The following is a 72089-nucleotide window of genomic DNA, read 5'->3' as shown; positions in this document are numbered from 1 at the left end:
TGAGCTCCCTGGTTCAATCAGCCTATTTAAATCCCCCCTCCCTCCCAACCCCCCCCAACAGCCTTCTATTCATCTCTTTCTGCTACCAGGTCTCTAGTCTTTTTCTCCCTTCCACCCAGGAGACACCCCCCCACCCCCAACCCAGGGCTTCTTGTTCCTTTTCTCAAAAGCCCTAAAAATAAAGCTCTGAGAACACAGTTATTCTGGTCTTGCTGCTAAACTGAGCTCAGGGAAAGGAAAGAGTTCTCAAGTTTCCTGGCTGGGCCCAGCAGAGAAAGCAAGGACAGAAAGCCAAGTAGGAAGGGGGAGGAGGCACTGGGTCCTCACTTAGCCCAAGAAACAACCTGGATTTCTGATGCTGAGGAGATGGGAGAGGGGGAAGAGATTGGTTATATCATGGTCTCAGATGAGGAACAGCCAAGAGTGGGGACTGGAGATGCATCAGCTCATCCTCATCAGCTATTCCCAAATTCTCTTGCCCTAGTCATCAAGCCCTAACTGCAGAGGGTCTGGTCCCCAGAGCCCTGAAGTAGCATTAATCAGGAATGTTATAGAGGGTAATTCTGCTCAGATATGGGTTGTACTCTGTCACCTCTGGAGCACATTTCAGCACTGGGATGCTTATTCTAGAAGAATTATTTATCACATATATATTATATAAATATATATAATATCTGTAAGAATTATAGATACATAAAAGATCCATGGGGATTCCAGCGAGGCAGCTCCTGGAGGGTGTCCCAGACTTTGTGGGGGGACCTTAAGGTAATAACTCACCTCATGATGACTTGGTGGCCTGCTACTCTGGAGAAGCTTCCCTCTGTCTACAGAAGCCTCTCACCTGGCAGGGTCTGGTTTACAATGCAATTCCGCGGGAGTCTCCAGAGGAGACAAGGTGGAGCAGGAGAGAAGCAAAGAAGAGGGACTGAGGAGGAAAGGGACCAGAAGGGAGGCAAGAGAACTAACAGAGAAAGGGGTCCCGGGAAGAAAATGCCTCGGAAGGCAAGGAACAGCTTCTAAAACTGAACCCTGTATGCCCTTCCCCAAAATATTTTCTTCCGTCCAGTTGCTACAAGCCTAAATCTAATCCTTAAGAAAATTGGATTGTTTCCTTTAACTCTCTGAGCTTAGGGCTAACAAATGGTATTCATGGAGAAGTGCTGTGGGAGGATTTTCTCCAGGATATCCAAGACATACATTCTGTAAGGAACAAGTTCTCCATGATCTACTTTACCCAACCCACAGTGGACTTCACCAAGATGTTTTCTATAAGCAAGAGTGTCCATCAGCTGTGTGAAATTTGGAGGTGAATTTGGTAGGTTGTGGGGAATGCTTTGTATGACAAGTCATTTAAGTAGGAGCCCATTTGCCCTAGGGATGAAGGTAGTATAGATAAGAGTGCATCCCTGCTTATTGGGGTGTAATGTTTGTACTTTTATTCTTGCCCCATATTCTCAGCAAACATCCCTTTGTAAAAGCTAATAGATGTTCATTGGTTTAATAATACTAAGATGTTAACCATGGGGCCAATCAATTGTATTAAGAAGATACTGTAACTGTCAATTGATGTTGGGGAGAACACATCTAAAGAAGAATGTAAGTCAAAAACATTAGAAAAGTATCCCATATTCGAAGAGATATCCTTGGAATCCTGAGAGGAAGATGGGAACTTGACTTGTCAGTGATGGGAGAAGAGGTGGTGTAGATAAGGACTCCACGGTCCATGACTAATCTGGCTGTGGGCTTGTCAGAGACAGTGGGGGTTGAGATAAGGAATCCCAAGGTCTTCAAAAGCTAAACCTTTAAATCCTTTATAACTTTGACCCGAGTTATCTTTTCAGACTCATTGTACATTACTGACCTTCCCATTCCTCACAGCACTATGACTATAGGAGGAAGACATCACCTTTCCCTTAGAGAATCCCACTTGCCCTTCAAGACATCTCAAGTGCCATATTCCATATGAAAGCTTTGCTGATCTCTCATGCTGGTGCCCTCTTAACAAATTTGCATTTAACTATGTTATATTTCCTTTCATTTATTCTTTATATTTATTTTATATATAGATATACAGAATTTATATATGTATACATGATGAGTACACACATACACACACTCTCATGATCTAACTGGCTGGAAGAAAACCTCAAGCAGATCATTTTTTTTTCAAGTCTGGTCTTTTTTTTTCTTTCTTTTTTTTAATTATAACTTTTTATTGACAGAACATATACATGGGTAATTTTTTTTTTACAACATTTATCCCTTGCATTCACTTCTGTTCCGACGTTTCCCTTCCCTCCCTCTACTTCCTCCCCTAGATAGCAGGCAGTCTTATACATGTTAAATATGTTATAGTATATCCTAGATACAGTAGATGTGTGCAGAACTGTGCAGTTCTCTTGTTGCACAAGAAAAAAAAATGCAAACGGTCCACATTCATTTCCCAGTGTTCCTTCTCTGGGTGTAGCTGATTCTGTCCATCATTTATCAATTGGAACTGAATTAGATCTTCTCTTTGTTGAAGATATCCACTTCCATCAGAATACATCCTCATACAGTATTGTTGTTGAAATGTACAACGATCTCCTGGTTCTGCTCATTTCACTCAGCATCAATTCATGTAAATCTCTCCAAGCCTCTCTATATTCATCCTCAGCAGATCATTTAACCTCTTTAGCTGTACAAGAGAGAAAATAATGCATTGTAAGGACTAAATAAAATAGTATATAATTAAGTGCTTTGTAAAAATGTTTACTATTAAGCTATATTTATTACACATATTATTATTAATGATATTATGATCTATTATTAATCATTATGTCACTAATTATCATTACCAATGTTATTATTATTAAATTCTTTGAAACCTCTCTGGTGCTCCATCACTTTAAAGGACAGGTCATTCTCAAGGTTTCAGTGGGAAGGACTTTCCCCATAATTGTCCTCTTAGATAGCTGGAGTGTTCTTCCTCATTGAAAGGAGCACTAAACCATCAACCATCAACTAAATCATCCAAGAAGTGGATCCAAGTCTCATCTCTGATACTTAGACATATAATGGTAAACAGATCACTTAATTTCTCTCTTTCCTCCAATTAGCAATAATTAACAGTGATACTAATTATCAATAATATTGAGATCACTTAAAATTCCTGTCATTTTAAAGTTTCTAAGACTCAATTAAAATTACAGAATTATAAAATTTGAAAGCTGAAGGGACCTCATCAACCATTTAGTCTAACTCATATAGGAAAGTAACATAGCAATCAAAATGTGGCCATACAACTTCTGCTCAAAAATAAATGAGGAGGGAAAGTGACTTCTGAGACAGCTGATTGTTCTACTCGGACAGCTCTATTCCTTTGGAAGTTTTTCCTGACTTTTAAGTCTGAATTTGTCTCTTTGAAACTCTTCACTACTCACAGTCCAGGCCAGTCCTTCCTTCCACATAATAACCCTTCAAATAATTGATCATTCCACCACTCACTCAATCCTTCAGTCCAATCTTCTCTTCTCTAGACTAAATATCCCCATTTCCTCCAACTGACCTTCATATGCCGTGGACTAAATGCCTTCACAGTTTTCATTTCTCTCCTCTATACTTTCTCTACCTTATCAATGTCTTTAAACTGTGATGCTCATAACTGAACACAATACTCCTAGACAAGGTCTAAGGAAAGCAGAGCATGATGGACTACATCCCTTATCCCTGGAATCTATATCTTCTTTAATGTAGTCCAAGCTAATCGCGCTGCCACATCACACTGCTGACTCATGTTGAGTTTATAGTCCAGTGCAACCCCAAGATCCTTTTTCAGGTCAACTGTACTGTAATTATTCCTTACCATCTTGTACTCATGAACTTGGGTGCTTTGTTTTTGTTTTTGTTTTTTTGTGCCCACATACTTTCCACTTATTCCTTTTAAATAAATATAATCTTATTAGACCCAGACCAGTGTCCTTGCCCTACCAAGATTTATATTCTGTCAGACACATAATATATGAGCTATACCTCCTAAATTTGTATCATCTGCAAATGTGATGGGCATCCCACTTTATCTAAATCACTACTAAAAATATTAAAAAGCACAGAGCCAAGGATAAATTCTCTAAAGTATTCCCTTAGAGACCTCTGTCTTATTGATATCAAACCATTAACTATTTTCTAAATCCAGACATTCCACCAGGACAGAAACCATCTTGATGTGTTATCCAATCATCTCTCCATCTCCCCCACAAGAATAATACAATGTACTTTATCAAAACTTTACTGAAATCCGGGTACATTATATCTAAAGAATTCCTCTCATCTACCATTTTAGTAGCTCTGTCGAGAAAGGGAAATAACATTAGTCTTGAATCATTTATTCTTGATGGACCCATGCAGGCTCTTTGTATTATAGTTAACAAGCCCATCTTCCACTGTTAATGCCTTCAGACAGAAACCCATGAAGCAGATAAAGTAGCTCTGTTTGGAAATAAATTAAGGTTTAGAAAAGTTACAGGCATAATAAGGGAATTTTTTCAGTCCTTAGAGTATTCTCTATCTGCTTCCAATTCAAATACATAGAAACATTAATGTACTCATTACTCTGACCATGAGTGGCTGAGAAGTTGGTATTGGGTGATAATGGAAAAGTCTTTTAAATGGCTTTAGAGAAGGAAGAACTGATGACTCAAACCAGTACAGAGTGAGAATATAAAGGGATTGCCCACTCTTCTCTTTCTTCATGGTTTTAAGTGAGAAAGGGCTACTTGATGGCAGATATTTAGATAATTATCTATTTTTGTGATCTTCCACCTGTAGGATTCTACAAGTCTGATTGATGGATTGTTTGTGTATAAAATATCTGACATTTTCTTTCTTTTGCATTTATTCTTTCCTGATTTAAGGTAAATGAGTAGTCAGAGAAGGAAGTACTTAGATTAACATTTGGTAAATCCTAATTGGAACCAACAAATAAAACTGGTGGAAGTATCTGCCTCAGCTATAGAAATTAACAAAAGAGGAAGTACCTAAAGACAGATGTGGAAGACCTGGGGATGGTGGCAACTTCAAGGATTGTGATTTCTTGTGATTGAGAAAATCCCAATTATGGGAAAAGGTGAGGATCCTCAGAGTCCAACAGAAAACTTTACCAAGGGGAAACTTCATGAAGACTCTATGAAGGGGAAAAAATACTTCTAGGCCCAATGGTTGGGAGGTATTCATTAGCTTCCTGTGATCCTAATACATATATTTCACTTAACATTTACTTTAACTTTGAGCATGTTCTACTAAGGTACCCTGTTTGTTTAAGGGGAGAGTATGCCCCTAGTTTAATGGGAATGTTTTGTACCAACTCTTGTTGTTATGCCTTCTCAAGAGATCTGATGTTCTAAAAGAGGATGGATTTTATCCATCATGGGGAAAAGATTAGTGGGAGCTCAGAATCTACAGTATTAGAGGTCCAAGACTCTCAGAATCCTGAAGAGGGAAAGAATAACCTGCCTATGGACACCCTAACTTGTGACCTTGAATTACCCAGATAGGAGAATGGTCTCAGAGAGAATGAAAAGAAATTTGCCTGAGATTACTTGGGCTTTCTGAATCTCCTTACAATACTAAGCACAAGGTTGAAGTTCAATAAATAATTTTGACTGATGAATTAATTCATTGACCATTGTCTCCAAAAGGGCTCCAATTGCTATTTAAAATTATGTCACTAGAGGGAGCGCCAGGATAAGAGCTGAATAAACTGAGTTATTGATCTGCTGTCTTGAATTAATCTTCATTCTGATCTGGGTGGGATCTTTTTTGTTTTCCTTTGTTTTGTTTTTTGGGGGCTTTTTCCCCCCTGGTGCACAGTTTCTTAATTTGAAATGCATTCCTCAGTTTTATCTTTGATTTAATATTTTGATAACTATGTTTAAATATGATTGGCTCCCCTTGTAATCTTAGGCATTTTATTTTATGTATTTAATTCTAAGAAGAGATACTTAGGTTTCCCCAGACTTCCAAAGGGGTCCATGACATGAAAAAATATTAAGAACTCTTGCTGGATCTGATCCTTATTCTGATTGGTTTGGGGGACAATTTTTTTTTTTAGAATTTTAGGGTAGTCTAACTCCATTTAATCAAGACTGCTCTTGGGATTCATCTATCCCTACCCTCTTCTGCTGGAGTCTCTAGCAAAGGAGGAGGAAGGAAGATCAGAAGTGGGTTAATGGTGGACACCTGTGAGAGGTAAACTAAAGCTCATTTGATATCTCTCTTTATCCTACCCATCTCTCCAATGGCTAGGAGCTTCCAGGAGAAGGAGAAAGATGCACGGATGAGGAGCTTCTCTATGAGGTGTCCCTTTTTCTGAAGGTCTTATGGAAGATAATTCAGTTGGTATTTTCAAGATAAAGTGTCACCCTCATGGGAGAAGAGAAAGAATGGAAACCAGAGTTTCATGATTCCTTGCGCTTGCTTGGTAATTTGTCCACTGCCATTTGTGTCTGTGTCTGTTGTTGTTGTTGTTGTTGTTGTTGTTGTTGTTGTTGTTGTTGTTGTTGTTGTTGTTGTTGTTGTTGTTGCTGTTGTTGGAATTAAGGAGAAAAATCCCCTGGGAAAGTGCTTCTAAGAGCCATGGAATTAAGGGTGAGGAGGAGAAAGCTGGCAGCTACCCAAAACTGTGTGGCTGAAAGCAGGTATCCTGACCAGGACAGGCGTGGAAAGGCAGCTTGACATAAAGTGTAGTATGTTATTTTTCTAAAATGAGAGTTTTATTGTTGTTCATTTGTTTAAATCCTGTCTAATTCTTTGTGGCCCCATTTCAGTTTTATTTTTTGTCAGACACTAGAATAGTTTGCCATTTCCTTCCTCAGCTCATTTTACATTTGAAGAAACTGAAGCAGACAGTTAAGTGACTTAGCCAGGATCATATAGGATATTAAGTATCTGAACAAGATTTGAACTCAGGAAAATGAGGCTTCCTGACTCTAAGCCACTTAGTAATCTCTTTTGCCCCTTCTTTCCAACTTGATCCCGACTCTTATAGGGTTTCTGTGATAGTATTTGCTAGGCTTCAACCTACCCTTCTTTCCTCTTTGGGTTACCCCCTTCAGAAGCAGTTAGGTGGTAGAGTAGATTCAAATTTAACAAATTTAATTTATAATTCAAATTTAATTTCTATAGTTCCTAGCTTTGTCATGCTCGGCAAATCATCTGCCATGACTGCCTCAGTTTCCTCAAATGTAAAATGGGGATAACAATAGCACCTACCACCCAGATTTGTTGTGACATCAAATGAAATGGTAATTGTAAAGTACCTGGTACACAATAGGCACACATAATCCTCCCCTCTCCCCCAAAGACCAGAACTATGGAGACTGGAGGCTTTGGGTTGTAATGAAAGGGGGAGTCCTAGCCTCACCTCTACCAATGACTTGTGCAGAAGTCTTAGGGAAATCACTTCAACTTAGCCAGATCCTCACTTTGCTGAGTTATTAAATGAGCACATTAGATTAGATGATTATCTTTGACCTTATGATCTTCCAGCTGTAGAATTCTACAAGTCTGATTGGTTGATGACTAGGTAAAAAAGGCCATTCTCAGTCTCATTTCTTCCCTAGCCTTAATCACTAAATGGGTCTGACCTCAGTCAGATTGAGATCTATTAAAGACCTGAGCATCAAAAGTCCAAGATCTCCCACTGCATTCAGGGCCATTTCCAGTGGTCCTGATATGTATCTGGCCATTGTATCTGGAGGGGAAAGTGAGGTGGTGACCTCACACAGCCCTCTCTCATTCAAATCAATATATTTGCATGTTATAGCATCACTTCCCTAATCTCATGGTCCTGTTTGAGAATAAAGGACAGATAATAACCTCTACAGGTTTAATTAACCCTCAGCAAATGAAATGTCTGATAAACCTGAGGTGTTTAGTGAAGCAACTTGCTTCACACACTTATCTAGAGCCTAGAAGGTACTTGCCTGAGTGAGGTTCAAGAGTGAGTGACTTGTTTGTGATTACACAGACTATAAATGTCAGAGAAATCATTTGAATTCAAAGCTTTCTGCTTTCACTTTATGCCTCAGAATAACAACACACATTTTTTATAAGATTGTTTTTGGGTTGGCAGATTTTGTTGTCCCACAGCCTATCCTTTCTGAAAGTCTAAAGGATTAGGTGAACGTTTTATGTTGCTGAAGTTTTACAGGCTTTGGGACATGTTTGAGAATGTCATACAAATCCCCTGTAATGTCTGAAGAATCTTTCTACAGCCTTTCTATAATTATAGTTTTATATAAAGAGAACTATATACATATATAGTACTATCTCTATATATACAAAGGTTTAGATATAGAAAGAATTATTTATAATTATATATTAGTGTATAATCATATATTACTAAAATATTACATATTATACCTAATATTGTTATTAAGAATTATTTATAATTCTTCCTATAGCCCTGACTCTGAACCTTTCAGTTGGTTTAATGGAACCCATTCAACATCTAGGCTACCAAGTATTGCCAGAGCTGCTAGGGCAACAACTATGCCTGCAGAATTTCTCCTTATCCCACTTGGGGAAATAGGGGATGGGGGGTGGAAGGATGAATTTAGCTTATGTCTTCTTCTATTTGTGGCTTCCCAATCTGATGCAATTCCTGCTTCAGTTTTTTTCCCTTCTGCAGCATGAACAAAATAAACTGTACAGCTCAGAAAAACAATCCATCATTTTGTCAAAACATTTCCATGACAAAAAAAAAAAAAAAATTCCTTCCAATCTTCTCTCTGACCATTTTGCTTCAGTCTCATTAGCATGAGAAAAAAACCTGTCAGAGAGATGAGTAACAAGGGAGGGAGGGAGGGAGGGAGGGAAGGAAGGAGAAGGCTGAAACTAGATCTGTTCTGCCTAATGTCTCTGCCTCTGTTTAACTTGGTAGTGCTAAGGAACCTGATAGAGATACATTCACAAAACTGGAGGAAGATTTAGAATTATAGTCTAGTTCAACCCTTTCATTTTAGAGATGAGGAAACTGAGTTCCAGAGAGGGGAATTTTCCCAAGGTCATCCAATTATTTTATAGAAAATCCAGGATCAGGACATGGAATCCAGTTGTATACCCAATTTTAGATCATTTGTGCCTCTGTTTAGTGCTTAAATCCAAAGGGGGAAAAACCCCACTGGATAATGGTCTCTCCTCGGCATGGTTTCTATCAGCCTGCCCCCTGTAGTGTTGCTTCTAACATAATTCACCATCACATACTGTTAGGATTCTTACAAAGTCCACTTTGTGAGCAGATTTCTTGGGGAGCTTCTGGGAGCAGCCTTAGTTTCAATTCAGTTCAATGGTTAAATCTAATTTAGCATTGATTTAATCCTACAACAAATAATCCCAACGTGGGGCGTCAAAAATGAATCTTGACTCTGAATCTCCCGAAGTCCTCCCAAAGTCCTCTCTTGAAATTTTCCCAAAGTCCCCTCTGGCCTTGAGAGCTTCTTGCTTATATATTGCACACCAATCATTTCATCCCTAGGAAACCATTATTTGTTGTAGGATTAAATTAGATTTAACTATTGTCTCCTCAATTCCATTCAATACCTTGTTTCAAGTTCTGGCCCATAACATCTCCTTGTAGGGTCAGATCAATCATACTGAATCATCCTAAATTAGATAATTATTGTCTCTATCCATTCCAGTGACTTAACACCTTGTAAGAATCCTAACAACATATAATTTGCTATTGTGCTTTTGGAAAACAAAAAGGCAAGAGTCCTTGGGGAAGGGGGAAGGAAGATGAACTAAAATTTGAAAAAATAAACCCATTGGAATGATGGCAAGAGCCAAAAAAGTCGAGAGTTTAGAGTGATCCCAAATGCCCCATGATCCCAAATCCCTCAAATGTTCCCTTAAAAAGAGTCATTGTTAGGAAGGGAGCCTTTGAGAAGAATATTTCCCCAAAGGCTTCCAGGACTTGAACAATTTCTTGTTGCCTTCACAGCCAATGGCAATGATTGGTTGAGTTTCAGTTTTCAGAATTTAGAAGGCTGACCAAGATCTGTCAAGTAGGGCCTCTTTAGCCACTAGATTTATGACTGTCAGGTGATGTCCTGTAGAAGTTAACTTCTGGGATATTTGAGAACTAGATAAACAGGGTTGAACAGGCCTCTGAGCCAGGGTCTAAAGCCCAGCTATTCATGTAGCTGCGACCATAAGAATAAGTGGGAGCTTCCACAATGTTCTAGTATTCTAGCATGTGGACAACTAGTTGTGAGTTAACTGTGTAACTGGCTGAGAAATTTCATCCTTTATTACTATGTTGATGTACTAATGGATTTCCAGAAAGACATTGACTTGCCTTTATTTTCTCTTTCCTTTCCCACATAGAAGGATTGTCCTGGAAAATAGAAGACTTTGGTTGGATTGAGGATATAATAACTGTCTTCATATATTTGAGAGTCTGTGGATGGAAAGAAAGGAGAGATTAGACTTATTCTGCTTGGTCCCAAAGGATAAAACTAGGAACAATAGGTAGAAAATGCAAAGAGGAAAATTTGAACTTGATGTCCAGAAAAAAAAATCCAAAAATCCAAAAATCCTTCTTTTTGGATATATCTAATCAGAGGCAGGTTGATCATTTGTTAGGTAGTTGTGTTTTAGTAGTACTCATTTGGGGAGATGGGGTGGACTAAGTGGAGGCTCAAAATTTGGGGTTCTGTGTGTAGCAGAAAACTTATAATCTTCTGTAATAGGGAGTTAGTAAAAGATGAAGTGGATTTCTGGAGACATGAGTGATGGGAGTTGCTTTTATTATTTGTATAGCCTTTGGGGTGAAACAAGGATGCCATTACCACCACTATTATTCAACATCCTACTAGAAATGTTGGCTTTAGCAATAAGAAAAGAAAAAGAAATGAAAGGAATTATAATAGGTAATGAGGAAATAAAAACTATCACTCTTTGCAGATGATTTGATGATATGCTTAGAGAATCCTAGAAAATCATCTAAAAACATACTGGAAACAATTCATAGTCTTAGCAAGTTGCAGGATATAAAATAAAACCATACAAATCATCAGCATTTCTATATATTACTGACAAAGCTCATCAGCAAGATATAGAAAAAGAAATTCCATTTAAAATTACTATAGACAAAATAAAATATTTGGGGGTTTATTTGCCAAGATAAACTCAAGAAAAATGAACACATAAAATATTTCTCAAATAAAATCAGATCTAAACAATTGGAAAAATATAAATTGTTCATGGCTAGGCTGAGTTAATATAATAAAAACAACAATTCTGTCTAAATTGATCTACTTGTTAAGTGCTATACCAATCAAACTGCCAAAACATTATTTTGTAGAACTAGAAAAAATAATAACAAAATTCATCTGAAAGAACAGAAGGTCAAGAATATCAAGGAAATTAATGAAAAAAAAATACAAAGGATGATGTCTTAGCAGTACCAAACCTAAAACTATATTATAAAGTAGCAGTCATCAAAACCATTTGGTATTGATTATGTGTATAGATTTAATTTTACCTTGTCTCTGCTAATTTGATGAAATTGCTGTTAAATCATGACATCTGGATCTGAAAGAAATGGGAATTATTGGTAAGTGATGGTTGAGTCAAGAAGGAACTATAACCATTGACATATTTCTAGATAAAGAATCTAAATGAAAACAGTATGGAGAAGAAGTGTGGAGCAATTGAGGGCCACCTGTCCCATGAGCGTGGCTACTACTAATAGGGTAAACCTGTTAAATATCATTTAACAGAAAAATAGAAATGCCCTTCTGACCCTCTTTATTGAAACACTAAGTCACCAAAACTTCTCTGTGCCTCAATTTTTTCAACTGTAAAACTAGGGAATTGGACTTGATGATTTCCGAGGTCCTTTCTAGCTTTAAATTTAGGAAGCAAGTTAGAGATCTCCTGATTTCTCTGAAATACCACTATTACTACTAAATTACTATTTTTACTAAATTACTAAATTGCTAAGTACCAAATACCACTGAAATACAATAACGGATGAGGTATGTCTTGCTATTGGGCTTCATTCCCTTTTCTTCTTATCTGATCAGAGATATGTACACTTTCACCTTTCCTTTGATGGGGGAAATGTGATGGTGAAATAATTTGTTACATTAATACATCATTAAATATTTACTTTATGGCAGACGCTGGAGATACAATGATAAAACTGAAATCCTCCCTGCTCTCAAGGAGATTATATTGTATCAGGAAAACATGGACACATATAATTCCATAATAAAAACTAACCTGTATACAGTATTGTAAAATGATTTTACATATATATTATTACATATATATATATATATAAACATAATATTTTTATTGGGTTTTTTTAAGTATATTTTATATGCATGATAATTATATTATATACATGATATATGAAGATAAATCAAATATATAGTATTTTATATACACATGTATGTATGAATATAATAAATACATATTTATTTGTTCAAATATGCATATCTAAACATGCATGAATATGTGTACATATATATGTATATATGTATATATACATATACATATATATATATACATATACATATATATATATATATATATATATATATATATACAGATTGATTGATGAGAGCTAGAAAGATTCATTTAATCTTCACAACAATCCTGAGAAACTAGGTGCTATTATTAACTTCATTTTATAAACAAGAAAATCAGGGTAAGCAAATATTAACTGACTTGACCAAGATCATTCAGCTCTCAAGTGTACGAAGCATTATTCAAACTGCTGATTCCTAATCTAGCATTGTATCCCACTGCATCACCTAACTGAAGATATATAATTAAAAAAACTTTTTAGAATAAATTTTAGGAAGTGCAACCTAGCAACTTGGCAAATCAGGAAAGACTTCTTATAGCAGGTGGTGCAATCGAAGCTTTTCAGAAAAGACCGATGAACAAGGAAGATATTCCAGGCATAAAGGCACTGAGATGGGAGAGAAAAAGTTTTGTTTAAAGAATAGTGAAAATAAAAGGCTATTACTTAAAATAAATAAATAAAATAAAGCAGGTTGGCTGCACCACAGAGGGCTTGAAAAGGACTAATGTATAATAAAGATAGAAAGATAGGTGTAAGCCAGGTCATAAAGGGCTTCAAATGTTGACCAGAGGAGTTTGTATCTGACCATAGAGATATTAGAGAGCCATTGACATTTATTGAATAAGGGAATGAAACAGTCAGACCTGTGTTTTAGGTAAATCACTTTGCTAACTCTGGAAGATGGATCGCAAGGTTTTATTAATCACCTACTATGTGAAAGACATTGTGCTAGATCTACACCAAGATCTTCCGTTGCTGAGCCATCTACCATCATCTTGACTTTTTTTTTTCTTGCCATGGGATTTTGAAGACTGGAAGAGAGATAAGACTGGTGATTTCATGCAATTAAATCCAAGTCATACACAAGTCAAGTCATCACCCAGTGAATTCTTTGGTCCTCTTCAAAAACAAAGGACATAGAATAATAGCTAGTTCTAGGAGCTTAATTCTATACTTGAATGATACTTTCTGATACTTTCTACCCCCAAAGACTTTCCCAGTTGAATACTGGCATTAATATAACCCCATATTCCCCCAGCAATCAAATGAGATAATATTTGCAAAGTTCTTAGCACAATGCCTGGTATATGGTAGGCACTTGATAAGTGTTTGTTCCTATTACCCCCTTCCCATGTGCAAGAAAAAAATTTGATCTATCTCAGAGGTGTCAAACTTGTATCCAGAGAAACAGCCAGCAAGAATACAGAATATAGAACAAACAAGATTAAATGTAACTGGGAAATACCTAACAAAATAAGTCAAAACATAATACAACAAAGGAATTTTTGGTTTTCTAAGCAAATTTGGAGCTCACAGGGATGCTTTTTTTTTTTTTTAAGTTTTACACGACTGCCAGTATATGATCCACTGTAGGTGTCTTTCTACCTTCTAATTCCTTCTATAGGCTCCCAAATACTGGAAGGGCCACATGGCTGGTAGTAATGACAACTATGTACTGAAAGGAGCTTGGGAATCAGTAAGCATAGGTTCTATAGTCCTGGTAAAGCCAATAATTAGTTGTACAAATGACTTTACCTTTCTTAGTCCTTGTTTTCTTTTTTGACAAAAAAAGAGCCAATTATGCAAGCTCTTTGTACCTCAACAGGGTTATTGGGAGAATCACATGAAATAATACCTTCCTTCCTTTTCCCCATCTTGTAGCTTGTTGATTAACTCCCATCCTTCAAAAGCCAATTTAAACTTTCATTTCCTTCATGAAACCATCTCCAGTTCATTTGCCCCCTCTCCCTTGGGCCTCATATAATATATTGTTTTTTTCATCTATCAAATGTACTTCTCATGTAAAATTTCATACTTGCAGTCAGAAAAAACAGAGTTCATATCCCACTTCTGACTTCTGCTAGCTATGTGACCCTGAAAAGTCATTTTGAACACTCTTTATCTCAGTTTTCTCATCTGTAAAGTGAGAGGGTTGGAAGCTTCCAGCTCTAAATATTTGATTGTAAATCTGCTTGTATCTTATTTTTCTTTTTTTTAAATTATAGCTTTTTATTTACAAGATATATGCATGGGAAATTTTTAGCACTGATAATTGCAAAACCTTTTGTTCCAACTTTTTGTTCCAATACATGTTAAATATACAATATATGTATACATATCCATACCTTATTTTTCAATAATATGAACATGTTAAGGACAGAAACTTGTTAAAGCTTGGTCCTTTCTGCAGACAGCAAGTGATTGATCCAAGTTTGTTGAAAGAATAGATGTTCTAAACCTTTGCAAAGTATCAAAGAATTAAACAACATGTAAGTGACTTTCATAGTTATAATTATTACTAATATTCCTTCAGTAGTACCTCCAAGACTTCCAAAACTGCCCTGCATCAAGCTCTCACCTAACTCAAAGGAAGATACCCTTCTTGTGGCCAGTACAATTGGGAATCCCATTAGAATGGTAGTCAGCCTAACCTCTAGGGAAAGGCAATGAAAAGCTTTCCTCTCAGCTCCTCTGCTAGCCCACACATGAAGAGGAAACCGTGTGCTCTCAGGTGGTTCCAAATTCCTGGATTGTTTTTTGGCAGCCTGAGCAGACATGTCTGATTCTCCTTTCATTAATTAACATCCCTTTGCCCAGTGGCAAATATCCCGCAGTCCTAGAAAGTATGATGTATAACTAAGAATGCAAAACCAGTCCCCCTGGAAAGAACTTTTAAACCTAGTTTAAAGTTTTCTTTAAACAGGTTTCTAAGACAGCTTTAATGGCTTTTCCCCTTCCCTGCCAGGATTGACTGGGCTAGAGTGAACAGATTATCAATCCCCTCACCCTCTCCTCTGAACCTCTAGGGAGTTCTATGAAAAGAGAATTTAATATAGAAACTAACATGATGTGATACTAACTCAGCTAGTTAGGTTGGTCAAGTCATTTAGTCAAAGACTAGTTCATAATTAAGTGAATAATTTTTCGTTTTACTGACTTTTTATTCATAACGTAGAATCTGAATGTTTGGAAACAATCCAAGAACTTATTCTAGAACCAGCATACATTATTGTTGTTAGGTCATAGCTCTTTGGGCCCATTGAGGATTTTCTTGGCAAAGATACTGGAATGGTTTGCCATTTCCTTCTACAATTAATTTTTACAGATGAGAAAACTGGGGCAGAAATAAATGACTTGACCAGGATCACCCAGGTAGTAAGTGTCTGAGGCCAGATTTGGGAAGATGAGCCTTCCTGACTCCAGGCCAACACTTTGTGCTCTACGGAACCACCTAGCTGCTCTTAAGATCTAATTGCCAAAGAGTTAGAAAATGAGTGGATGCCCATCATTGGGCTGAATAAATGGACATGACATTTATGGAATATTATTGTTCTATAAGAAATGATGAGTTAGTAGTGCACAAGCCTGGAGAGACTTACCTGAATTGAGTAAAGTGAGCAGAACTAAGAGAACATGGTAGACAGTAACAGCAACATTATTCGATGATCAACTGAAATGGACTTGGCTCTTCTCAGCAATACATTGATCCAAGACCAAGAGCCAATAGATTTGGGATGGAAAATGCCATCTGTAACCAGAGAGAGAATGTGGATCCACTGAATGTGGATTGAAGCATACTATTTTCACCTTTTTTGATGTTTACTTTTTCTTTCTTATGATTTTCTCCATTTGTCCTGATTTTTCTTTCACAGCATGACTAATATGGAAATACATTTAAAATAATTGTACATATATAACCTGTATCAGATTGTTTGCTGTCTTGAGGAAAGAGATAAGGAAGGGGGGGGAATTTTTGGAACTCAAAATCTTACAAAAATGAATTCTAAAAACCATCTTTACGTGTAATTAGAAAAATAAAATAGTTGCTAGCTTTAGACTGACATGCTGAATAGGTAAAGTTTTATTTTGGTGTTCTCCTTTCACTTATTCCCTTCAGTGACTCCCTTTTCCCTCATCCAAAATATCCACTCTCCCACTGAGAACCTTAATCTCCCTGGGTATCATCTAGGCATATACTAGTAAATATTTAACAATGAGATCTCTGGAGGTAAAATATAATTTAAAGTTTAACACATATTGTTAACATTCTCTCCATTACGTTGTAAAATTAAGACTTAACTATGTAAGGTTTCTGATTCTGAGATGACATTGAACATTTAAGAATTAGCTTTCACAAGTCTTTTCAAATTGGATCCAGCAGGTTCCTAAGTCGTCCTCCAATCCAAACCTTTCCTTCCACCTCCCCCACCTTCAAACTTACCTCTTTTCCAACTCTTTCCTCCAGGCCCCTTTTAAAAGATGGGGTGGCTAACGGAGTACACTAATTTATATTAAATAGTAACCGTATACTGCTTCACTCTTCCCAGGGAAATATTTGTCTTGTGGGTACAATTACTTAACCTCAAAGAGTAGGAATTTCAGGTACTGTGTCAAGCCAGAGAGAGAGAGATATGGGAGCACATGAGTGCCCTACATGGCACAGTGAATAGTCAGAGCTGAAAGGGAACCTTAAAGACCTTCCAAACCAGGGATTCTCAACTTTTGCTGTGCCATGGAGCCCTTTGACAGCCTGTGGACTAATTCTTTTAAATAACTGAAGATGAATTGAATTAAACCATTGAAATTTAAATAAATAATTCAATAATAATTCAGATAGAAGTTAGTGAAAAGAGAAATAGTTTTTCCCTAAGAAAGATCTTCTGGAATCTACAAACCATATTTTGAGAACTTCTGATCTAGTCCAGTCTGATCATTTTACAGATGATGAAATAATTTAATTTCTCCAGTCATTTATGTTATTAAGTTAAGCTGAGAACTCGCCTCTAGACAAGTTAAGGCTAATTTCTCGATCTTTCCACTAAATCAGAATAAAAGGTTCAATGATTTGTCATTGTTCATGGAGAATGGAGAAGCCAAGGGAAGTAGGAGGATTAGGGTTGGAGGAAGAGGAGATAAGGGTTTTTCTAGCCAAGAACCAATCCACAAGCATCTGAGGCAGTGGCTTGTGCTGATTGGCCAGCTTCTCTATGACCTAACAATAAAGAATTCCAAAGACACAACCAAGAAATGGGTTTGGTAGAGTGTAGAGGCAGAAGAACATTCAAGGGGTAAGGGAGGAGGAGAGACAATCAAGGGAAAGGGGTGCAGCCTTGGCAGAGGCCATGAAGACTCAAGAGGAGGAAGGGGGCCAAGGAAACATCCACCATAACCAATAGGCGACGTGACTTGAGGAGGAGCTCATGTATGACCAATGAACTAAGGAGAGTAGGGTCAGGTACCAGGGACAAAGGAAAAGTCAGACAGAAGAGAGTGACAAATCTGAAAATCCCGAAGGTCGAAAAGGAAGAGAAGAACCTAGACCATGCCCTTAGGTCATTCCAGCAGGTAGGGATGCCTTTAGCTATGAGTCCATCCCACCCACTCACTTGCTTCCAGCCTGCCAACCAAGGGCATGGCATCCCAGCAGCCCCGGATTGGACTTTAGAATTCAAGACTGCCTGTACCAAGCCTGGGAAGGGACAGGACGATAAGGAGGAACCCACCCTCCCCTTGGGGATTCATTTCTTATTGGGGGGGAGGAGGCCCTGAAATGGATTTCTAAGAAAAGGATTCCCTAGAGCAAGAGAGATGCTATAACTATCTTCCCTAGCAACAAGTCTCCCTCCATCCTCCATACATCTGAACTGGTTTAGATGTACATCGTTTTACAAATAGGACCAATGGGCCGCTTAAGTTCTCTCCACCCATGGGGCCCCTTTCCCATTTTGGATGATGTGTGACATAAGCTTCCCTGTGGGGGTAGAGATCATTAAGAGTAGATTGTGAGAATTAGACCCATAAGAGAAGCTTCCCACAGTTAAAGTTCTTTTGAACTGGGGAGGTGGGGGGGGGGGAGAGAACAGCAATGTTAAGTTTTCATCCTCACAGAAGTCAATATTTGTTTCTTTGTTTTTAATCTCTTCCATGACTTCAAGAGGACATGAGGGAGAATTGGGGTGAGCACGAACTTCTTGCCCTTTGTTTCTCCAAAGTCTGGAACAGTGAACAACCACCTTACATATACCTCTCAGCCTACCCCTGGCCCCCTCAATAGGTGGGAAGAGCATTGTACAGTGGAAAGAGCTTGGAGCTTGGAGCTTCGGGAGACCTGGGCTCCAGTACAAATTGGTCTTTAGATTCTTAAATTCTCGAAGATCCCTTCTAGCTCCAACAGTTTTACTATTCAAAGACATATCATTATTTTAAAAAGGGATAGAGATCTCTGGAGTGAAGAAACTCCCTCTACCAGAGCAGGTTGGCACCTTCTGTGCTAGTTAGAGTCTTAGGATCCTTAGAGGTCAAGTGATTTGTCCAAGATTACTCCATTGTTATATGTCAGAAGTGGGATGTGAATCCAGGTTTTCTTGGCTTTGAAGCTGGGGCTCTTTCCACTATGCTCCACTGCCTCACATCCATATGGCAATCAAAATAAAAAAGACCCTTCCTGGTGGGGGCACCCCTCTCTTTACCCCTCACACCCCAGTACCCTGCAACCTGCATGTATATGTGTGTGTGTACATATAGTTGTTTTTAATAGAATTAAATGTCATGTACATAGTACTTTAATTGTTCTCTTGGTTCTTTCCAAGGATTACCTCATGCCCATGTTGACCCTTCCTCACCCACAGATCCCGTCGTCATAGTCGTCTCAATACCACGCATCAGCCTGGTGTGCTCAGTGGCTGGGGTACCCAACAAGGCAGAGATTGGAGCCACAGGGCTGTATGTGGTTGCCCATACCACTGTGAGCCATCAGAAGAGAGGCCAAGCTCTCGGCCAGTCCACGGCATCGTCAGCAGGTGGTGGGGAGGGCCCCATTGACCAAAGGGGAAAGGGGAGGGCTAGTGGAAATGGAGCACTGAGGCAGATGTTCAGACTAAAGTTCTGTGTCAGAGCTTTATTCTCCCTACCTTCCCATATCCCCACTTCTAACCTACAAGGGAAGATGAGGAAAGAGCAGTGGACAATGGGCATCCTGAAGAAAGAGCTTTGTCTGTAGATCAAGGCCAAAACCTTTCAGTCGCTAATAAACTAAGAAACTCTGAGCAGCTGGTGGGAGGAGGGATTCTGGGAGTCTCCAGCAGTGTTTCTTCCTATAGATTGTAAGCTCCTAAAGGGCAGAAGCTATTTAAAATTGGTTTGGTCTTTTTGTCCTTAGTACAGTGTACTGAGCACTAATTAAAGATTACTGATTAACAACTTGATGGAATTAGGAATCCTTGGTCCAAAACTCTACTGTGAAAGGACCAAAGAGTCATAGATGTAGAGTTAGAAGAGATTTGAAGGGATCTTGAAGATCATGAAGTTCAACCTCCTCATTTTACAAATGAAGAAACTTCCTTAGTTATTGGTTAAGTGATTTTCCCATGGCTGTTCAGCTAGTAAGTATGTCAGAAGGCGTGATTCCAAATCAACTTTTTACACACCATCCCATGCTGAGACCGATGGGGCACTGGAAGCCGAGGGCATTTTCCTTAAGCTGCTTGAATCCTCCTGTGAGCTTCTTCCATGAACCCTGAGACCAAGAGCCAAGACCTTTGCAGACGGAGCTCCCCCGGGATCGAGGCCATCGACTAGCTGTGCAGTTCTGGACAAATCACTTCACTTCGGAGTCTCTGGTTTCTTCATCTGTAAAAATAAAGGATTTAGACTCAGTGAACCCCAAAGTCTCTTCCCACTCTAGATCTATGAACAGATGCACTTTTAAATCTTGATCAGCTCTGATATTCTGTGCTTTTTTGCACCCAGGCAGCCATCTCGGGAGTCATCTGGTCTACCCTGCCGGCTTCCCTGCAGGGGTTGGAATCCAGAGCTTCAACCAACGGTACCAAACCGTCATCACTTTCATTTTCCCAGTGCAACTGGGCGAAATCATGGATCCCACTCCAGAGCAGGTACCAGGAGAGACTGGCCCAGGGAAGGTAGGATGGAGAGGGTAGGAGGTCCCCCCATTGCCCCTGCTCAGTGTCCGTAGACACTGCCACTATGCCCAAAACCCTGTGAGAATACAGGTGCCAGGGCATATGGACATCATCACCTCCCTTTTATCCCTTTCCTGATGAAACATTTTGCCCAGGGTCACCCTCAGCAAAACTGGGAAGGTAGATCAAGCTTCTTGTTGAATCCCTTTCCTACAGGTCATTTGGGCACCCAGTTCCCTCCTGCTCGATGCCCCCTGAATGCCCAGGAATCCCAAAAGTGACATCCTAGCTAGGCAAGCCCTCTCCCATGAGTCATATTTTTCTTTCTTTTTCCTCCCCACCCCTCAAATCAAAGTATATCTATTTCATCTGAGCTCCATCCCTCAGGTTCTCCTCTAGGTGACTATGGAAAGTAACAGGGGCATTTGAGCACAGACCAGTTGGTGGTTACATAAAACTCAAGATTTTTTTTGGTCTTGTTCTATGATTATATGTGTGTAAAGAATTTCCCATTTGGAAATTTTTCCCACTGATTTAGATACACAGCTCATTGGAAAATACCAATCTTAGGTAATTGCCTAGGATACTGGAAAAAAAAACCAACTTAGTGCCAGAGCAATACTAGAATCCAGATCTTGGCTCCAAAATTAGCTTTCTGGTCAGTACACCCAGCCTGCCTGATGCAGTTAAAATGCACATGTCTCCAGTAAAGGTGGTAGGACTTTCACGACTCAGAAAGAAATTTGGGGAAGGAATTAAGCACTTAAGGACCTACTATGTGTCAAGTGCTGTGCTAAATGATTTAAACATATATCACCTGATTCTTACAACCCTGTGAGGAAGGGTTGTTCTTGACAGTAAAGAAAAAAAGAAAACTAAGTCAGAGATTAAATGACTTGCCTGGTTTTAGGAAATAACTAGTTTATAGTAACTAGTATTATTTTATAGTACTAGTAAATTATTTATTATTATAGTAACAAGTTTATGTATATTTTATTTATTTATGGTAACTAAGTAAAAATACTAGTAATTAGCAAATATCTGAGACCGCATTTGAACTCAGTTTTCCTAACTCCGGATCTAATGTGCTATCCACTGTGTCCATTCGCTGATCAGCAGATCTTCCAGTATGTACCAGATTATAGGCAGTTACACAAGGATGCCCTCAATTCTGTCAACTCTATACCTTCAGTTAAGCGTAATGATAGAATGCTGAACTTGAAGTCGGGAAAACCTGAATTCAAATTCAGCTTCAGTCACTTACCAGTAAATCACTTAACCTCTCTATTTTCTATTTCCTTATCTGTAAACCGGGGATGATTACAGTACCTATGTCCCAGGATGGTTGTCAGGATCAAATGTAGATACTATTTGTAAGACACTTTGCAAACCTTAAAGTTCTGTATTTAACTATTATTTAAGCATGGTACAAATTCTAAGATCTGGAGTAGTGTGGGGTGGGAATAAGGAGGAAGATACCCCATGCAATTATCTTGTAAACACATTTAGGAAACCGTGGGGTCTACAGAGTGCAAAGCCCAGGGCCTGAGTGCCCCCCGTTGCCATCCAGATTGGGGGGATATCCTCAGACATCTTGCCAAACTCCACAAGCAGATGGTGAGAGCCCTGTTTTGGGGGGGATTGGAGGGGTGAGGGAGGCAGTTGGATGTCTGACTTGTGAGCTCCTGCTGCTCACGAGCTGCAATCTTTATACTTGGCCCTATGAGTAAGGCTTAGCAGTGGTCTTTGCATGGCCTGGCAGCCTGGGCCAGCCGGCTCTGTCCAAACCAAATCACCAAATCTGAGTTGAAAGAGGCCCTGTATGGACCTGTACAGTCCATTGCTGAACAAGGATCTCTTCTATCATGCTGCAGGTGGACTATACCCTCCGCTTTATCAGCAGCCTGGGTCTTCTCGACTCTTTCGCGTTCCTCCTCGCTATACTAACTATCGGGGACCTCAAAACTATCCAGAGCAACAATACTTTTATCCATCTTCATCTGAACTTCTGCCATTTTCTCTCCCATCTTCTCTTCCTCGCCGGAATACACTGGACCCTTAGTAAGGTAGGTGCTTTTTCTCTCTACTCCCTCTCACCCTATCTACCTGCTCTTCTCCATGGCCTCTGATTGTTTTTTAATCTTTCCATCCAAACAAATCTGACTGGTTTTTCATCCAAGATGACCCTTCCCAAATGCCTAAAGCCCAAATTAAGACCATTTTCCCTGTACCCAAACAGATTACCTTAACTCTTAGAATACTAAGGCTTAGTTGCTGGGCATAGTGGTACATGCTTAAAATATCTTCTAATAATAAGGTTGAAGTTGGTGGATTGCTTGAATCAATATGGTAAACTACTGGAAGTGGAGAACTACCAAGGAAGAGAGGAGAGAAAAAGAGGGGAAAGGAAGGAAGGAAGGAAGGAAGGAAGGAAGGAAGGAAGGAAGGAAGGAAGGAAGGAAGGAAGGAAGGAAGGAAGGAAGGAAGGAAGGAAGGAAGGAAGGAAGGAAAGGAGAGAAGAGAGAGAGGGAGGAAGGGAAGAAGAATGGGGAGGGAAAGGAAGGGAAGGAGGGAAGGGAGGGAAGAAGGAAGAGAAGAGAGGAAGAGAGGGAAGGAAAGGAAAGGAGAAAGGGAAAGGAATAAGGAAGAGAGGTAGGGAAAGGAGGGAGGAGGAAGGAAAGAAAAAAAGGGAGGGGAGGAGGGAGAGGAAGGAGAGAGGGAGAGAAGGGGGAAGAGAAAGGAAAGGGAGGAAGGGAAAGAGGAAAGGGAAGGAAAGGAGAAAAGGGAACAGAAGGAAGGAAGAAAAAAGGAGGGAAGGAAGGAAAGGAAAGGAAAGGGAGGAAGGGGTCAGGGTGGCTACAACAAAACACTGTCCATCCAAAATTACAGGGTACATCTAGATCTTAACCAGAAGGGGATTAGGTACCCCAAGGCCCTGGATTAAAGGAGATTGAGTAGGGATCCAGCTTAGAACTATTAGGTATCCACTGATTTGTGTCCTACTTGTTTCAATAGGAAGCTGATATATCTAATTTGCATATTATTTGATCCCTCCTTTCCCCTCTACCCCCACCAAAAAAACCCAAAACCTTTAAAGTAAAATAGTCCTGATCTTTTAAATCACTATCCCAAGCATTCTAAATTTGTGCTCTTCTGGAGATCCTACAGAGAAGAGGTGTAGTAAAAAAAAGTACAGGGAAGACAAAATAGCAAGGGCAGTACCTGGGGAAGAAGCTCCTGGTACCTTTAAGTGGCTACAGCAGCACAGCGTGAGCAGAGGATACCTCCTTGCCTTTTTTGCGGGGGTAGGGAAAGTAGATCCAACTCAACCTCATGTAAACATGTCTTAATTCCTCCATCACCTCCTCTCCAGGCCATGTGCATCATGATCGGCATGCTCTGCTATTCGTTCCTGGCTAGTTTTGCCTGGCTATTTCTGGGCAGGCTCTTTTTCTACCTGGCTTCCTGGAGCCTTAAGGTGGTCGATTATTTCAGCACCATCCAGCTATTCAGGAAAGTGCTGGATTTCTCTGGTTATGGGATACCTGCTCTGCACATAGGTTTATTTATTGCCATCCAAGCCCATGACATCAATAATTATAACAAGTAAGTGTTGGAGAGACCAAGGGTTATTTGCTTCTATGGCTCTGGAATTTCACAGTAAACCCTAAACTAGCACTAGACAAGACTCTATAATCCATAATGTCCTAGTAGACCATAAAACTAAATTGGACTAATCCCATGGAATTAGTACCCAAAATAATATCCAAAGCAAGTCCATACTCATTTGATTGGGTAATGAAATATTTAATTAACAACTAGCTTGATTAAGCTAGTCAGAAAATGACTTAAAAGCTAAAAAATTACTCAAAAGGATCATTTCCCAACCAATAGAGATGAAAATTGAAAAATGATGGGATTTGTTCCCTCTCCTAACTATTCCACCTCTAGGAGATCCTTCACCTATAAATCCCAGACGCTCCCCTTCCAAAATGTCCAGGGCTCTCAGACCTTCCTTTTCAAACCACCATTGCCCTTGTGAGTTTCGCCGGCCTCCACATTGGCCCCAGACGCTATTTTTCCCCCTTTCCCCTTTTCTATGGCTGCGCTAGGGCTGTTGGCCTCTGGTGTTCAGATGTTCAGGATGGGTTCACCCAGCATGGAGGCTTAGAGGTTTAAGAGATGTGTGGCCTGCCCAAGACTCTCAGGGACAGCTTTCCTCTGCTTGTCTCTAGCTGTTGGATCAACTCCATCAAGGACTCAGAATGGATCTTTGTGAGTCCCATCTGCGCTTTAATCATGGTAAGTGAATTTACCCACTCACCTCTCCCACCTCAAAGGCCCAGCACCGAATCGGCTTCTTCTAGAGTCCAAAGGCTTGCATTCAAATCTTGCCTCTAATGCTTATTACTTGGGCCAGTTAGTCTTATTTTTCTTGGCATTAGTTCTCCATTTGTAAAATGAGGGGGTAGGTCCCAGGTCCCTTGGTCCCTTCTAGCTCTAAGTTGTATGACCCTAAGTGGAGAGATGTAGTTTCTGGGTTCTTATCTAAAAGGGGGAATATATAGTCTCTGATGTCAAGTTTAAAGGGGAAGACATAATAACTAGCCTTAGGGAGGGTTCTTAGTATAGCACATACTCCACTAAAGACACAGATTTCCTTCTTTCTGTTACAGAGACCACTATCCTTCTGGTCACTCAGGTTCAAGACATCAGTGTCATTATAAATGGCTTCTTGTGTTTACTCATTCCACTTGTCCAAAAAAATGCCAAATCTTAATAATTCTACCTCCATAACATCTCTTTCCTCTGTTTTTCTCTGCTCACACTACCACCACCTTGGTTCTGGCTCCGATCACCTCCCTAGGACCACCAGGAGAGTTTCCTAATTAGTCTCCTATCTCTGGTCTTGCCCAATTCCCTCCCATTCTCCACAGAGCTTGCAGAGTGGTTTTCCTATAGCTATGTCACAACTTCCAGTGGGTCCCTGTTACCTTTAGGTGTTAGGATTCTGACAGATATCATGGGCCAGAACTTGAGACAAGGTAATCTTCTTGGTTCACATCTTTAAAGGGGTTTCTCTTGCAAACCTTCCTTTAAAGGTGTGAACAAAGAAGATTATTATCTTGTCTCAAGTTCTGGCCCATAACATCTGTCAGAATCCTAACATTTAGGATCTGATATAAGTTTATCTTTCTGACATTAAAAGCCCTTCACAACTTGGGCCCCATCAATCTCAATGCCTCTGTTTTCACATCATTCCCTTCCTTCACACTCCAGTTCAACCAAATTGGCCAATTTACTCTTCCTCATACATGACACTTTTTTAGATAGTAGCTTTTCATTTTTGAAACACATGCAAAGACAGTTCTTAACATTTACCCTGCAAAACCCCATGTTCCAAAATTTTCACCTCCCCTCATCTCCTCCCCTAGACATTAAGCAATCCAATATAATACATGACTCTCTAAAGTCTTGTTTCTCTACCTTTCCTTCCTGGAAATGTTTTTCCTTCTCAACCTCCAATTCTGAGAATATCGGAATTGATATCAGAGAATATCTTTAAGGCTAAGTTCAAATGTCATCTTCTGCAAGAAACTTTTCCTGTAGTGCCCCCCAAATTATCTTGTATCTATTTTGTCTATGTGCACGTGTACATATTATTTACCCATGCTGGATCGTGAGCTTCTTTTGTCAATGTACAGTGTCTGGCAAAGAATTTATGTTTGTACGTCCAGAATCGTGACTCCATTGGTCTATGGAACCAACAATGAGGAAACTCCCTTTATCCATATAGATTAATGACTATTCAACAATTTCTAGGCTGAAACTGTGAGCATAAATGGACATCAATAAAACATGGAGTAACAGTGGCCCAATAGACAACAAAACTATAACCTACAAACTTTTAGTTGCCTTGGGGCATTGAGACTTTAAATGATATGCCTAGATTTTGTGTGTCAGAAATAAGACATGATTCCACATTTTTACCTGATTTCACCTATTTAAGGCACTTCACAAAATTTTAAGTAATGTTAGCTATCCTATCTATCTTTATATATCTACATATACATTTATAGGAGGCAGTGAGCCATAGTAGAAAGATCGTTGGACTTAGAATCAGTTGTGTTCAAGTTGCTGCCCCAACACTTAACTATGGGACCTTGGACTGGTAATTTAACCTTAAAGGAGAGGGTGAGGAAGGAACCCCTACATTATTTACCCTCTCCTCCATATCCATGACTACATATGAAATACCATATATTTATGGATTTACTTTCCACAAACTGGAACCATTCCCAGTAAGATCAGGGGTGAAACAAGGTTTTTCCACTGTCACCATTATTATTCAATATTGTATTAGAAATGTTAGCTGTGGCAATAAGAGAAGAATTACTTTAGAGTGACAATAATAGCAGAAGTCAAGCCTGTAACTCAGAAGACAATAAGCAAAGAAAACTATTGCCCCCAAGTACATGGAGAGGTCAATGCTCTTTGCCCCAACCAGTAGCAGAAGAATTTTGATCCTTAATAGGTCTCCATTGATATTAAAGACACTATGACTTAGATCATGGATCTAGACAGATTTCAGATCCAACTTCCTGACTTTACAATTGGAGAAAATGAGACCTAGAAATATAAAGAGAGATAAGAAGTTGAGGTCATCTGACCCCAGAATCAGTATTCTTTCCATATTCTCTTTAGCTTCAAAGCCTGATTTCCCTTGAACCCACTGATTTAAGCTCAGGTTTTCTCTGAGTTCCCTTTCCTGACAATTCCAAGGCTAATCAGGGATGGGTATAAAGCCAGACCTCAGTGGATAACTGATGGGGGTTTTCCCCTTTCCCAAGACACAGAGAGTTCAACACAATTTTCAAGGATCTGGAGTTTAGATGCCCAAACACTCCCTTCTGATGAGCATCCTGCAGAATTGACAACGTCTGTAGGGTAAGAGGTACTACAGCTGGGCAGGCTTGGAGGGTCCGTGATCCCAACATGGGACCCTAATTGAGCTGATCACTCTCCACACCCTTGTGGGCCCCCATAGTCTGAGATACTCCAGAGGTGTGACTTAGCCAGGAAGGTGGGATGTGGCTAGAGGAAGCATCAGGACAGAGGGAGCGGGCCCGGGGCAGAGGTTCTGATAAGGTTCAGGCAAGACAGGGATGGTGGAGAAGGGAGTTGGGAGTGTGAATTCATAACTCCACGTTTTTTTCTCCTGAGGTCCAGTTGAGCTCTAGCCCTGTTGTCATGTCAACAATAGTCTCATCCATCTTTCCTTCCCTGGGCAGAAAAGGAGGTGGGGAATTTCTAAAGGGGAGAGGAGCTGGTAGGCCGGAGTGCCAGTCCTAGGAAGCGGGAGGAGGAGGTCAGGAACAGCAACCACTCTTTACCATCATTCAGGTAAGGTGGCAGCAAGGGTGGCATAAGCTGGACTGAGAGAAGATACATCTGTTGTCCTTATCTCCCACCCCTTCCGTAAAGAGAAAAAGATTTGGGGGCCTGGCTTAGAGATGCTGCTGTAGCTCTAGGCTGCTTTCCTGGTTCTTCTGTCAGGGTACGGAGTTATTTGTATTCTTAGGAGATCCAGGCAAAGGGAGGGTTGGGAGGGGGGAGGGTTGGGGTTGGGGTCCCTGGCCCCGAGCAAGGTTATCTCTAGACTTGTCTGACTTGGCCCCCTGCCACCCATCCTTCTGACATGGTCTATTGCCTCTACCATTTCAGTCAAAGGCCAAGATCTGTTTCCTACTCCTGTGGAATAGAGACTTAGATGGATTCTCATTTGCCAAGCCTGGTTTTCTACTCAAAAGTTCCTCCAAAGACAGCTGAGTAAGACCCAGAAGTCGTCTTGCCAAGGCAAGGGAGGCTTCCACCTACCCCTCAATGGTTCCATCCCATCAAGATCTCACCCCCCCTACCAGCAACAGATCTTCTCTCATTAAATTCCTCTTGACTCGTGATGCAGAACGGTGTTCTTTGTAGTTTCTTCTCCAGGTCTGAACCTTGGAGGTATGTTCTCATTTCACTGGAAAATCCTTTTCCTTAATCATCTACATTTCCTCTCTCTAGTCTTGTTCCTCTGACCCTGTGACACATCCAGCCCCCAACTGGGGCCTCAAATTCCACAGCACATCTCCGACAATGGGGAAGTTTAAGGATGGGAAGAAGTTGTATTGAGGCAATGATGAGGAAAAGGAATCTGGCTTAGACGTTGATCCTTTCCTCAGTGAAGGTTGTCCTCCATTAATCAGGTCTTTTGGTCTTCTCTAGTCCCTCCACAAAGGCCTGAGAAAGCCCAGCCCCTGAGCTGGACACCCCCATGATTTCCTCCTTCCCGCTCTTGAAAACGTGCAAGTTGTAGAGACTACAGAAAAGACCAGGAGGCAAGGTTCTGTTGCCTATGGGAACCTTTATTAAGGACAGCCTAGGGGATTTCTCTTTGAGATACAGTCTAATTAAGAGAGTAAAGGTGGGTGAGGTGGGCTGCATTCAATGTTTCCATTAGACTGCTTTGGCCAGCCCCACACGGTTGTTATCCCTGTCAAAGACGCTGTAGTATTCTCGGATGAAGACATCTCCCAGGATCCACAGTTGGGAACTGCCATCGCCTTGGAAGCCGCTGGTACACGCACCTTCCTCCTAGGGAAGACACGAGGGGAGCATCGGTGAAGGTGGCCCCCTCACTCAACAATAATTACGGACAGTCACAAGGGATTCTTCCCCCCCATCCCAGTCCTTCACGTCCATCACCATAGTGATAACTCTGAGTCTGCTAGGGCATTATTGTCTCTTTAAGATGAAGAAACAAACCCAGGAAGACTGAAATTCAGGAAAGTAGGACTCTGACTAGAACCAGGCATCCAAGCTTCCAGTTAACGGATTCATTTAATCCTTAATATCATTAGCGACGAGATGGCATAAAAATGAAAAGCCTAAAGCCTCGGGTTATTGTCCGGGCCGGATCTGCCACTAACTACATGTACAAGTCACTAACTCTGTTTCCTTGTCTTTAAAATGGAAATACTAACAGTTCCCTGAATTATTTTTGTGAAGAGAAAATGACCACTCTAGGTGAAAGCTGTAAACTCTGGAGGGCTATCCAAACGTAAGGTCGCATGAATTGTCTGTCTGGTCCCATTCTACCCCGTCTTGTCTAACCTGCTCATTTTTAGCTTTGATACAGGCTAGCTTGACCAGATGATGGATGAAGAAGAGCCCAGCAAGCCCAAGACTGGGGACAGTATATTGGCTATTGGTCAGGTCAATATGGAACATCACCCTTTGCCGGGTCTAAAGGCATGATGAGGGAATGGGATCAAAGCCTCCAGAAAAGCCCAGTCTTCTGAAGGAAAATCTGGGTCAAGGTGGGAGGGAGAGATGGGGAAGGCTGAGCAATGGGCAGAAGTTGAGGTTTTGAGTTCAAATCCTGAACTCTTCTAGTTGCCTCCTTAAGAAAGGCGCAGTGCTTCCAAATCTTTCCCCATAGTTCCCAGGTCTACACTGCCTTGAGAGCAGTGAAATAATTCACATTTCTACCATGTGTAAGATTTACAAAGAGGAGCTCCTCACAAAAAAACCAAGTAGAGAGTGTCACTATCATCCCATTCTATAGATGAAGTGACTAGAGCTCAGGGGGCTCCACAACTCATTGAAGTCACAGCTAGGATGCAGGAGAGTCAGATCCCAGACTTTGGATTTTCAAATCTAGTGCAGGTTCTACTCTTCCATACCACAAAGGCAAGAAAACATTGGATCCCACTCAACCAGCATTGTCAGAGCCCCTTCTTGTGCCAGATTTCAGGAGTTTCCAACCCTTCCCCAAGAAGTTTCTCCCCACAAGATTCCTACCTGGTTAGTGTAGGCTGAGGGAGGGAGAGGGTACTGTCTGCCATTGATGTGAATCACAACTGTAGGCATGGAGCTCAGGCTGCTGCAATTGATGTCAAACTGAAAAAAAGTCCAAGAGCATTTTCAGAGAGAGGGAGAAGTTATGCAGCCTTCCCATCAGAGCAGAAGAAAAGGGACCCCAGAGTGAGAAGGAAAGCCCGGAGAACCAAGGAACCAAGAAGGAGTGTCCAAAATCTCCCACTGGTCCGGAGGTAAGGATGTGACCTGTTTAAATCATAAAATCCCCCTGCCATCCCCCAGGCAATGGCCCATCTTCTATTCAAAGAGCCACTCTGAAAAGGGCAAACCCAGGCAGCAAGTGCAGCTCAGGACAAAGATCCTTTGATACTGAGGTGGTTTTCTTTAACATTTGGAAGCAGACAAGAACTCGGGCAGCTAGGGCCGGCTGAGATCTGGGGGAGGATTCTGACGGGGGTCACAGAGTCTTGGATATTTTTAATATCAATAAACTCCTCATAATGCTTGAGTGCTCATGCCTAGAGGAGGGGTGGGATAGAAGGAGGAAAGTGGGCTCTAAGCATTTAAATTGATCACATCACAGAACAGAAGACAATGTGGAGATCATTTCCACTTAGCCTGGATATGTCTTGTATGTACACGGTTTTTGCATTGTCTCCTCATTGTAAGGGGAGGGATGTTTTTGATTTTGTATCCTCAGTGCTTAATAAATGCTCACTGTCTGACTGGCTTCAGAGTCCAGGAGATGGATGCTAAGGAGAGCTGATTCCCCAAATCTATCTTTGTTTTCTACCCTGACTAAATTTCCTTGGTGAGTGTGGCTCTTTGAGGACTGACTCTTCACTCTGAATAGTAAGGAATTCCCAGAAGAATCTCTGAAGGCTGAGTTGGGGGACTTACCTCTCCATATTGACCCTGGGTGGCTCCAATGACACTCTGGATGTTGCTGATGTCGTAGCTTGGACCGACCAAAAGGGAGGTGCCAGTGTCCAAGATAGCCTGGCAACCACCATCACAAGCCACCACCTGGCCATCGACAGTGATACTGGGAGAAGACAGACAAGTTGCTTAATTCAACTTTGAACCTTAATCTGCTGCTCCTATTAATACCCAGGGTTTTTGTTTGTTTGTTTGTTTTTTTAAACAGGGCCCAAAGCTAGAGCTGAGACCTAGAGGAGAAACCAAGGAAAGAAAGTCAACTTCCTTTACAGCTTTTCCTTCCTTTGGATAGCCACATGTTTAAAGTTGAGACTGGACTCCAGCAGGTAGATCAGGTCTAAGGGTCAAGCTCAAGGATGAACCAGCTGTCATTACCACAAGTTCTTTGGAAGCAGGAGGTACAGACACCACATACTCTTAACATTATCCTATACTAGCCTGCATAGCCACGCCTAGGTGGTAGAGTGGATAGAGCACAAGACTCAGAAGACCTGAGTTCAAATCCTGCCTTGAACACTTATCAGCTATGTGACTCTGAGCAAGTCACTTAAACTCTGTCTGACTCAGTTTTCCTATCTGTAAAGTGGAAATAATAGCACCTATTATTTATTGTGGGTTATTATGTGGTTGTAAGGATAAAATAAGATAATATTTATAAATTATCTTCCAAACCTTAAAAGTACCATATGATAATTTGTTCTTATTTGGGTTTGTTTTTGTTTTTGTTTTAGCTCTAGGTCTTAATTTTTTCATCTGTAAAATGAGAATGGTAATTCCTGCCCTATCTGCTTCACAGGATTGTTGGGAGAATCACTTTCCACAATGTATAGAAATGAAAGGAGTTACAGTTACAAAGTGTAACAACTACCATAGAGAAAAGTCACTGCTCTGAGCAGAATTATGAAATGAATAAAGAAAGGAGGGGAGATTTTATGTAACTGGTGGTGTCTTATAATTGTAATCAAATTAAAAAATTGGAAAAGGGGGGGGGATTCTTTTTTTTACTGTCGACAACGAACAATAGGCAAAAATCACAATTAAAATAAAAATATCTTATTCAAATATAATGTCTTGAAGAGTCTAATGTAAATGTTAATAGGAAAGGCCTATAACAATGGCTCCCTTTTTGCATAATAGCTATTATACAATATAATACTAAAATTATTTTGTAAAATATATAACATTTGCATGGAACTGGCTATATAAATGGTTTCTATAGGTATGATGTCACCACAACCCTGTAAGACAAACTATTGGTCCCATTTTACAGATGAGGAAACTGAGGTCACACAACTCATAAGTGCTGAGCCAGGGCTCGAGTCTTCTGGTTTTCTGTTCAGCACAGTTTCCTCTCCACCACAATGTCCCAGGACTGGGAGGTTTCTTCTGTGCTCTGGCCCAGCCAGGCTGTTTCTCGCTGCTCCTGGTCCCCACGCACTTCTTAGAAACCTCCCAGCAAGGGCGTCCCCATCTTCACAAAGCTGCTTTGCTAGTGTCCTCCCTCCCTAGCTTACCTGGTAAACGTTTTCTATCTGTTCTGTAAATGCTTAGGTGCACACCTCCACAGAGACTATAAGCCCCTCGAGGGCAGAACTGTTTCTTTACCACTTAGCACAGCATTTGTGGATGGATTCAAGGAGATCCCGGTTTTATTTGGAGCCTAGAGGCGAGCCTCTGACCAGAAGCCTCAGATCGCTCACTCACCTGTCCACAGAGAACTGCCAGTAGCCCTGCACGGTGATGGGCACCCAGTGGAGAGAGCCAGTGTAGTAGGATGAATCGATGCCCCCAAGGGTGAGCATGCTTCCTTGGCCGTTCCTGGAATGAGAGGAGGTCACACTGATCAGAGCCCCTCCTTATTTCAAAGTAAAAGATGTTTGTAGGGGTCCAGAGCAGGGCCAGCTTTCTAACCCCCCATTTACCAGCATCCACTTCTGCTGCCATCACCCGAGGAAATGTTTCTCTGAGAAGCCTCATGGCATTGTGCAAAGAGCATTGGGCTTCCACTCAGGAAGGTGTGGATTCAAATCCCCTCCTCAGACACCAGCTGGGGAACCCTGGCCAAGTGAGTGCAGCTCTAGTCTCTAAGGTTTCCTGGCAGCTCTAAATGTAAGCAGTATGATTCTGGAGACTCATTAGCCATTATTTTCCAGTGTCCTTTCTTGGTCATTTGACCTTTCTTTGTAATCCAAAGCTTTTTTCTTAGAAAAGTACAGATGTGTGTGTAGTTTATTTGAACACAAATCTTCCTAATCTTCAGCTGTACATAGCATTCAAGAGTTGCTTCACTTAGGCTCCCTACCTCTTTTCAGCCCCCAAACTGGGGGACTCCCCGATCTATTCCCTGGGCTTCAGGCAGGAGTGTTGAGTTTCAGATTGAAATTTTAATTTGTGTTGAGTTTCAGATTGAAAATGTCTTCTCTATATGCCCTTGTACCCCAAATTGGAAGCTCTAAATTCCTCTGGAATCTGTCTCACCCCAGGAGTGTGCTCATAAATGTTTTTTTAAAAAGTGAGTCTTTAAAAGAAAAAAGGGCATACACTTTTACATTGAATCAGCATTGTTTCTCGTCTAAACACTCAACGGAACAACAAATTAAACTCTGAATCGGAGCACTGGATGATTTCTGGGTTGTAAAGGCTCAGAGTGAACATTTTACAATGAGCTCCCCTAAATTCATCAGAGCTGGGGCCAGGCCACTCCTGTTTCACAAGGCTCTCCTCCCTATGCCCTTTTCCAGGAAAAAATCCCTCTGGTGGGAAGGATGATTTCCTTTGGGGTTGAGAATACATTTCTGGTTGCCCACTTTAGTCACTCCTATAAAAATCTGTTTCTGCTTTTCTTTCTCTCCACCCCAGGCTATCCCATGAATTTCAATTCTGTTGTATAGTGTACATTCCTAAAGTTTAGCTTTGTGTGTATGAAAACCTTTCTGTACATAGGGAAGAAGGGAATTTAACTGAATGTTGCATTTTTAGGGAATACTCAAATATTTCCAACTTCCTTTGCTGCCTTGTTCTTCTAGTTGTTCTTGCTACTTTTTTTTCCTGTGATCTTATTCCTGCCTGCCTTCTTGGAATACCAGGTCCTGATTTATCCCTGTTTCCTATTTTCTTCATCATCCCTAGAATTTTCGTCACCAACAAGAAGTTTTTCTAAGTACAGCAGTTAAAAATGCTGGGGTTAGGATGGTGGAGACTTTTTGGACCTCTAGAAATGGCAACTGACCATTGAATGTCAGAAATCTGATAGATTTCATCCACAATAGTTTATCCTTTCCATGGCAACTGGACCCAAATTGCAAAATATTCTCAAAGGGAATAAGAGGAGGGGATAAAAAGTGACACGGAGAAGGGACCTTCTAAAATCTACATCTGATCCCATCTGAAAGTGTCACTTACCTGCTCATATAAACAGAGAAGAGGTTCTGGGCAACCAAGTGCTTTCTCATCATGTTGTCAAAGACGGGGGTGGCCTGATCCTCAGCCAGGGAGGGGTAGCCCAGTCCTAGGATGCCATCAAATTCAGAATAGGTAAAGATGTTTCCAGGCTCCTGGGTGCTCAGGCCAAAGATCTGGTCAGGGTCCACAATACCAGAAACCTAAAGGGGGATAGAAGGCAATGAGACAATCACTCTGTGCTTTCCCACATGCGATTAGCAACTGCAAACCATCACCCAAGAGGTCCCTGGTCTGCAATTGTGCCTGGTATGGGCAGAGCGAGTAGAGCCTGTGTCAGAATTACAGGCTCTGCTAGGACCACTACAGAGGCCAACTGAACAACCCAAGCACTTTGACTTTGATGAAAAGTGTTAATGACTTGATGCATCTGAAAGTCTGTCTAGTTCGAGCATCCCAGGAACTTGCTCAGACAAGGATCTCTCAAGCTGAGTCCACCTGAGGCAAACTTTCCTCATGCCTTCTGTGTTGACCTTTTGAAGGAATTTGAACATGAAAAGGATGAAATTGGAGGAAGATAAGTGTGTTTGTTAAGGCAAGTCCTGGTGTTCTTAGCCTAGAGAGAGCTGCCTGGCAGAAGGAAGGGCTGAAGGAAGCACAGAAGGGTCTCCTCGTCCTGGTGTTGGGACTAACTGACAGCATCTGATCCAACTGCTAACCAAATTGGTATTGTCCCCTCCCCTCCTTCCTCCTCCACTTCTGCTAGTCTCAGTTTCCTCAGGCCAAATGAGACTTTCTAGGAGACACAACACCTAGGGTGTCTCTCCCCAGCTTTCCCAGGTGGGTGGATGTGTGATAAAGGAGGAGCTGAAGCAGATGTAATTGAATATGACAACAGGCACAGGATTTTTTTTTTTTTATCTTGCACCTAAAATAGCAAAGAAAAAAGGCAAATTGCTACAGACTGCAAAGGAAGTAGGACACTCAGAAAGGGGGAAATTAGCAGGAGCAGATGCCATATAGACTAGCATGGACCTGGATGCTTCAGAGACTAAATTATGGCCCCAACCTCCTGGGAACTCATTCCCTGAGGCAAGGCTCTGGATACTCTCTGCTTATTCTCTGTCTACATGAGGCCAGCTGTATATCTCCACCCAGTCAAAGCCAAAAGATCAGGCTAGTAATATCAGGAAACAAGATTTTTGTGGACTTCAAATTAAACTGTAAGTGGGTAGAGCCATTTAGCTGAATCCAAGAAGGAACTGTTTGAATTCAAGGTGACAAATATTAGATCGGATGATTGAAGAAGGGCTGCACTTGATAAAATCCTAGAAGCTTTCTGGTCCAAACCATGCTTGATCAAAAGTGCTATCACCAGCCAGTGGATGAATATTTAGTCTTCACTTGAAAATCTCTAAAAAGCAGTAACTTGCAACCTCCTGCAGCCAATTCTGCCTTGGGATAGTTCTAGTCATTCAGAAATGTTGCCCTTCATTTGCTTCTCTAAACCACCTAGCCACTGTTTTAGTTCAATTCTTGGATATTCCATTCCATGAGGGCAAAAAGGACAGCTACCTCTCATGGAAGCTTGAGACATTTTATCTGCTTTTTAAAAGGGGGCTTTCCTGATTCCTTTGATTTTAAAAGACTCTGCTCTTAGCATTTATTTGCTGCTTAACCTGTGGAATCATAAGGGACTTGCTAAGATTGAAAATGCATAAACCAGCCTGGAGACAGGGAAAGAACATCCAAAAAAGGGAGAAAGTGAAGCTCACCTAATATATCTCCATCTGACTAGTGAAATTTCAAAGGTCCCTGGAAGCCAGGGCATTGGATTACAGTGACAGTAGATCTCTGAAATAACTAGGAAAAATCCCAGTGGGAGGCCTAGCAACAGAGGAGTCCAGAAGGAGACTTTTTGGGACTGCATTTATGAAGGAATGTTTTATTTTTCAGAAAAGGTGGAAATTGACATAGGAAAGACTGTAGACAAAAGGGGAGCTATATGCAGAAGAGGACACCCGGTGTGCTGAAGGACCTCAAGTCCATGACATCTAAGAATTGGGTGAAGAAATTGGGGATGTTGAGACTGGAGAAGAAAAGACAGAGAACAAGTTCTCAAGTATCTGAAAGGCTATTGAGTGGAAAGAGGGAGTAGACAGAATTTGTTTCCCAGCAGGAAGCTTCAGAGAGGCAAATATAGACCGAAGCTAAGCAAAACTTTCCATTAATCTAAACTGGCCCAAAGTAGCCGTAGAGCTTCTGGAGGGAGGGGGGCTTCTTGCCCTCCCCTTATCACCCTAGAAGCATCTAGGCAAAGGTTGAGGGGCGCCTGTCCCACAAGCCTTTTGGGCAGGGCTTAGACCAGATGGTTGCAGAGGTCCCTTCCAAAAATGAAATTCTGTGATTCTGATTCTGTGAAATAGAACCGTAGGTGGGAAAACCATAACAAGGAAGAATGAGATGAAAGGATTTAGGGCATAGAGATATGGAGCCCCAGAGAAATCTTTCCAACAACCACACTAAGCAGTTCTAAATGCTGTGCAGCTCAGCAGGAATGGGGGTTTTATTGGGAAAGGAACACCCCGCAGAGCTCTGTGTGTGTGACAGTTCTACAGGGGACTTGGCAAGTCAGTAAAGAAACCCCACTCTGAATTCAACATTCCCCCACCAGCCTTCTGGGTGGGCAGAATCAGACGAAAATAAAGTGTTCCCCGCTTCCTGGAAGAATCACACTTGGCTCAGAATTACCCAATTGTCAGGCCCAGCAGAGAGGGTGGGAAATCTCTGGTCAGACCATACTCACAATGACGGTGTCATAGCCCAGGACTCCCTCCATGCTGCCGGTACCATACTGGATGGACAGAGGTTCCTGGGTGCTCTGGAAGGTGGAAGACTCAGAGGGGGAGAATCTTTGGTGGTTTTCTGAAACAATATAACCCCAAATTAAAGGCGGGGACTGTGCGAAGCTTTTCTACCTCCTACCAGTTAGTTACTCAATTAGTCCACAAACTGTTAAGTATCTACTATGTGTCACTATGTAAGGGCCTACTATGTGTCACTGTGCTAATTTTACTGATCCTTGAAAATAAGAACTAAAAACTTATTGACTACTACAAATTGATTTTTCTTCCCCTTTTTCTACTAAGTCCATAGTGAGTCAAAGGAACTTATTCTATTCAGTATCCAATTTCCCATTCCACCTTCCATTTCTCCTCCCAGTAAAATAGTTAAATAGTTTGAATAAGCTAAACTAAAGATTCTAAAGATTAAATTCATCTATGCCCATTTTACCCAGGGACTTTCTCAGTCTTCACTCTAGACTGCAGGTTCCATAGCCTGAGCCCTGGGAGAAGTGGGCTACTTACGGCAGGCAGCACTGCTGCAGTAGACTGAGGGGACCCAGAGATTAGAGGAACCGGTATCGAACACCACGGTGAACTCTTGGGGTGGAGTTCCAATGTAAATCTTCCCAAAGTATTGAGACTGTGGATGCAAGAATATATGTTGAGATGTTAACACTATGGTGGGATGGAAGGAGAATTTTCTGACTTCAGTCTAACCTGAGGAGGATTAGAGTTTAGATGATGAGAGAATGGCATCATGAGCATCTCAGAGTCCATCTCCCAAAAGATGGGAATGCTCTAAAGTTCACACATAAGCAGGTCTCACACAACTCATGGTATCAGTACCTAAGCCTGTCTGATGTTTGAGACTCTATGCCAAAGTTAAAGATCAGAAGGGACTGACCTGAATACAAAAATGGAAAGCAAGATGATGAGGGAAACAGGGAGAGGACAAGAACAGAAGCACTGAGGAAGGTTCTACAGTGGTGAGTGAAATAGGGCGAAGATGAAGGCCATGTTCTAGATAGACTGGGGGGGAGGACCAGTTGTTTTCTATCTCTGAGCAGAATAGGAAGAAAGGGGTCATTGCTGCAATAGGAAGGAGTAAGAATCAGGGACAAAATTTTCCAGTTAAAGAAAGTCCCTTCCTGGAAAGGGATTTACATTTCCTTAAAAAAAAAAAAAAATCAAAGGCCTTAAGAAGGAGTTAGCATCAGAAGTGAGTCTTAAAGAAAAGACAGAATTTCTGAAATGTAAAGATGAGAAGAGTGTGAGTGTATTCTAGGTAAGAATAGCTCATACATGTATACAGAGGCAAAAATATTAAATTCACAGCATGGCTAGTTTGTCCAGTATAACTGAAATATGTGAAGAGATATAGTGTGGAAAAAAATCTGGAAAAGATTGTGGAGGGCCTTCAAAGCCAGGCTAATCTGCTAAAGGAGTTTAGAGGGGAAGGGAAGATAGTGAGTTCTGCTTGAGGCATGTTTGAGATGCTATGAGGGCATCTAACAAACAGATGATAATGAGGGACAGGCAATCAGAAGAGAGATGTCACTTGGGCATCTTTCCTAGACTATGCCACGATTGAAAAAAATTCCGTAATTCTATGAGAAGTGGAGAAAAGTAGAATGGAAGGGGACCAGAAGAAGCAGTCCAGGGAACTCAAGTGTAGGGTTCAAGAGCCATGGAGGAAAATGAGCCAGGAAATCAAATGAGATAATGCACGTAAAACACTTTGTAAACCTTAAAGTGCTATAAAAACGACAGCTATTTTCATCATCACCTCAATCGTCTCATCATTTTTGATGAGATTAAAATGAAAACAGATCTGAGCAAGTTTCCATCTTGATATTTTTTAATTCAATGTAGCTAGCTTCACTAAAAGCATCCCCCCCCCCCGGGCAATTGGGGTTAAGTGACTTACCCAAGGTCACACAGCTAGGAAGTGTTAAGTGTCTGAGACCAGATTTGAGCTCGGGGCCTCCCAACTTCAGGGCTGGTGCTCTATCCACTGCGCCACCTAGCTGCCCCACTAAAAGCATTTTTGATACAACTCCAGTAGCAAACAGAATGAGAATATTATGATTATTATTATCAAAGCAACTCACATCCAGGAAATTCGTCAAGGGTTCACTCGCAACCTTGTCATTTTCAGCATAGTGTCCGTACTTGGAGCTGAGGGAATACTTGTTCTTCTGCAGAAAGTCTGTCAGCAAACCATGTCTTTTCAGCTTATTCCTTAACGTTTTCCCTTTCATGAGTGGCATTCTGCCGCAGTTGAAGAAGAAGAGTAAGCCAAGTCCCTCTATTAGAATTGGCCAACCTTCCCCATGGGGATCAGCCAAACCCAAATTCTTTTTTTTTTATAATTTTTTTTATTTTTCAAAATATATGCAAAGATACTTTTCAACCTTCACCCTTGCAAAACTTTGTCAAACCCAGCTTCCAGGATTCAGAGTAGTATATGGTGATAGAATGGGCAAAGCACTGGATAAAGAATCAGATGACCAATGTTTCAGTCCCAGTTGGGCTATTCCTGGCTAGAAGACTGTGAACAAGCTGTTTAAACCTGTCAGTGCCATACCTTCCTCACAGGTAAATAAAACACTTGAACTATTTTCTTAAGTTATACTTTAGATCTAAAAATCTGCTACCTAAAAATATATATTTCTACCTACCATTTTGGCCATTGTGAGAATAAAATGAGATACTAGATGTAAAAGTCCTTTGGTTAGAACTGTATTACCAATTAAGAGCAATTTTAAAGAAAAAAATGTCACTTGCTTCTTTTTGATTTCTCTTTGATTTATATCTCAAAAGGAATCTGTGTACTCTTCTCTTCTCTTCACAAGATCTCATAAATGAAAGACTTGGGGAAAAGTTTCCAAATCCCTTTTCCTCAAACACAGCTGAGGATTAAAGGGCTAAAAGAAAGGCAATATCATGGGAAATGCAGCCCAATTTGAAACTGGCGATTGCCATAAGAATGTTGGAGTTTTCTCCTACCAAGCACTGAACACATGGCATGAGGAAGGGTTTTTCCTGGATCTCATCACTTTCTAATCTTCTGCTTGTTTTCTCCTTAGCCTCAGCTTTTTCATTCTTTAGCTCCTCTATTACTGGTTTCCATCTGACTCAGAAACTAATCTGGAATTGTGATGGCAGTTCCATTTAGCTGGCCCACATTCTGCTAAGACTCTTCTGGGAAATGGAATGACACAAACTCACACCAGAATGAAAGCAGCATCTGGAAGGCATTCTATAAACCACCCAGAATATTATTAGTTCAGCTTTTTATTTGGCTTGGATGAATTGATTAAAACATCTATGGAGCTTTCCTTCAATGAAAGCACTGCTTCAAAACGCTGCTTGTAGTCCAATAGTTTTAGGGTCATTAGATTCAATGTAAAGGAGATGTAGTGTCAAGAATGTGAAAGGAAGGAAGGAAGGAAGGAAAGAAGAAAGAAAGGAAGGAAGAAAGGAAGGAAGAAAGGAAGGAAGGAAGGAAGGAAGGAAGGAAGGAAGGAAGGAAGGAAGGAAGGAAGGAAGGAAGGAAGGAAGGAAGGGAGGAAGAAAAAAGAAAGAAAAAAGAAAGAAGAAGCAAAGAAAGAACTATATCTAAGAGTTTCCTATCTTTTTCCAGGGATCCTGCCCTTTCCCTTGCCCAAGACTAGGGTTTTTCAAGCACTTGGTACCTAACTGTACCTCAGATCTGGTTCCTGGACATGCAGAGGATACAGGATATTTATTTGCAAGAGGCATGTAAGAAAGAGATATCATTCCTCTTTGCATCTCACCAATCCACAGAAAACTGAATTCAAGGGAGAGTATTACTAAGATTAGAGTTTTTAGACTAAAATGGAAAACTGCAGATTTTGCTATCATGAACTCCTCATCTATTAATGAAAAGTATCAGGCAAACCCCCATCCTTGAACTGCTTTTTCTCTTCTCTCTGAGATTTCTCTCTAACCCCAGAAGATCCAGAATACGCTGAGGAATCAAGACTTACCTGAGCATGCACTCAGAGAAGGATATGATGGCAAGGAAGACCAGAAGACACCTCATCTTGCTGCTTTGGTCAAATGCTGCACTTGTGGAAGTACGAGCTACTTTGTTCTCTCCCTAAACCCATTAGCTGCTTTTATAGCAAAGAAAGGACCCACCTCTGGCTTAAGAGGTCACAGAGATCAACCCAGATTAGAGGCAAATATCCATTAAGATACCCCTTTGACCTCCAAGGGCTGCCCCACACCTGGTCTTCCCACAAAACGATAAGGAAAATGAAATGATATCAGCTCCTAGAACTTCAAAAATAGAGGGAAAACATTATGGGCCAACTTGGGGGGAGGAATATGAACTTGGAGCTCTGATTTGCCTTTAATTTTCTAAACAATTCATTCCACTCCAGCACAGTTAAGATAACTTATTGGAAAAGGATTACTTGAAACACTAAATGAATTGCAATGACACCTGTGTCTTCCTCCACCTCAGACCCCATGGTCTTTGGGGAAAATTTTCTCTGTTCAATAAATTTACAGCTCTGCCTTAATAGTCATGTTTGGTGGGATTTGATCTGCTGTTTAAAGTGGAAACTCAACCGTGGAGGAAAGTAGGGATTTACCCATAACTACATGAAATCATTTAGTTTCACAGTAGTGAGTCAAGGGGCACCTGGTATACAAAGCAAAGAGCTCATATGGTTCCTGTTCACAGAAAGCTCATAGCTGACATGAAACACACACACATATGTTTCAGCTCTGACTTTAAGTGCCTTTGAAACCCTTTCTCATCACTTTTTATCTCTTCTTCTCAGAAGAGACTAACCAGGAGGTTTAGAACTGTGGCATTCAGATTTGTCATATTTGCCATGGCTTATCATTGTTCCCAGTTGTTAGACTCAGATTATAGGGAGGGGGCAGAGAGTTAGATAGATAATAGATGGATAGATGAGATAGACACAGGTAGGTATGAAGCATTTATTAAACTTTACTATGAGCCAAGTGCTGTGTTAAACACTAGGGACATAAATATGCCAGTCAGTCCCTAACCTCATGATGCTCATTGAGAGAAAAGCTCACATTAAAGTATATAACAGGGAGAGCTGGAAGGGGAGTTGAAGGAAGAATCAAAGAGGAGTGCTAAACGGCTTTGGGCATGAGGGAGGTAAAAGCATAGAATCCTTCCAAAAATAATGGTCACTGGTCAGTGGAGGCTGTCCTTGAAGCAAAGGGTTTACCAGCATGGCAGTGTTGGAGGGGAGGAAAAGGCGGAGTCCAAAGAGTCCAGGCATTAGTGATAGATCAACACAGAAACTTAATGTGCCCTGAATCCTACAATTTTAACTTAGGGACTGAGAATTCCCTCCTTGATACCATGCTATAATATCCAGATGACTTATCTGAAAGCACACAGATAGTTAAAGGAACATATTTGGGATGTCTTCTTGCCTCAAAGCTACTTTGTCATGTTGTCACCCAGGCAAGGAAGACATTGAATGACTAGAAACATATACTCTGGATTCAGTTATTTTAAATGTATCAAGAGGGATAAAATAGGCCAGTCAGATCGGGATAACAAGACAGGGAATAATGTGAGCTTGATCAAGGAAGATATTCTGGAGTGAATGGCATGGTATAAGATAGGAAAATTCTGGATATCTGGCAAACAAGTCAGGAAGGAATAGAGATCTACATGTATGGACACTTTGGGCCAAGGTTCAGGGCTAAGAGAAGAATGTAGGTGAGGGATGAGGCAGCACTGATTCCACTGACATTGGAGGGTGGAGGGGACAAAGAGGGTGAAAATATGGATAAAGAGGAAGGTTCGGCTCATGAAGACTTTGGAGAACAAGGTCAAGTTTTTATGTCAAGCTCCACAAGAAGGTCATTGATGTTGAATGGCTGTTGATTTGATTAGATGAGGAAGAAACATGGGTCAGACTATCAACACCAGGACTTGCTTGTCTCTTGTATTCTCCATAATCCTCCTTCTAGGATTAGATCCCTCAGCTGACATCAGGCCAGGCAGATTCCTCTGATTCTCAGACACCATAAGGTCCCACTAAAGAGAAAATGCAAAATGCTTATGGACTAGTTGGGAAAAATCCAACTTTGGATTCCAACAGCACTCTGGGATATCAGACCTAGGGGGGGGAAAAAAACAACCTTAAGAGTCATTTCAACTCTTCTTTGTACAGATAAGGAAATGAAGGTATGAGGTGACTTGCCTGAGGACATGGTTGAGCAAGAAAACACACTGACTCCAGATAACAACAATAATAATTTACATTATTTATTTTTTACACAATCTCAGAAAATAAAATACAAGGAATCATCATCCCCATTTGACAGATAATGAAACTGAGGATCAGAGTGCTTCAGTGACTTGCCCAAGATCAATAAATATCAGAGGTGGGATTTAAATCCAGGTCTCTTCTGATTTCAAGTCCAACATTCTTTTTATTCGAGCATATTGTTTCTCTAGGAAAACTCCACGGCAGAGAAGTTATATGTCATTGTCCCATTACATAGTGATAGAGTTAGGCCTAAGAACAGGTCTCCTAAGTCCACCACATTCCCTCTGCCTCTGCTGGTCCTGCCCTACCCCATCACCTTACCACTTTACTACTTTTCCTCTCAATATCCTGGGGCAGGGTAGGAAAGGAAGGAGAAAGCAAAGGATAATTTCCATAAAAAGCTGAATTGGATTTTTCTTCTAGTAATTGCCTCTAAAGAAGCCATGATTTATGTCCTCAAACATGACTCTTATCTTTGTATAGCATTTTCCCTCCCCTATTACTTCAATATCCCAACCCTTCTGTAAAGTAGTAGAGCAGTACTCATCCTTACTACATAAATGGAGAAACTGAGACACAGATTAGATAATTTGCCCCAAGTCACATGGTAAATCAGTGGTTAAGTACAATTAGAAACCATGTCATCCAACTATAAATACTCCCTCTGCACTCAAACCCAGCACCCCACTGGGAGTTTATGAACAATCATAGCAAATAATAATGATGCCTAATATTTATATAATAATAACAAATCAGCAAGCATTTAAGTACCTACTATGTGACCACCACTAGAGTACAAATATATTCCATCAAACAATCTGGACACAGAAAATGACATTTTTATAAGAAAGGATAAATGTAAAAAGAATAAATGAAAATTAGTACAGAATGAGGTGTTGAGCAGTTGGCGGGGATCAGTAAAGGCTTCATGTAGAAGGTGGTAATTTTGCCAAACTTGATGGAAGAACAATTCTATGAGGCACAAGTAAGGGTCAGATAGAGAATGTCAGAGTTTCTAAGGGAGGTCCACAGGGTGTGACCACTCCTATATACCATTCCTGAAATGCAGTGAAGGATTAAGTAATGAATGGGATTTCAGAAGCCAAGAAATTGCAAGATTTAGGAATCTGAGGGAACATTAATATGGGACATTGAAATCCCCTGATTTGGTAAGCAAACATTGGGAAGGAAAGAAAAATGAGCAAAGGAGAGAGAATTATTGGAAGTTGGGATATAACAGCCACCATTCTAACAAAACTTTCCATAGCACTTTTAGGTGTATAAGCCAGTTTATTTACATTATCTCATTTAATCTTGTTGAGAAATAGGTACAATAAATGTTACACAATCATCTCTATTTAATAAAGGAGGAAATTGAAAAAGGTTGAGTTGCTTCAACGATGATAAGTACCAGACTATATACCCTTGATTCCCCCCTGAATTGGACCAAGCTTCTGGTGCTGGGTAAAAGCTAAAGTAATCCCCAATGGGTAGAAAGGGAAAAGGTGTGCTCCTCTGTGGTTCATCGACAATGGCCTGATTTGTTCAAGATGCAAACACCTTCTGATTCTGGAAGTCAAATGGGATTCCCTCTCCTGATGGAAGGTGACTTCCAAACTCAAAAGCCAGTAATCACTTAGTATTGTTGTGCTTTATTTATCCATTAGATCAGGAACATTATGACAGCCAAACTGTCAGAAATCATCAGATGGGCTTATCACACACACACACACACACACACACACACACACACACACACACACCGGGAATTGCAAAAAGTATTTTTTTAAAAGCTGATAAAATTCCAACCATTCTGGAGAACAATTTGGAACTGAGCTCAAAGGGCTATAAAACTGTGGGTACCCTTTGACCTAGCAGTGCCATTACTAGGTCTGTATCCCAAGGAAATCATAAAGGAGGGAAAAGGACCCACGAGTGCTCTTTTTGTGGAGGCAAAGAATTGGAAAATGAGTAGATGCCCATCAATTGGGGAATGGCTGACTAAATTATGGTATATGAAAGTAATGGAATATTATTATTCTATAAAAATGATAAGCTGATTTTAGAAAGTCCTGGAAAGATTTACATGAACCGATGCTGAGTGAAATAAGCAGAATCAGAAGTACATTGTACACAACAGCAAGATTGTGTGATGATCAACTATGAAAGACTTACTTGGTTCTTCTCAATAATTCAGTAATCCAAGGCAATCCCAACAGACTTTGGACAGAAAATGCCATCTGTATCCAGAAAGAGAACTAAGGAGATTGAATGTAAATCAACATATGCTATGTTCACTTATTTTTTCTGTTTTTTCTTTCCTGTGGTTATTTTCCTTTTGTTTTGATTTTTCTCTCTCAACATGATTCATAAAGAAATGTATATTTAAAAGTTAATACACATATACAACGAGAAAAATAAAACAGTAAAAAATCTGATAAGATTTAATCACTAGTTATTTAACCTTAGTATAAGGATGATTTCCTGATGGTGTACCACCTGGATTGTATAAAAAAGGGTCTTCCATCCCTTTGAACAAGAACCCCATAAGGGAATGCCCAACTTTAGCACCTTCACTGGGGAATGAAATGATTTTGTAATGAAGATGATTGTTTTCTCTTTGCTTCATGAAAATGTAACCTTGTCCACCTTCTACTAGGCAAAGAGAACCTAGGAGAACTAAGCTATTTTCTGTAGGAAAAGAGTAAAGAGTAGTGGGAAGGGCCCAGATCTGGGGAAAAAGTCATCTCTGGAAAGGCAGAATTCTGTAGAGCAAGAAACAACATGGCAATACAGGTTTCCTGCCAATTCAAAAAAACCTCTACCCATTTTTCTTTGTTTCCCAACAAATGACCCCTTTTCTAGCTTTGAAGACTTATTCTCAAAGCTTTAAAAAGTCACTATCAGCAATTAGTTTCAAATATTTAAGTAAAAAACACTGGGTGCCTCCTTTACATTTATTACCCCTAGACTCAGATAAGAATTTTGGCTTTTTTCCAGAAACTCTGGACCCCAACAAAGACATGGGAAAGGATAACAAATCTTGCCTCCTATCAGCATTGAGCTATTAAAGAGAGAGGGAGTGGGAAACAAACCACCTTGGGATAAGGGGCATTCGTCCAAAGGGTAAATGAGGAAACCTATATTTCGTAACCTTAGAGACAACTAAATGGAACAATAGGTAACAGCTCTCATTATGGACTCAGTAAGACTTGAGTTAGAAATCTGACCTCAGATACCTCCTAGTTATATGACTCTGAGTGCACTTAACCCCTGTCTGCCTCAGTTTCCTCTTCTGTAAAATGGGGCTAATAATAGTATCTACCTGCCAACAGTTGTTGTGAAAACCAGATGAGATAATATTCATAAAATCCTTTGCAAATCTTAAAGCACTAGATGAATGCTAGCTATTACTATTATTATGTTTAACTCAATTGTATATTTCTTGGCGATTCTTCTATTTATGTTTATTTTGTGTACAATTATATAGACTTTACTAGGTATAACAATGAATAATCTTATCTATAGATGTTTTCTAGGTATGACAATCAATAATCCTATCTGCAGATGTGACCAATGAAGAGTAACCTCCGACTTCTAAAGCAGCCCTTGTTACTCATGTCCAGCTCTAATTTTTAGGAAGCTTTTCCTAAAAATTAAGCAAAATGTGCTCCTTACAATCTTCTAGCCATTGTTCCTAATTCTATTTTTCTGGGGCCAAATTGAACAAATTTAATCCCCTTTTCACATGATAACCTTTTAATTACTCGAAGAAAACTGATACTCCCCAAATCATCTTTTCTCTATGCAACAATCTCCAGTTCTTTCAACCAATTCTCAGGCATCTGAGACTTGAGACCCTTCTTCCTTCCCATTATTTCCAACATTCACACTATAACTTTAAAATGTTCTGAAAATGTGGTATCCCTAACTGAACATTATACTCCAGGTGTGGAATGCCCAACTTAGAGTATAGAGAGATATTCCTTATTCTTTGGAGCTATGCCCATTTTAAGGTTTGCATTTTTCTTTTTGGCTATCACATCAGATTACTGACTCATAGTGAGCACTAAAAAACCCAGATCATTTTCCATAACATCTGTTATCTAATCAGCAGGCTGACTGCCTCCTCCATCTTGTACTTGTGAAATTGACTTTGTGAGCCAAAGTATAAAACTTGACATTTATCTTTACTAAATATCCTTATTTGAGTCAGCTCAGTGTTATGCCCTATCAAGATGTTTTTAGATCTGGTGTCTATCAAACAGTGTGTGGGCTATTCTTTACCATCTGTAAATCTTATGAGCATTCCATCCTATGTACTTATCCAAGTTAGCAAGAAAAATATCAAATGGCCCAGGGCCAAGTAGATCCATGGGGCACTCCACTGGAGACCCTCTGCCTAGATAACATGATACCATTAATAACTACTCTTTGAAACCAAACATTAAACCAGTTATAAACCTATCCAATTGTACTCTCATCTAGTCTATTTCTCTTTATCTTTTCTGCAAGAACAGTTTTTCTTTATCAAGTCCTTTCTCGAATGGTTTCTATTCTTAATGCATTTATTCTCTCTCTTCTCCTCAACCCTTAGCAATCTGTCTTCTGACTTTATCATTCAATAAAACCTGCTCTTCCAGAAGTCCAATCTAATGGTCTTTGTCCAGTTTTCATTCTTAATTGATTTCTTTGCTACATCTGACATGAAGCACTTTCTTCTCTGAGGTAGTCTCTCTTCTCTGAGGTCTCATGACATTACACTCTCTTGGTTCTATTCCCACCTCTCTCACTATTTGGTCTCTTAGGGATCATCATCCATATCACACTCTCTAAATCGGATACTCCAAAACTGTCCTGAATGGAGAAAGAAATGGCACACCACTCTAGTATCTTTGCCAAGAAAACCTTACAGACAGTGTACTCCAGGGTCACCAAGAGGTGGACACTAAGTGCGAAAGACTAAACGCTTTCACTAGGTGAAACACTAAATAACAACCAAAAAGAGCCATTCTGAGTCTTTCTGTCTATATACCCAGTGACTTTATTAGTTCTCATTGGTTTGTCACCTCTCTCTACTCATCAATCTACTCATAGATCTATAAATTTAGCCCAAGTATCCTTCCTGAATCACCAAATAGTGATAAACATCTGAAACATTTGTCCAAAGCAGAACTCATTATCTCTCTCTCAAAACCTAACCCTCTACTGAATAACCCTAACTGTCTTGAGAGTAACTCCACTCTTTCAGTCTCCAAGATTTATAATAAATTATAATCCTGAATTTCTCATTGTTTTTCATCCCATATATCTAATCAATGGCTAAATTGTCCTATTTCTACCTCCATAGCATCTCTTAAATCCAGCTCTATCTCTCAAGCAGTCACCACCTTAGGTCAGACCCTCATAATTTCTCACCTGTACTATTGCAACAGCCTCCTAATTGGTCTCCTTGACTTCTCTCTCCCTACTCCAAACCATTCTCCAAACAGCTGTCAAACTGATTTTCCATGGGTGCACTTCTAGTTCCTCATTGCCTTCAGGATAAAAATACAAGTCCCCTGTTTAGATTTCACAACCTAAAGCCAATCAATCTTTCCAGACTCATTATACATAACTTGTTTTCCTACATTTTATGGTTCTGGCATTGTCTCTCTTCCTTATATTCAGGACTCCATCTCCCACCTAGATTCACATTTCTTTTTTCATTGATTCCCCTGATATATCCATGACCTTTTATTCTTCCAGATGAATTGTATTATTTTTTTCTAGCTTATTCTATAAAATAATTCTTTGGCAGTTTGATTGCTATGACTATAAATAAATATATTAACTTAGGTAGAATTGTCACTTTTATTATTTTGTTTTGGCCTGGCCGAGAACAGTTAATATCTCTCCAGTTGTCAAAATCTGTCTTAACTTAGGTGAAAAGTGTTTTGTCTGCTGTTTTCATAACTACCTGGGGATTTGGAGATTTCTGGTGCTTCTAGAGTGGTGTGAACTGTGCAAAGGTGTGGCCACTGCTCTCCTGGTTTGCACTCTGGTCCTTACCCAAGAAAGGTAGTCTTGTCTCTGTCTGTCTCTGTCTCTGTCTCTGTCTCTCTGTCTCTGTCTCTCTCTCTGTCTCTCTCTCTGTCTCTCTCTCTCTCTCTCTCTCTCTCTCTCTCTCTCTCTCTCTCTCTCTCTGTCTCACACACACCCACACACCCTTCTACTGTACAATTTGTCAAAAAAGGCCATGTGTTTAGTCTGGCAGGACCTCTTCTTGATAAAGCCATCCATGTTGGCTGGATTTTTGAGATTGCCCTCTATTTTTAATGTGTTCAACCAACCATCTCTTTAATGATACATACTAGAATTTTGCCAAATATCAATAAGGTTCACTAACTTATAGTTTATAGCTTTCAAATATAGCTTTCAATCTCTTGATTTCCCTCTCCTGTCCCTCTCCTGGCCTGTGCTATATCTCTTATTCCATAAGTCACAGAGTGCCTCAGTAATCATTAGTTCTTTCCATATCCAACAGTTTAGCTCACTTGGACCAAGGGGCTTAAATTAATCAAGAGCATCTTAGTACTCTCTCACTGGCCTTGGATATTCACTCTCCATTAATCATTTTTGCTCCGTATTTTCCAATCAATCTAGAGGTCATTCTCCTTGACACAGGAAACAGGAATCGAGTAGCTTTTGTTTCTCTCCAATGTTGTTATCATTACCCCATCCACCTTGAGCAAATGTTCTCTCCCTTCTTGGATTCTCCTCTTTCCCCAATACATCTAAAACAGTATATCCTTTTTATTGTCCTTAACTTGCCTCACCAACCTCAATTCTTTCTGACTTCCAACACTTTTACCAAAAGCTGTACTTTTGGATCCAGGCTGTTGCCTGGTTTTTTTTCTATATTCTGTATCTTTAAAAATCTTTTTAAGTTGGTTGGTGAATTCTATGTATATCCAAATACATAAAAAACTTTCCAAAAAGTTGTTTGTCCTCAACAGAATTGTTTCCTTTTGTGTCTTCATAATTTTATTCAGTTTCCCATGATTTTTCTTTAAGAATTTTGATTCATGAAATTCCACCTATCCTTTCTACAAACCTTAAAGTAGTATAGAAGTAGTACATATGTTATATAATACTATTTTGCTAATATATTATTTCTGTTACATATAACATTTATAATATAATTAATATTATGTTACATATTATATATAGTGCTTTAAGATTTGTGAAGCACTATACAAATATTATCTCATTGACTTCTCACAACACTCTGGGCATAGAAATGCTTCTGATGTCACCATATAAGCTGTTAATACTATTGCTATACTTGTAAATTTGATTTTTTTAAATCTAGGTTTGGATTTTATATTCATCCTTATTAAAATCTGTTTTATTGTATTTTTGCTTGACATGCTGGTTTGTTTAGATCTTACTAGATTCTGGTTCTGTTATGCAACATTAGCTAGCTCTGCCAGTTTTGCAAAGAAAGCATGCTATCAATGTTTTCATTCAAATCTTTGACTAAAATGTTAAATAAAGGTAATAGAAGAAATCTTAGGCATTCCACTAGTGACCTTTTGTTACAGTAATAGCAATTCCTTAAGAAGAGATATTTCTTGTAGGTCTGTCATTCAGCAAATTCAATTTTGGTCAGAGAATACACTGAAATGAGAACTAACTGGATTTGTTGGAGCCATAGAACATGGACTCAAATGTCAACTTTTCCACTTAACCAACTGTGACATCAATGAACTCCCTTCAATTCTCTAAACCTCAGTTTCTCCATCTTTAAAAATGAAAAGCCCAGATATGGTGGTACACATTATACAATCCCTGCTGCTAGGAAGGCAAAAACTGAGGACAGGTTGAGTTTAGGGAATCTGAGCTGCAGTGGAGCTAAAATTAATGAAAGTTTTGCACTAAACTTGACACTAATCTGATGAACTCCTGGCAGCTGAGGGCTATCAGGCTGTACAAATTGAGGCAAACTGGCCCAGGCCAGAAAAATAAAACAGGTTAAATTTTCCATACTGATCATTATTGATCCTGTGAGATCCTGCTACATTTCCATCCTGGAGAAGACTGTCTCAAAAAACAAAAGGAGAGATAAAATTGGGTTTATGGTGAGGAAAGTGCTATCTATGCCTTAAATTGCCATACGAATGAGTCATTATTTTTTGCTGGGGACACATATCAAGTTTATTGTTCTAAAATCTGAAAAAATTAACTCTCTTCCCCTTTCTGAAGAGTAGGACAACTGGCTTGTTCCCAGTTTTCTGTTTCCTCATCACGTTTCATTATTTATAGGCCAAAGGTTGATTCCCCCCAACATAAACTATGTAAAAGATTTGATCGGTTCTGTTTTTGCGCCCCTGGCTATAGGTTTAAAAAGTGTTTATTGCCGACATGTAGCACCATCATCCTTCTGGGGATGTTTTGAGCAGGCAAGGATTCTTTTTATTTTTCTTTGCTTAATGTCATTTTCTTTTTTTTTTTTTCAATTTAAAAAAAATCTATTTGTCTCCCTCCCATTTCCTCGCCCCCAACATTAGAAAAGAAAGGGGGGAAAAGCAAAATGATTGCAACAAATATGTATAGTCAAGCAAAATAAATTCTTTCATTGGCCATGTCTAAGAATATGTCACAATCTGCATCTCAAATTCAATCCATTACCTCTTTGTCTCTTTGTCAGAAGGTGGATATTTGCCTCAAAAGTCTATATCAGTTCGTGTGTGTGGATGTGTGTGTGTGTGTGTGTGTGTGTGTGAGAGAGAGAGAGAGAGAGAGAGAGAGAGAGAGAGAGAGAGAGAGAGAGAGAGAGAGAGAGAGAGAGAGAGAGGGAGGGAGGGAGGGAGGGAGGGAGGGAGGGAGGGAAGGAGAGAGAGAGGAGGGAGGGAGAGGGAGGGAGAGGGAGAATTGGTGAATTTAGAAAAATATGGAATGAATCGGACTTAGGCAAGAACATGTTAATCATCTTCAGAGAAACAGAGGACAAACAAGTATGATATGGTTTTACATAGATAAATATGAATGTATATGTATGATTATAAATATCTATGTTTATGCATGTATATAGATGTATAGATGTATATATAAACATATCTGAACTTAATTGTAAGAGAGAGAGAGAGAGAGAGAGAGAGAGAGAGAGAGAGAGAGAGAGAGAGGGAGAGAGCGAGCACATGTATATATACATATAGATGGTCATGTCCATATTTGTATATAATATATACATATATATCTTTATATGTATATATCTAATCTAAAGAGCCTGTTTATCCTACTTTGTCCTGATCATTTTGGGAACCCCTTCAAAAGACCCCTTTTTATTGTCTGGGGCAGTATTCTAAAGGCATCCACAGTTTTATCTTTACTGAGGCTACTCTTATAGGACCATATAATTTTTTTTTATTCATCCTCAATTATATGGCCTTACTTCCATTTTTTTGCAGATGCTCTTTTGAAATTTGCATCCACCTTTTTGGACACTTTCCCTTTTTATTCCTTATGAGTATGATTCATGGTTACATCACCAAAATTTTGTTTTTGAGAACATTATATCTGTCAAGCCAACTTTTTTTTTAGGCTATTGGGGTCACACATGTTTGAAGCCTAATCAGTTCCTTCTGATTCCAGAGTCAGTGCTCTATCCACTGCATCTATTTGCCCAAGCCAACTTTGTTTCCAAAATCTTACAGTATTTGGATCATATGTCTCTTTTCTCTAAACTTTAAAAAAATCTACTCAGAAAACGTTGTCTTCTGTGCTTTAGGTCAACAAACTCCACTGAAGGTCAAGGGCCACTGGCTTCAGGCTATCTTTCCAACCTAATTTCACATTATTCCTCTTCAAGCATTCACTATTCTGGCCAAACTAGCCTGCTGACCGTTCCCCAAACTCAGCATCCTTCAGTCCATCTTGACTTCAGATTGCCTTGAATTTATTTATCTGTCTATATGCTTCATCTATCCTTTCAATGGTACACTGGTATTCAGCTGAAGTTACTTGAAAGCAGATTAAGTTTCCATGCTGATCAATATTGATCCTGTGAGATCCTACTATATTTCCAGCCTGCAGAAGATTATCTCAAAAAAAACCCAACAAATAAAATGAGAGAAATAAGTTTTTGTCTTTGAATATAAGGTGTCTTATGTGGTATCTCATAAATAATATATATTTAATAAATGTCTGTAATTACTCTTCTGAAGTCAGTTGTATACATCAAACTATTCTCAGATGTTTTTCATTGTATAATATTCTAGAAAAACATGTCAAAACCGAGGTTGCTTGGCTTTTTCATATAGCAATTGCTCTACTTGCAAAGGAGGTGTAACTCTAAGGTACCTGAAGAGCTGAGATTGACTGTCAAGAAAAGCTGGTCAACCATTGAATAGAAAGTAGAAATGCAAAGTTTCCTTTTTTTCTGGTTAAATAGTTGGATCAGAAAAGAGAAAAATAGGGAAACTACACTAAACGTTAGCCATATTAATCAATATTGTTTTAGACTACTTAAAATAACTAGATAATGTAAGGTTGGAGTTTTGTGTTATGGAATGGGAAATGATGAATTGGTGAATTTAGAAAAATATGGAATGAATCGGACTTAGGCAAGAACATGTTAATCATCTTCAGAGAAACAGAGGACAAACAAGTATGATATGGTTTTACATAGATAAATATGAATGTATATGTATGATTATAAATATCTATGTTTATGCATGTATATAGATGTATAGATGTATATATAAACATATCTGAACTTAATTGTAAGCCTTCCTGGGGGAATAAGAAATGGGGGGAAATATGCAGCAGAGAACTGAAGAAAACCTACAAGGAAGCAAAGAAAAGATGGACAGCTCAACACAAAATGTAGCATTTATTATATAGGCTTTCTTGAAGTGGAAACTTATTGCTTCATATTTTCAGTCCTCTCCTATATTCTGCCACCTTTTTTTTCCTTTTTCTATTTTTCATTTAGGTTATAAATTTAAATTTAAATAAAATCACTAAACATTTTTTAAATAAAAAATTTATAGAATGATTTAACCAAATAAATAAATAAATAGTTGGGTCAATGTTTTGACTTTGTCATTAATGAGAATGTGTATGAGCAGCTCAAACCTGGGACCTTACAAGAAGACATAGATAATATGAGAGGATTTAGGCTGGTCTTCATGAAATCACTTCTGCAAATTAAGGGAGCACTACTCGCACGTGCTGTCTGGCTTCTTTTGGAACTTGGAAATTTAGAATTGTTTTTGTAATTTCTCTTCCCTTAACACCAACACCCCCACCCACTCCAACCCCCCAATACACACAAACACTGCAGTCGCCAGTGATCTGAAGAAGTATCATGATGTATTCAAGAGTTCTCAGAGCAAAATTAACTTTGGTTTAATTTGGTTTTAAAAATAGACACATGGCATATGGTATTTTGAGGTAGAAGTGGGGATGAAATCAAATAGATGACAGGGATACTGCATCTCCTAAAAGAAGGGAATCCCAATTTAGGAAAGGGATTGAAGAGGTCAAAAAGAACATTCTTCCGTCTGCTGGTCAGAAGGGCAATAGATGCTGGCTGGTCTTTGCATTTTCTTTGCAAGCTTTCTTTTGGAAGCAGTTTACATTGCAGACTGGGACAAGGGTGGGCCATGTTATGAATTTGTATGAAGGTAACAGATGAGTTGAAATATAGTCTTCATCAATAGGAAATAGATCGCTCAATATATCCTTCCCAATTCCACCTCTTCATATGATTACTGGACATCAGATCCTTAAGAGAAAAATGAAAGAGGTCATTCATTCAATAAATATTTAGTAAGAACCAGGTATGTGCCAGACACTGTGCTAAGAATTAATGATACAAAAGGAGACAAAAGACAGTTTCTACCCTCATGGAACTTACAACTAACAACTAAAACAAGATGCAAACACATACATACAAAACAAGCTACATACAGAATAAATAGGAAATTAACAGAATGAAGATACTGGAATTAAGAGGGGTTAGAGAAGGCTTCCTGTAGAAGGTGTAGAAGGTGAGATTTAGTTGGGATTTAAAGGAAGCCAGGAAAGGCAGTAGTTGGAATGGGAAAGAGATAGTGTTCTAGGCATGGAGACAGCCAGAGAAAATGTAGTTTTTTGTTGGAGGAACAGTCAGGAGGCCAGTGTCCCTGTGATGGGATTGGCTTGAGCCCTAGCTTTGTATCCTACCCTGTGGGAAACTTGACCAGCAACAATATAAACTTTGCCCCACTAACAAAGGCTGTTTTTTGGGCAAATGTGACTCTTTACCAGGATCTTTGAAATATGTAGCCTGAACCAACTCTCCTGCAATTGCGGCCTGTTTTTATGTCCCTTGAGGTTAACTCCCCTCATAAAACTAACTTAGCCTTCATAATAACTTGGAGAGAAGGAGGCAAATTCCAGAGCTATTGCAGAGATGAAATCAATAGACCGTAGCAATAACTTTTACCATCATAGCCATTCTTAAAGCATTAAAATGAACATTAAAATAAAATATTATTATTACTGGGAATGTAGAGCTAGACAGATAAGGAAACTGAGGCCCACAAAGTTTATGTAAGGACTTTGAACCTGTCTTCTATCTCTATCCACTGCATTTATGTAAGGACTTTGAACCTGTCTTCTATCTCTATCCACTGCATTTCCTTTCTAAAAGCAAAAACATAAATATTTCATATTAGAAAAAACTTGCTTTTTGGTACACATACACACATACTTATTTGGGGCACCAGATTATTATCGGGTTTTGTGTAAATAATTCTGTTCCAAATTTGTTTAATTTAATTATCTGCCAACTACTTAAATTTTTATATGCCTTAGAATGTTCCTGCAGCCCCATTAACATAAAATTCTTCTCTTCCTCCCCCTTCATTTAGTCTGAGAATCTTTGCAGATTTTTGTGTTAAGTAACAGAGATTTTCCTCTAATCCTGTGTGAGTGTTATTGGCACCACAATAAACCTCCCAAACAAAAGAGATTTTTTTTTTCTCCCTAAGATGGATGTACTTTAGAAAAACATATTAATCATCAGAAGCATTAATTTATGATAACATATGTCATTCTCAATTTCCATATCGACATCTGGTTTGGCTGCTTCAAAATTAGCACCCACTCCTTTGCAGACAAATATAAATAGACACAGTAAAAAAACAATAACTAAAAAACCAAAACAAAACAAAACAAAAAAACCTCACCTTGAACTGAAAAGACAGATTCTATAAGGTGATTTCCAAAATGGAGAGGATTTCAGGGTCCACCCAAAAATCCTGGTGGTTGTTTCTTATTTGTTTTGATGAAAGAAAGAAAAGAAGAAAGGAAGGAAGGAAGGGAAAGAAGGAGGGAGAGAGGGAAGGAAGAAAGGAAAGAAGGAAGGAAGGGAGAGAGGGAGGGAAGAAGGGAGGGGGAAGGAGGAAAGGAAGGGAAGAAAGAAAGAGAGAGAGAGAGAGAGAGAAAGAAAGAAAGAAAGAAAGAAAGAAAGAAAGAAAGAAAGAAAGAAAAGAAAGAAAGAAAGAAAGAAAGAAAGAAAGAAAGAAAGAAAGAAAGAAAGAAAGAAAGAAAGAAGGAAGGAAGGAAGGAAGGAAGGAAGGAAGGAAGGAAGGAAGGAAGGAAGGAAGGAAGGGAGGGAGGGAGGGAGGGAGGGAGGGAGGGAGGGAGGAAGGGAAGGAGGGAGGGAGGGAGGGAGGGAGGGAGGAAGAACAAATGAAAAAAAATTAGAATAAAGAGTACCTGGAACTGTTCATTCAGTCACTCAGGGAGAATAATCAATCATAGACTTACAGATTTAGATGTGGAAGGAACTGGAAAGATCATTTAGTCCAACCAGAAAAATAAGGCATAATAATGAAGGGACTTGACCCATGTCCCATGGTTAGTCCTGGCAGAACCAGGCCCTTCCCTGCACTTTGAAGGAAGATATTTCCCAAAAAGGGCTAGAAAATTTCTACCAGATTCCCTAATCCATATATGATCCAGAGAAGTTGGCCCTTTTATCCCAAAATCTTTTCCCCACTTGCTTACTAGATCTTAATTCCATTTCCAAAAAGATCCTATTGATGAGATGTGAGAAAGTTGCAGTTCCTGAGAAACTCTAAAGCTACCCCTTGGGAGTACCACAAACAAGACTGATCCATCTATTAGTCAGTAAGCTGACTAAGAATTCAATAAACTACCCCATCCCTGCCACCCTCAATTATATCTCTAAACCATCATATTAGCATATCAACTTAATCTTTGTTTCTCTTTACTATAAAATTATCTCCTTAATTCTGGCTTTTTGCTAAATTCCCTCGAAAATTAGCCCACTGTCAAGCAGCGTAATATCTTTTTGCTTTTGCCTCTTTGCTAAAATTCCCTTGGAAATTAGCTTTCTGTCAAGCAATGTTATAAGTCTTTGCCCCTTAACCTGGAAACTGAATGTGCAAATTCTGCCAAACCCACCACAAGGACCAGAGGGAATCTAATCTTGTTGAAGTGTCATGCACCTCAACACTATTACCATATATTTAGTGAAAGTTTCAAACGTGCATCTTTTAAAACCTTGATTTGGAAAATACTGACATGGTGTTGCCTGCAATGGGAAAAATAGTAGTAGAGTATATTGGAAGGTTTGCAAATCATTTGATAGATTTCACTTAATAATTCATATCAATTCTGGAAGTTTTGTCCCCGTTTTACAGATGAGGAAATTGAGGCTGAGAGTAGTTAAGTGACCCAAAAAGGCTTATACAGCTTTCTTAAGACTCCAAGATCAAATTCAAGGCTCATCAAGAGAGTAGAAAGTCAGAGTGGACAAGGGATCAAAAGACCTCCATTCCAATGCTGCCTCCAAATATTGAGGTAGAAGATACCAACAAGATAAGTCCCCAAGTCAATGTTATAGGTTTGGTGAAAGAATTTGTACATTGTATTAGTCTCCAAGTTAAGGAGCAATGATTTATTATAATTTTAATGCTAATTGAAGCAGTCTAACATTCCAAAGAAATCTAGCAAAGATCCAGAAACAAGAAAATAACTTTATAAGAAGTCCTTGATATACTAATTCCATGGCCCAAAGTACAATTGAGGAGTGGGAAGGGTAGGGTAGTTCCCATCATTTAACTCTATTATTGAGGTTCAAAAGAGACCCCAAAGGTTGGGGGTCATATTCCAGTGTCACAAGGTGTCTCAAAAGAATTTGCACTTTGAACCCATCTCCAAGTCAAGGGGAAAAGTTTATTGTAATTGTAATGCCAATTGAAGTGGCCTAAGTTCCAAAAGCATTTAGCAAAGAACCAGGAACAAGGAGACAAATTTATCCAGTTCTTCATATCACTGACAGGCTAATTTTATGGCCCAGAGGTAGAACTGAGGAGTGGTCTCAGGAATTTGGTTATCCCTGACCAGCAGATTATGTATCTCACAGTTGGCAATGTTTGAAGGACTATTCTAAGGCCAGAAGACTTTAGAATCATTGACAGAACAATGTTGTTAGAACAATAGCATTCTAAGGTCAAGGGGCCTCAGGATTCCTAATACCTTCCCTAAAGTTTAAGGGAAGAAATATTATTATATTTCTAGGCCAGAAAATTTTTACAATCATTGATGGACAGATTATTAGAATAATGGCACTCTAAGGTTTGGATGATGAGGACTAGAATTGGGGTACTTAAATGAAATTAGGGTTTAATTGAGGCCTAGTGGAAGGTTCGGGGTACAGGGAGTCAAATAGAGCTCCCCCAATAATTCCTGGGGAATTTTGAACTGTCCCTGCTATAGAAGGGTGCTATGTTGGGCTTGCCTCAGTGAAAACCTCATGAGAGGGCCACTGATGAGGGCAGGGTAGAGAGAGGTGTAGTACAAATAGGTGTATTCTCCATTCAATAGCTCCTTGCCTAACTCTAGACAGTATTCATATTCTATAGCCTCTGGGCTCCTTGAGCTGCAATGTCAGAGAAACTGAGGTAGAACTGTGACATGACAGAGCAAGGGAGAGTTGTCAGGGACCAGGTATAGAACAGAGAACAAGTCTAGAGAGAGCTTAGAAAAAGACAGATCTCTTTCCTAAAAGTGTTCACTGAATTGAAATTAAGGAGTTTTGAAATAGGTTCCATCTTTCCCAGCTCCTCATTTCCTGCTGCAGTTCAGGGAATGAAAAGAGAAAAGAAAGAAAGAAGCCATCTCTACTCTCTTAACAATTAATTTAATTTGCCTTGATTCAGAATTTTATTCCTCGGCCATCATTCCAAAAGTCTTTCTTGAAGCTGCAATCTGGCCAGGGTTGGAGCTTAGAAAAGAAACCTTTAATTGTTGTTGGGGCATAGAATGCCAATCCAGAAAAATAGGAGAGAATATGCTAAGAGCAAAAGGTCTTGTGACTGAGAAAATTAGGAGTTAGGAGTGAAAAGTTCTCACCTGTAAAGTTAGGTAGGAAAGTGAGAGAGAGAGAGACATAGCTGGGTTTCAGGAGATAGTGAGGCTATTTATCTCCTCTCCAGGAGTAGGTGAGGAAAGTTTAATTAAGTGCCCTGAGGCCAGGAAAAAAAAACTGAGAGCAGTTTGAAATTCCCAGTCTTTGTAGATAGCCTCACGAGCATGCAAAAGCATCATTTTTGAGGCTTCTAGAGTTAAAAGGCTGTGGCCAGACGCATTGCTCTAAGGCAGGATGACCAAATCAGGGAAACTGAGTCCTGTTTTAAAATGTATGGGACAAGCTTTAAAATGTGTGGTTCCTGAGAGGGCTGGAAGCTATGGCTCTTAAGAGCCAGGTAAAAGATCTGGGAGGGGCATGGTCCACTTGTCCAGATTGCAATGGCGAGGGCTCCTCTGGCGATTTCACCCTGGAACTTGAGGGTGAGGTTGCTCATCTAAGCCCCCAAACCTTGCTGGGAGAGCAAGACCTGAAGGAGATGGCCCCACCCCTGTCCAGGGAGTAGCAGCCGTGGGTAGAGACATATCTCCAAGCTCACCCCAATTCAGTGACCTTTCTCCTTGGGACTATAGCCTGACCGTTACAGACTCCATTGTATTTAACAGTGGAGTTAGAGAAGGGCTCAAACAGATACTCTTAAGTTTCTCCAGTTATCTCCCCAAAACAGATCAAAGAGAGTTTGGGACCCCCCCCAGAGGGTCCCCAGAACGGCCATGTGTCTCCTTGCCTTGGAAGGGGGGGTGTTAAAGAGACACTTCCTCTCGTATGTCGGAGTTCCTGCCTGAGAGCAGGGCTTTATGGTGAGATTAAAAAAAAAAAAAAAAAGATTAGAAATACCTTGAGATGCAAAGGAAGGCCCTTTGTCTCTGAAGGGATTTGGACCAAGGGAGTTTCCTCAAGCCAAGCATCTGCTAAGGAAGGATTTTAGAGGCAGAGATGTGTCTAGATTGTAGACAGGTAAAAGTTTTTCATTTTCCAAATTCTTACAGCTTCTCTCGTATCTCTAGAGACAGAGAATGAGATAAAAGGACGCCTTTTGTCAATCCTCAGCAATTCATAAAGAATTTGCCCAAGCATAGAGCTCTAACAATGACTCAAACCTGACCCAAGTGGCTTGGGTGTCCACTGCAAGATAGGGAAAGAAAAAATGTCTTTTACTTTGGCCAGAGTTCCAGATTTCCTGGTCCTGCTTTCTCTAAAAATAGAGAGTGACAAAAAGAGGCATTTTTGCTTGAAATGCAAGTATTCTCCTCAGGAAAATACTGCCCTCAGCCCAGACCTGGTCTGGGTGCCCACTATTTTTAGAGATAAGCTGAGACAAAAGAAGGAATGCAGATATTCTTTCCAGAATGCAGCTGCACCAACAGCTCAAAACCCAGATTGGTTCCGAGTGCCCTGAAAAGGTTGAGGTTCTGTTTGGTTGCCAAATTATGTCTACTTTTTGGGGATTTTGGTCAGGGAACCAAATGATGAGGTCGAGAATTGAGGTACCTAAGTGAAATTAGGGTTTAATTGAGGTCTAGTGGCAGGTTCAGGGTACAGGGAGTCAAATAGAGCTCCCCTGCAACCCCTTTGGATTCGGTGCAAGAATACGGAGTTAAATGAGGTCTAGTGGCGGCACAAGAGTCGCCTGTAAAGGAATTTACAGATCTGAAAACCTAGATTGATAAAAGAGGTTTATTGTGGAGTTTGGAAGTAAAGTTAAAGTCTAGTTAGTAAAAAATGAAGGTAGAGATAAGAGGGCACTGGAAACAGTGTTCCAGTGGAGAGAGATCCTTGGCATGCCAGGCGTAAGGCTGCCATGTTTGGGACCTCTGCAAAGAGAGAGCTCCAGCTTGGCTCTTTTATAATGAGAGATTTAGCTAAAGGGGCCTGTGGGTAATGTCCCAAGTTGACTCAGATCTGGGTGGGGGTTGTGAGAGCCTGGATCTCCTATTGGAATTCAAAAAGGGGCTTTTGACCAGGATTTGTGAATCAAAGGTCCTAGCTTCTTGAACTGATAATGCATCAGCTAGGAGGGGCTGGGAATCAGAAAGGAATAAATCCATCTGAAAGGATTAGTTTCTTAAAGGGACCACAACCCACATCATGGGGACCTTAAAATTATTGCTATATTTTCCTAGAAGCTGTATCCAATCACTATGGCTTCTGGAAGAATATTGAATAAAGGTGAAGCAGTTCCTATCAATGAGTTCTACAGCTGACTGACCAACAGAGTGTTTTCTCACAGTCAGCACTATTTGTGGCACTTCCAAGGCCAGGAACCTGAGCGTTTCTCAGGAATTGCTACATTCTCACACCTCATCTCTTACACCTCTCTGGACTTGAGTCGATCAGATGACCTGCTCTCTGTAAAATTGAGGGAAAGAATGGCAATTAATAATCTCTGGAGACCTTTCTGGTTGCGTTTCAGTTCTGCCTGGGATAGAAAGTTTGTATGGAAAAAGTGAAGAACTTATAGATCAAGCACATATTGATCAGAGACTGTTAACAAAATTACTTGAAGCCTTAAAGGCCTCAGTTTCAGCTTCTCCAGAAGGATGTGATTTTAGATAAGGCCTGGACTACATTCCATTGTCCAAAGAAGGATACTGGTGAGGAAGTTGTACATCACCTTATCAACTACATTCCACTGACCAAATAAGGGAATAGAGACTTACATGACCAATCACACCATACAGAGGGTGGGAATCTGGGGGTTCTTTGTCTGAAATGTACAAAAACTGTGACCACTCTCAAAGGAGTGGCTCTCCTGCTGTGATCTTTGGCTCACAGACTGGTAGGATCCGCTTCTCAAGATTTTAATAAATAAATTCTGCTTTTTATGAGTGATCTCTGAGTAGTCAATTTGGGTAGGAGTCTTCGTCCCAAACAAGTTTGTGCCATCTCAGACCCCAAACTGATTGTTAAATGTTCAGGTGAGTATTTTATACCTCAGAATTTGGTAAATATTACAATTTAGGGCTTAATTTATGATTTTGTTCATTTGTTAAGGTGGAAGACACTCCAACAATATCAGGGTCCTCGGGTCAGTGTCAAGAATACAGTGAAAGAATTTGCAAACTCAGTTTGTCTCCAAGTTAAGGGACAAAGATTTATTATGCTGCTGACAGTAGGCTAAAATCTAAGGGAATATAGCAAAGCAATAAGATAAATTTATAGGAAAAAGAAAGATCAAATTCCGCAAGTACTGATTTAATTTGTATGGCTTAGAGATGGATTTGAGGAATGATCCTAGAGGTGGGGTTGGAAAGTATTGAATTCTAGGGCATAAAGGTAGAGTTGGCCCCCACTATTGAATTCTCAGAAACTTTGTTATTACAGACCCACCGATTGTTATCAGACAGCCAGCTTTGTTTGTGGCACTCCCAAGGCTGAGTAACCTTAGGGTTACTGCTACATCCTCCCTAGGACTATACAACTTCGGACTGCTACAAAGATAGGAAGGTGATGGAGAAAATGTTGAGTTATTGTTTTGACTTGAAAGTTGAGGTGCTGTAGTGGGGATACTTCTTCCCCCCTCCAAACATTTACCTGGTTAAACATTTATCAGCCCTGTCCTGAGGGAGAGCTGGCAGTTACATCTGGCACTGCGAATACTCTCTCCTGTGGAGATGGGATTTGTCTACATCTGAGGCCATGTCTATACCAGACACCATCGTCCATACCGAGGCTACTGTCTACGCCTGAGGCCATTGTTTAGTTACATTCTAATATGTATAAAACACCCTGTTACAGTAATGTCCTCACAGTTCCTTCTTTCTAGAATGAATAAAAAAAATTTCTTAAATGGTTAAATATTTGCCAAGCACTGTGCTAAGTATAAGGAAACAACAAATGCAAAATCATTCATTCTTTCTCTCAAAAAGCTTACATTCTAATGGGGTTTCAGCTGTATGTAAACCACACTCAATTTTCACTTCTCTATCCTATTACAGTTACCCTTTTTCTTTTCTCTTCTGTTCACAAACCTTGTAGGTGCCCATAAATATCTGATTAATCTCAGGTGGCCTGGACTTTTAAATTTGTTCTTTCTGTGGGGGAAAGGTAATGATTTAAAAGTGCCAAATGAATAAGTGGGAAATTATTATATGGTTAACGTTTGACCAACTTTGGCCTAGAATTGAGGGAATAAACCTATTCTCAATCTCATCCATCTGTATTAATGTCTCTGGCAATCAGATGTAAGCATCACTGTTGGTCAGAAAGCAGTTATCCACCCTGAAAGTCCAGCTATTGACCATAGAATAAGAATGTCAATTCTCCAAGGACTCTGCTCCTTTCTGTTAGAAACTAGCTTCTTTCCTTTCAATAATTTGGTGAAAGTAAGAATGACTGCTAAAATCTACTTCTTGACCCAATCTCACCCTCTTCCCACAATCCTGATGGCTGATTCCCTACTTGAAAATGGCAATGGTCCATTTTGGACAAATTCCATAAGTTGCTTTATTGAAAATGTATCTTCCCTAGGTTAGGTCATAAACTATAGATATGTGGAAGGAAAGAAAATGAAAATTTTACTTAAAATATATGTGTATCATATAAATATGTATATACAGAGAAAGACATATATTAGAAATGGGTAGAAATATTAGTGAGGAAATATTAAGGCATATTAGGCTGAGGTCTAGGAGCTGGATTAACTTCTTACATAAGAGTTTTCTTAAACTTTTTCCACTTGTGACCCCTTTTCACCTAAAACATTTTTATGTAACCTTGGGCATTTCGATATATAAAATAGGTATATAATTCAAAAATTTACAAATAAATCATAATTTCATGCTCCCTACATTCAGTTATATGACCCCCATATAGAGTCTAGATGCAGTTTAAGAAGTTTTGCTTTAGACAACTTTCTTCTCCCCGATGGTTGTTGCCACAAGGTCAGTGGTAGGGATGATGTTATCCTAGTGGTTAGAGTTTAGAGTAAGTAACTGAACTGAGTGGTGATATAATACATAAGCCAATCTCTTTGTACTTTATCTTTAAGTATTTATTAGAACATTATTAAGATAACAGCCCATATAGGATAAATGTTAATCCTTCATAAAAACACTGACACAGCTTTGAGCAAACTATTTTAAAAGGGAAAAAAATCTCAGATATGATTTGAGTACTTTGTTCCTAAAGCAAAAACTGTTATCAAGCTTGGCTTATATAAACCTTTGCTTTCCTTTACTTGATAATAACAGAACATAGTTTAAACAAATTGCGATGGTTCCCCTACCACTTTAAGGTTTTAAAAATTGGAACAAAGATTTTAATTCCTCCTAGCAATTTTTATCTCACTCTAGTGTTCTATTGCCAGATCAGAGATGTGGCTCTGAGTAGACATCTATTCCAAATGTAAAATACATCATCTACCTAATTTACCAGTGTAAAACCCTGTTAATTCTCTTAATTAATTTAGTATCATACACATATGTGTTCCCTTCTCCTTTTCTCTTAAATCTAATTAAAAGATAGTCCTCTGTCATTCACATAAATCTTTCTAAACTGGTCCCCAATGTCTTTAAAAAAAAAAAGGAAGACGTAAAAATTTGTTTTTAAAAGTACCCTACATATTTTTTCCCCTTTATACTCTGCCAAATCAATATCAGTAAAGCACATTGGATTTTTATAATTATTTTAAAAATATTTTTGTTCCATTAATTATTTGTTAATTTTAAAAAAAACTTAACATTCATTTTAAAATTGAATTTCAAATTCTCATCTTTTCTCCTGCTCCTTGAAAAGTCTAGTAATGTATCTATCATACAGCACCTCAGATTTCTAAGCAAAGTGAAGTTTTGCCATATAAATAGTGATTTCTTCAGGTCAAGTGACAGCTGAGTTTGGGGGATATACTGGGTGAGTAAGGACTTTCAAGATCTCTTGTAACTTATATGAACCTTATTATCCCTGTCAGGGATTGTCATTGAATAGAGGGTTCCTGCTTTGTGAGCAGTGGACCAGGGTATAAAGTAGGTGCTTTTTGCAGGAGATGGGTGATGTCCAGATGGAATGACAATCCTATTTATGCATTGCATGGATTGGTTCTGATTTGCCCTTTGTGAGTATATAAAGACCTATCATTATGATGTGAGCTCCTCCTCTTGTGGATGTTTCATGGGGAAGCTTCAGTGGTGATATGGATAGAGAAAAGGACAATGCAGAAGCTACCTTTATTGGACTTCCAGCTGTGATCATTGTGGTTTCATATTTTTGAAGCTAATAAAAAGCCCAAAATATTGATTGAGGGCTTTTGATTTCTCTGCTGGTCAAAATATTTTTGGTATTTCAAAATACCTGTTATCCCTTATTGTGGCCTTTGCTGAACTACATGAGTAAATCATATCCCTTGAGCTGAAGATTTTGAAGATGCTGTTATTTGTTATTGGGAATGTAAAATAGAAAGTGTAGCTATGATTTGATTTCTTCCTTATAGAGAGCTCCATATGGAAAACTTCCTCCACCAACGTATATTGAAACTCATCTACAACATAAAAGTTTTGGAGAGGTTTTGGGGCAGTATGTGTGTGTGTGTGTGTGTGTGTGTATAATTTATGTTCTTTTAGCCAATATGTGGCAGAAGTAAAATTTAATCCAGTCTTCCTGATCCAAATTGTGCCATGCTAACTCAAAGAAATTAATAATTCTTGCCTCTATTTGTTGTTTCCATAGTTTGTATGAACCCTACATTAGCTAAGGAAGATGAACCTCTGATTTACTTCATGTCTAATTCTCTTTTTCCTTTAACACCAGATATTACTATATTGTCATGTTAAATTTTCTCCTAGTTTATTACGCTTCTTTGAGACAAACTTTTTATTAATTTTTTATATCTTATCACCTATCTTGACATATGTAAAGGCCAAGCCAAACTTCAAAAAAAATAAGGGGAAAAAATGAGCATCCCTACTTGGGAAAAGTCTGCGTTTAAAAATACAATACTGAAAGTCATCTTTTCATTTTCAGGGAGAAACCAAATTCCTTGAATGAAAACGCTATTTGTAAACATGTAGAAATAATCATAAAGGAGTGAATCAAGATAAAATGTTTACAATTTAATATGGAAAGATGATACAAGTATCACCTCTAGTTATAGAGTTATAGAGGGATTATAATTAGAAGGTGGGAATGGTTCTGTTATGTACTGATCTTTTTAAAAAAAAAGTATATAAAGAATGGGAAAGAGGAATATGGTGGGGAGAGGGAAAGGAGAAGGTTAGGGAAATTATTTCAAATAATCAGGATGTATGCATAGAGTCTATGATGAATATGATGGGAGGAGGGAGATGAAAGTTAGGGAAATTATTTCAAATAAACTGGATGTATGCATAGAAGTCTATACAAACAAGAAGGAAAGACAGTAGGGAAGTGGATGACAATCGAACACCTCATCTGAGCTGGTCAAAAGAGAAAAAAAAATACATTTTATACAATACAATACATTTTGCTCAATAGGAAATAGGAGAGGTAAGGGAATTTGAAGGATTGAGGGAAGGGTCAGTCCTAAGTAAAACTAACTCTAAGGATGTACAAAAATATTTGTAACTCTCATGGCAAAGAATTGGAAACTGAGAGGATAGCCATCAGATATGGATTGTTGAACAAATTATGTATATAAGCGTGATGTAATACTACTGTGCTGTAAGAAACAGTGAAGGGGATAGTTTCAAACCTGGGAAGACTTGTATGAAATGATGTAGATTTAAGTGAGGTGAAGAAGAAGGGAAAATTTATAGGATTTATATGACAACAATATTGTAAAGACAAATAACTTCGAAAGACATAGGAACTCTGATTAGTGTGATGACCGGCCATGATTCCTGAGTATTAATGCTACATCTTTACTAAGAGGCAAAGGTCTCAGGGCAGAATGAGAACTTTTTTTTAGAAAAAGTATGTCCAATACAAACATTTGTTTTTCTTGGCCATACATGTTTGTAATAGGAGTTCTGTTTTTGTTTCTTATCAAAAGGAAGAGAAGAATGGGCAAGAGAGAAAGCTGCTTATTTTCTGATTAAAAGCAATTTTTTTAACTGTTCTGATTTGTACTGCATTAGTAAACTGCAATTATGGTTCTGAAACAGACCAAAAATAACATTTTTCTCTGGCATGTTGCTTAAAATGTATAGAGCACCTCAAATATATCTCGAGTGATCATTTACAATATAGCACCCTCTCTGCCCTCCCAGCTCCTGCTTGCTGGCTGATGCTTTCAGGGAACAACTCCCCCAGGTTCCAAGTACTTTCTGGGTCCATGACATTAAAACTACAGCTGACAAACTGTCACTTAACTTGATCATTACTCACCAAAGGACATAATTAGCTCAGAGAAAAGACAATTAAATTCCCCCAATAAATCTGGGATATAGTTTCCCATAAACAGCATTATTGAAAAGAGTGGGCACAAAGTATACTAAGAAAGAGGCACTAGTGTAAAGAACATATGTGGACAAACCACATCATTAGGACAGAAGGACCCTGGGACAACCTGGATGGGCTCTTGACTGGGCTCAATGGCCCTGACTGGGCAAGTTGGTTTGCTGTAAGATGCCATTGCCCCTGGATGTGTGTGTTTTGTTGGAACAAGGTAATGAGGAGATAAATTCCTCCCTTTCATTATATTGAACTCTGCAAGAAACATAAGGAAAAAGCAGAATGTGCAATGATCAACTATGAAAGACTTGGTTCTTCTCAATGGTTCAGTGATCCAAAGCAATCCCAATAGACTTTGGACAGAAAATGCCATCTGTACCCAGAAAAAGAACTAAGGAGATTGAATATAAATCAACACATGCTATCTTCATTTCTTTTTTCTGCCTTTTCTATCTCTCCCATGATTTTTCCCATTTGTTCTGATTTTTCTCTCCTAATATAATTCATAAAACAAAGTGTATTAGAAATAAATACATTTTTTAAAAAAGAAAGAGAAGGCAGAGAATAGGTTTTGGGGTTGTTGTTTTTTGGAGAATTAGGTTCTTCTGGCTTTCTTCTCAACTTCCAGAGATGGTTTTTTTGGCTAATTTCAGAACCAGTGAGACTTCCTGGGGGTGTAGTCAGATGATCACTAGGTAGCCACTCTTTAATTCTTAAAGTTCAAGTGAGGACCTTCTTTCCCTCTTAAAGGAGCAAAGAAGTATTAAGCAAAGAAGTGTTAACATTTATCTCCCCTTCACATTTCCTTTAAGTCTCTATTAATTTGTAACGGTGATTTGGTATATTGACGTGGCCTTACCTCTACCTCTCAAAAGATTTCAGGACAAATCTTTGACATGTTACTTCTTTCTTAGATAATATTATGGCTTACCTCTGATCACCGCCACTGAGTGAATGACCATGACTATAAATGATAACGCAGGCCTAATGGTTAAAACATGGGTAATTAAGTAGCATATATGCTAACCAGCACTCACAGGTTTTGAAAAATTAAAAAAATTTCAAATAGCTAATTAGGTACTGTGCTAAATTCCAGGATTCACACACAAAAATGAAAACAGTTTTTGTCCTCGAGGAGCTTACATTCTACTAGGAGGAACAACATGTACACAGATGTGTAATTTCTTTTTTTTTTAATTTTATTTTTTATTAATTTTTATAATTATAACATTTTCTTTGACAGTACATATGCATAGGTAATTTTTTTTTTTACAACATTATCCCTTGTACTCCCTTCTGTTCCGAGTTTTCCCCTCCTTCCCTCCACCCCCTCCCCTAAATGACAGGCATTCCCATACATATTAAATATCATATAGTATATCCTAATGTGTAATTTCAAGAAAGGGAATTCTGATTGCTAAGGGATCAAGCAAAGCATGGTGCAGCCTGGTGACAAGAAGGGCACATTGATCACTCTTCGGAACTCATTCCATTCTAACACAAGAAGTATTTGTCAGACATCTCAAATCATGTAGACATACAGGATAACTGGAAGCTGGTGGGAAGGGCTTTTAGCACTGGGAAAATTTGGGAAAGGAAAGGCTTTTGGTTATGTTTTTGCCTTTCTTGGTATCCCTGTCACTTACTAAAATGCCTGGCACATAATAGGCATTTACTAATTATTGGTTGACTGACTGACCAAGAGGCCACCTGAGCCTTCAATGCAACTAGAAATCCCAAAAAAGAGAAAATAAAAAACAAAAGGGGACAGTACAGCCTGTTTAGAGGCTTGGAGACACCATAAGATATATCGTGGGGAGTAGCAAGTCAGGTCTCTTTGACTGGAACGTAGAGTGCTTAAGAGGGAATAATAAATAAATCTGGAAAGATAGATTGGAGCCAAATTGATAAAGGCTTTAAAAATGCCAAATGAGAGTTTGTATTTTATCCTGAAGATAAAGGGGAAAGAAAACCTTCTGGTACCTTGTGGATCTATTATTTTTAGCTAACTTAGGGAACTGACCTAGGCTTTCTTCTCAGCTCAGGCCCACCTGTCCATTGCTAATCTATTTATTCCTTGCTGCTAAAGCTGTAACTAGGGCAGGGTGACTCAGGCTTTGCTCCAGGGTGCCAACATTGGACTAGGAGGGGACATTTCTCCCTGTGGTGGCGTGAAGATTGCTACCTTCCTTCAACAGCATGAGAAAAGCAGACCTACTTCATCACCTAAACTAACACCACTACCCAAAAGATCCTGTTTTCATGGTTCTTTTTGTCTCAGGGACATCTGCTTTGCTACTCCCCTTATCATATGGATGTGTCACTGTGAGCTCAGTGATGTGCTGGTAAGTGTTTGACAACCAGCTCTTTGGAAAACACACATACACAACCTTTTAAGCTTAATCTGCATTATTAATATTTTGTCCATCTCTAAAATTTTAGACCATAGGTGTTAAATACAAACCATGTGATCCACACCACTCCTTAGTGCTACCAGATTAAAATGTAGTTGAGACATATTTAATATGTATTGGTTAACCTGTTATCTGGGGCGGGATGGGGAAGGAGGGGAAAAATTAGAACAAAAGGTTTGGCAATTGTCAATGTTGTAAAATTACCCATGCATATATCTGGTAAATAAAAACTATTTTAAAATGTAGTTGAGAAATAGTTAGTAAAATAAATACAAATACAATAAACACAGATAATGTTGATGTATGGTTTCCTATGTCAATATGCAGGGCAATGATCCTTTTCTATGCTTTTATGGTCCTATTTCTATCTGAACTTGACTCTATTAGGCTACACAATAGACTATAATACAAAACAATAATTCAAGCCCTGATTTGTGTTTTTTTTCTGATTTCAGAGGTATAAATGTTCAACACTGAAATGCAACAATCAATTCTCCAATTTCCACACCTGTACACTGATCATTAGGCTAACCCTTCTCCAAAATATAACTCTCTATAATACTATATATATTAGCTTTTGAACTAAACTATTACATACACACACTTGCACCAGGTGAAAATATTCATAACTTTAATTATCCACCATTAACAGCATACTAACTCATCACAATTTTCTTCAGATGCAAGCTCTCCTGACTATATCTAGTTCAGTGTTTGGCCCTCACACCTCTGTGGCCTGTCACCCAAATGGAAGAATATCATCTTCCTCTCTCCTTAATATGTCTGTGCCTTCTGCTTCAATGATCATTTGTTGAAAAACAGGATTTTTTCCTGCAAATAAAAAAGAAAGTATATTTTCTAAATAATCCTAAAGGAAATAATCTATATCTCAAACAAATAATGACTTCTCAAACATTAGTGAAAAGGATTTTCTTATTCTTTCCTTGAGACTCTTTTCTAAAGGAAAGGGACTTGGGACTGGCTAATTTCATTGGAACAACAGCTTATCAACAAGTATTTATCCACATTT

General features: G+C 39.4%; 2 protein-coding genes across 51 annotated transcripts; one reads left to right on the top strand and one right to left on the bottom strand.

The window, feature by feature from the left end:
* The first annotated feature begins 17591 nt into the window (after window positions 1–17591).
* Window positions 17592–28464, top strand: LOC141539772 (adhesion G protein-coupled receptor E1-like). 50 transcript variants are annotated; one of them, XM_074262983.1, is made up of 11 exons: window positions 17595–17923; window positions 18514–18534; window positions 19207–19377; window positions 20327–20472; window positions 22009–22116; window positions 22374–22565; window positions 23873–24105; window positions 24735–24801; window positions 27351–27447; window positions 27904–28057; window positions 28225–28464. In XM_074262983.1, the coding sequence occupies exons 2-9, from the start codon at window positions 18519–18521 to the stop codon at window positions 27390–27392; spliced, it is 975 nt and encodes a 324-aa protein (XP_074119084.1). In that variant the 5' UTR covers window positions 17595–17923; window positions 18514–18518; the 3' UTR covers window positions 27393–27447; window positions 27904–28057; window positions 28225–28464. The 50 variants fall into 50 exon arrangements, with proteins under 50 accessions (XP_074119101.1, XP_074119084.1, XP_074119086.1 ...); XM_074262985.1 differs by lacking the exon at window positions 27904–28057 and adding an exon at window positions 27792–27903; XM_074262984.1 differs by having other exon boundaries at window positions 27351–27454.
* Window positions 28465–28889: 425 nt separating this feature from the next.
* LOC141539771 (chymosin-like) lies at window positions 28890–41715 on the bottom strand. Its single transcript, XM_074262968.1, has 9 exons — window positions 41564–41715; window positions 39662–39821; window positions 38073–38190; window positions 37511–37629; window positions 34708–34907; window positions 33010–33123; window positions 31267–31411; window positions 30349–30447; window positions 28890–29139 (listed from the first exon to the last, which is right to left on the bottom strand). The coding sequence occupies exons 1-9, from the start codon at window positions 41617–41619 to the stop codon at window positions 29002–29004; spliced, it is 1149 nt and encodes a 382-aa protein (XP_074119069.1). The 5' UTR covers window positions 41620–41715; the 3' UTR covers window positions 28890–29001.
* Window positions 41716–72089: the final 30374 nt, after the last annotated feature.

Source organism: Sminthopsis crassicaudata, chromosome 4, assembly GCF_048593235.1.
Source record: "Sminthopsis crassicaudata isolate SCR6 chromosome 4, ASM4859323v1, whole genome shotgun sequence".
Classification (NCBI taxonomy): domain Eukaryota; kingdom Metazoa; phylum Chordata; class Mammalia; order Dasyuromorphia; family Dasyuridae; genus Sminthopsis; species Sminthopsis crassicaudata.
This window is presented reverse-complemented; position numbering and strand designations above follow the sequence as displayed.

Excerpts from the sequence above, each read along its gene's own strand:
- LOC141539772 (XM_074262969.1), top strand. The coding sequence starts at position 17,783 with ATGACCAATGAACTAAGGAGAGTAGGGTCAGGTACCAGGGACAAAGGA. Across the intron at positions 20,473-22,008 it reads TGGATCCCACTCCAGAGCAG|GAAACCGTGGGGTCTACAGA; the intron begins GTACCAGGAGAG and ends AAACACATTTAG. Across the intron at positions 24,106-24,734 it reads GACATCAATAATTATAACAA|CTGTTGGATCAACTCCATCA; the intron begins GTAAGTGTTGGA and ends GCTTGTCTCTAG.
- LOC141539771 (XM_074262968.1), bottom strand. The coding sequence starts at position 41,619 with ATGAGGTGTCTTCTGGTCTTCCTTGCCATCATATCCTTCTCTGAGTGC. Across the intron at positions 34,908-37,510 it reads TGGGCTATGACACCGTCATT|GTTTCTGGTATTGTGGACCC; the intron begins GTGAGTATGGTC and ends ATCCCCCTTTAG. Across the intron at positions 31,412-33,009 it reads TGGCAGTTCTCTGTGGACAG|TATCACTGTCGATGGCCAGG; the intron begins GTGAGTGAGCGA and ends GTCTTCTCCCAG.